Here is a 60,948-nt window from a genome sequence, read left to right as displayed (position 1 = left end):
GAGAGGGTTGTTTTCAGATCTAACTCAGCAAGCAGGCTTTGTCTGTGTGTGTGTGTGCACACGTGCTCTTTCAGGGCATCATGTTAAAGCATTATATTATGAAGGAAAGCAAATTCTTATGTCTTCCTGAGCCAAAGCTACCTTAGAGCACAGTCCTTCCTGTTTAGTGCAGAGAAGAAGCTTTAGTATCAACTGTCTGATCAAAGTCTGATTCAAAATCTTTTCTATTATTTCTCTTTCCAGTCTTGTTACCCCTACCATCTGTTATGGAGAGAGTAAATATTAGTTTAAAAGAGAATTAAAGAGCATTACCTGTTGGCTGAAGTCCAGAGTGTTTGGGGAAAGAGAAAGGAAGAAATATAATAAATGGAGGAAAGTCAGTCTCTAAAACACAATGTTCCCAGGCCCAGATGAGTCTTCTAAGATTTCTCTAATACCACAGCCCACATCACATGAGGCCAGCCTGCAAGGCTGTGTATTCTATCACATGAGGCCAACCTGCAAGGCCAGACAGGAGAGCAGACATCAAGAGCATGAAGCTTTCCTCTCACAAATGGAATGTAATTTCATCAGCCTTAGTGTCCGTCTGTCCCAGGGTCTCCACCCTAAATCACCATGCATGCTAACCTTTTTCCTAGCTCTAAATGCCATAATCTCTTATGTTTCAAACATAAGTTTCTAAGTTTCCAAGGCCTATTGAATCCTAGACTTTCAGGAAATTGAGGTCAATAGGGGCTTCCCAGGTAGATCTAGTGGTAAAGAACCTGCCTGCCAATGCAGGAGACATAAGAGAAGTGGGTTCGATCCTTGGGTGTGGAAAATCCCCTAGAGGAGGGCATGGCAACCCACTCCAGTATTTTTGCCTGGAGAATCCTATGAACAGAGGAGCCTGGCAGGCTACCGTCCATGGGATCACAGGGTCAAATACGACTGAAGTGATTTAGCAGGCATCCACGCAAGGGACGGAAAGGCTTTAGATGAGTTCTTTGATATACAGAGAACTAACTGAGCAAAGCCATATTTCTTCACTCAAAAGTGGGTGTCAGCTGCCAACAGGTTCCTTACCTTTCTGATTCCTAAACTAGATGAACAACCTGATCCCAAGGAAGAGCAGACCCAGAACAAAGCCCCTGACTCCACTCATCATCCTGCTCTGAGCAGAGTCAGATCATGCCCCTAGAAAAGAAGTCAGTTTCAGTGATCTTTATCCCAATCCAACTTCCCTAAGCTTTGAGGATGGGAGAAGAAGGTTGCCTGGAAGAATTAGAATACTTGGTCATTACAAAAAAGAGATTAAAAATCACACAGAGTAGCTATGAGGTTAAGGCATCGAACTCATTTAAACATCACAACCCTGACATAAAGCCATGACTTCTCCATCTCATGGTTGTGGAGCCTGGGACTCAAAGATGTTAAGTAGCTTGTCTAGTATGACAGAGCTAATAAAAGGCAGCGCTGAGACTGGACTCCTCTCATATCAAGGAGGTCCCTACATTGTAGAGGATGTGCTGCTTCTCATATAACAGTGAACCCAGAGCAACAGCATTAGATGTACAAGTCCAGCCCAACAAAGGGGGCTGATGAACTGTGATATCACGGAGACTCAAAGTAGGGACACCTCTTCTCTGTCTGCCAGGAAGAACTGTCTCACCAGTAGGTATAGGTATTGATAGAAACTATCAAAGCATATCTGTAAACTATCAGAGGATTTCTAACACAGGCTATCACAGAGCTACTCCCCAACAATTTGTGCTAAGAAAGAAAGAGCATGAAGCAAATAAAAAATATGGTGTGGAGAGAGGAGAAACCTGACACTCAGAGGTGAGCAAGCCCCCTTCTTGGTGGGTGAGGAACTTACGAGATCAGAAAGCTTCTCACTCCATTCCACTGTGAGAGGGCTCGTCTGGCTGGGGTGCTCCACTTGGCAGGTGTAGACCTCTCCACTCTGAGGAACTGTTTCAAGCATCACCATGGTCTGGAAGGTCCAGTCTCCATTCTGGATCAGGCCTGTGGAGATCACTCCAGCCTCTTCATGGCCGTTCTGGAACCACCTGACTTCAACGTGTCCTGGATAGAAACCATTCACAGAGCAGACCAGGAGGTTGTGGTGCTGCAGAGGCTGGGTCTTTGCAGGATACACAGTCACTGTAGGCTCCACTGGGAGGAAAACAGCAGAGGGACTAAGTGAAGGAGACAGTAAGTCTCCCTGACTGGCTGCCTTTCTTCATTTAGTCTGCTGTTCCAGACTGCAGGCTTGGACAAGCCCCGCTAGAGCTGGCCATGTGGCTAAATAGCAGTGCCATGAGCCTTGTCTTTAATCTGTAACGTGAACACATTAGATTTGAGAGATGTGGAGGAAATTTGTGGGTTTCTTTATCCAATGAACCATTTATTCATTATTCAATTAAAGTGTTTACAATTTTTTGCAAAGCAATTGTGTATCATTAATAGTACAACTTCTGTAACCATGCTGCCTGGGTTCAGTTCCAAGCTCTCTCTTTTACTGATGGATCCTAGTGTAATATTCGCATTCTCTGTGCCTCAGCTTTATGACCTACCAGGGAGGATAATAATATAAAGTGATCTCTGAAGGTTATCTGAGGATGACTGCACCTAAAGTATGTTAAGCCACAACTGGAATTTAGCCTTCAATATGTGTTAGCTACATATTATTTTTGTTTCATTAGAGAGAAAATATGGTTCAAAGTAATGTGGATAACTTAGGAAAGAGTAGTAGGGTAAGTGTAGAGATAAAATATGAAATCCTGGGAAAGCTGTGTCCAGGCACTCACACTTTAGAGCACCTCAGTTTGGGACAGGGTTTGGAATTCACTGATACATGGTCTTAGTGCCTCATTCTTAACTCCACCAGCCACAATAAACACAGTTAAAACAAACAAACAAACAAACAAAAACAAGAAGGAGAAACCTGGAGGAAACACTTTTACAATTTCACCAAATAAGATTTAAGATCGATGGTAAACCATTACTAACATTTTCTCAGTCTATTACATTAAATTAAAATATTTAAATTTCTAAAATGGAAAATAATGAACTGAATCAAAATATAAACCCCAAACTGGAGAAAATCATCAATGTGTTCATCTTAACACATAAAGAACCCATAAAATCACAGAGGAAAATACTAGGACCAGAGAGATAAGAGACAATATGTAATTCTTAAGGCAGTAATAACAATTAGCCAATAAATATGTGAGAAATGTTCAAGAATTTTGGAAATAAAAAATTTTTAATTAAAAATTTTAAAAAGTAAAGTTTAAATTAAGTATTTGACTATCAGATCACATCAGATCAGTCGCTCAGTCGTGTCCGATTCATTGCAACCCCATGAATTGCAGCACACCAGGCCTCCCTGTCCATCACCAACTCTTGGAGTTCACTCAGACTCATGTCCATCGAGTCAGTGATGCCATCCAGCCATCTCATCCTCTGTCGTCCCCTTCTCCTCTTGCCCCCAATCCCTCCCAGCATCAGAGTCTTTTCCAATGAGTCAACTCTTTGCATCAGGTGGCCAAAGTACTGGAGTTTCAGCTTTAGCATCATTCCTTCCAAAGAAATCCCAGGGCTGATCTCCTTCAGAATGGACTGGTTGGATCTCCTTGCAGCCCAAGGGACTCTCAAGAGTCTCCTCCAACACCACAGTTCAAAAGCATCAATTCTTCAGTGCTCAGCCTTCTTCACAGTCCAACTCTCACATCCATACATGACAACTGGAAAAACCATAGCCTTGACTAGACGACCTTTGTTGGTAAAGTAATGTCTCTGCTTTTGAATATGTTATCTAGGTTGGTCATAACTTTCCTTCCAAGGAGTAAGCGTCTTTTAATTTCAGGGCTGCAGTCACTATCTGCAGTGATTTTGGAGCCCAGAAAAATAAAGTCTGACACTGTTTCCACTCTTTCCCCATCTATTTCCCACGAAGTGATGGGACCGGATGCCATGATCTTCGTTTTCTGAATGTTGAGCTTTAAGCCAACTTTTTCACTCTCCACTTTCTCCTTCATCAAGAGGTTTTTAGTTCCTCTTCACTTTCTGCCATAAGGGTGGTGTCATCTGCATATCTGAGGTTATTGACATTTCTCCCAGCAATCTTGATTCCAGCTTGTGTTTCTTCCAGTCCAGCGTTTCTCATGATGTACTCTGCATAGAAGTTAAATAAGCAGGGTGACAATATACAGCCTTGATGTACTCCTTTTCCTATTTGGAACCAGTCTGTTGTTCCACATCCAGTTCTAACTGTTGCTTCCTGACCTCCATACAAATTTCTCAAAAGAGGCAGGTCAGGTGGTCTGGTATTCCCATCTCTTTCAGAATTTTCCACAGTTTATTGTGATCCACACAGTCAAAGGCTTTGGCATAGTCAATAAAGCAGAAATAGATGTTTTTCTGGAACTCTCTTGCTTTTTCCATGATCCAGCGGATGTTGGCAATTTGATCTCTGGTTCCTCTACCTTTTCTAAAACCAGCTTGAACATCAGGAAGTTCACGGTTCACATATTGCTGAAGCCTGGCTTGGAGAATTTTGAGCATTACTTTACTAGCGTGTGAGATGAGTGCAATTGTGTGGTAGTTTGAGCATTCTTTGGCATTACCTTTCTTTGGGATTGGAATGAAAACTGACCTTTTCCAGTCCTGTGGCCACTGCTGAGTTTTCCAAATTTGCTAGCATATTGAGTGCAGCACTTTCACAGCATCATCTTTCAGGATTTGAAAGAGCTCAACTGGAATTCCATCACCTGCAGTAGTTTTGTTCGTACTGATGCTTTCTAAGGCCCACTTGACTTCACATTCCAGGATGTCTGGCTCTAGGTGAGTGATCACACCATCATGATTATCTGGGTTGTGAAGATCTTTTTTGTACAGTTCTGTGTATTCTTGCCATCTCTTCTTAATATCTTCTGCTTCTGTTAGGTCCATACCATTTCTGTGCTTTATCGAGCCCATCTTTGCATGAAATATTCCTTTGGTATCTCTGATTTTCTTGAAGAGATCCCTAGTCTTTCCCATTCTGTTGTTTTCCTCTATTTCTTTGCATCGATCGCTAAAGAAGGCTTTCTTATCTCTTCTTGCTATTCTTTGGAACTCTGCATTCAGATGTTTATATCTTTCCTTTTCTCCTTTACTTTTCGCTTCTCTTCTTTTCACAGCTATTTGTAAGGCCTCCCCAGACAGCCATTTTGCTTTTTTGCATTTCTTTTCCATGGGGATGGTCTTGATCCCTGTCTCCTGTACAATGTCACGAACCTCATTCCATAGTTCATCAGGCACTCTATCTATCAGATCTAGTCCCTTAAATCTATTTCTGACTTCCACTGTATAATCATAAGGGATTTGATTTAGGTCATACCTGAATGGTCTAGTGGTTTTCCCTACTTTCTTCAATTTAAGTCTGAATTTGGAAATAAGGAGTTCATGGTCTGAGCCACAGTCAGCTCCTAGTCTTGTTTTTGCTGACTGTATAGAGCTTCTCCATCTTTGGCTGCAAAGAATATAATCAATCTGATTTTGGTGTTGACCATCTGGTGATGTCCATGTATAGAGTCTTCTCTTGTGTTGTTGGAAGAGGGTGTTTGTTATGACCAGTGCATTTTCTTGGCAAAACTCTATTAGTCTTTGCCCTGCTTCATTCTGTATTCCAAGGCCAAATTTGCCTGTTACTCCAGGTGTGTCTTGACTTCCTACTTTTGCATTCCAGTCCCCTATAATGAAAAGGACATCTTTTTTGGGTGTTAGTTCTAAAAGGTCTTGTAGGTCTTCATAGAACCGTTCAACTTCAGCTTCTTCAGCATTACTGGTTGGGGCATAGACTTGGATTACTGTGATATTGAATGGTTTGCTTTGGAAACAAACAAAGATAATTCTGTCGTTTTTTGAGATTGCATCCAAGTACTGCATTTCGGACTCTTCTGTTGACCATGATGGCTACTCCATTTCTTCTGAGGGATTCCTGCCCACAGTAGTAGATATAATGGCCGCCATGGCTACGTGGGCACAGGAGGGTCTATCCCACATGGAAGGTCAGGAAGGGCGGTGGTGAGGAGATACCCCTTGTCCAAGGTAAGGAGCATTGGCTGCCCTTTGCTGGAGCAGCCGTGAAGAGATACCCCACATCCAAGGTAAGAGAAACCCAAGTAAGATGGTAGGTGTTGCAAGAAGGCATCAGAGGGCAGACACACTGAAACCATACTCACAGAAAACTAGTCAATCTAATCACACTAGGACCACAGCCTTGTCTAACGCAATGAAACTAAGCCATGCCCGTGGGGCAACCCAAGATGGGCGGGTCATGGTGGAAAGATCTGACAGAATGTGGTCCACTGGAGAAGGGAATGGCAAACCACTTCAGTATTCTTGCCTTGAGAACCCCATGAACAGTATGAAAAGGCAAAATGATAGGATACTGAAAGAGGAACTCCCCAGGTCAGTAGGTGCCTAATATGCTACTGGAGATCAGCAGAGAAATAACTCCAGAAAGAATGAAGGGATGGAGCCAAAGCAAAAACAATCCCCAGCTGTGGATGTGGCTGGTGATAGAAGCAAGGTCCAATGCTGTAAAGAGCAATATTGCATAGGAACCTGGAATGTCAGGTCCATGAATCAAGGCGAATTGGAAGTGGTCAAACGAGATGGCAAGAGTGAAGGTCGACATTCTAGGAATCAGCAAACTGAAATGGACTGGAATGGGTGAATTTAACTCAGATTTGGCTATAATGAAAGAAATATCTAACAAAAGGGAATGTAATATATATTTTATAATTATAAAAATAAATATTAACCACACAAATACTATTAGCATTCATTATAAAAAAGTAACAGTGTGTTAAGTGGCAAAGCTATCAATATAATTCAGAAAGCTGGTTTCACAAGCATTTCAACTATGTAAAAGTACATATTAAGAAAACCAAAAAAGCAAGAAATTTGGACATAAACAAAGCCTTAGAGTAATCAGAAGTGCCTCAGAAGTTCCCCATCTCTCAAGAATTAGTCTGCTCTTTGTCAATGAAATGCTTTTGCATGCAGACACCTGCACACTTATTTCTGGGGGGTCAGTATCAAGAGGGTGTGTACCTGGAGCAGGTGTGACTCTCCTCACATGCTGCCAATCCTTGAACATTCCTCACCTCTCCTTCCCAAACCCTCCCCCCAACCTCAGACACCTTGAAGTCCCCTCCCTCCTCTCTAACCACCCGCCCACCAGTGGTGACTCCCCTGCCCCCACCTCTTTTCTCCCACAAAGACCATCAAGGATGCCTGGAGTCTTCCTTCTGCACCCCTCCCCCCTCCCCCAACACACCCTCCCTCCTCGTCCTCCCAGATTCCAGGGTACTCCCCCCACCACACACACTGTCTCTTTCCTTTCACAGTAACTGACAAAGTCATACAGGCAGATGAAAGAAGAACCCATGGTAGTTGAGGGGTGCCTGTGGAGCCAATGAGGGAGCACTAGTGGCCCTCCTGTGCTTGGGCAGCCCTCATTGGTGGCCGTCACATCAGTTCCTTCCTGGGAGCCCACCAGGGTGACCGAATCCTGCTGTTCCCACAGCACATTTCATGGTGCAGGGCAAGTCCAAGTGTCATTTCTCCAGGCAACATGCTCTCACAGGAACTCTCCTTAAGCATACTTGCTCATAATACAACACATTCACCGGGACTCAGTCTCTCTATCTTTGTCTCTCTCTCTCTCTGACACACACACACACACACACACACACACACACACACACACACACTGTCCCCAGTCCCCTGGCCGCCCACCCCTGTGCTCACCTTGCTGCTGCACCATGAAGCTCTCACCAATCCAGTAGTTGTATCTGCAGAACGTGTCCACCACAGCCTGCGTTCACTCCACAAAGTCCTTCTGATGATTCCAACTCTCAGCGAAGAGCCTGCCCTGCTCGGTCACTGCCCTGAACTCACCCACATCATCGCTGACAAAATGCACCAACTCCTTCTGGTTATAGAAGTATCTGGCCAAGAACCGTACCTGCTCAGTCCGGATGGAGAAATGACACTCGGACTTGCCCTGCACCATCAAATGTGCTGTGGGCACACCAGGATTCGGTCACCCTGGTGGGCTCCCAGGAAGGAACTGATGTGACGGCCACCAATGAGGGCTGCCCAAGCACAGGAAGGCCACTAGGGCTCCCTCATTGGCTCCACAGGCACCCCTGAACCACCACGGGCCCTTCTTTCATCTGCCTACAGTGGAGGGAGGCGAAGGTGGGCAGAGGAGACCCCTCAGGTCTCCAAGTGGCTTCAGTGGTCGACTGGAGCCCTTCAAGCCTGAGCTGGACCAGGATTTTCCCCATCATCAGTCTTCCCTGAAGCCCCAACCAGAAAGACACTCATGACTCCCTCCTCTCACCCACCCACAAGTTCTTTAGCTCTTCCTCCAGAGCACTTACTTCTTTACTGGTGAGCTTCAGGCCTGTGCTGTCCCCTAGGAATCCAAAGAAGCTTAATATTTAGTAAAAGTGATGGACAAAATTCACCATACAAGAATTTATATGAGAGTGAGAAATGTCAAAAGAGAAATGTGCAAAATCTATAACAGAAAATTACAGGATGATCTAAATTACATTAGGGTGCCAAAGAAGTCATTTCTAAAGGAAGATGGTGATGATGTGATATGAAAGGTTAAGTGAATATGAGCTAGAGGAAAAGTGGGTATGAATCTCAGTTTGGGGGAAGTGGAGTCACATTTTAGATAAAATAATACAATGGGCCAAAATATGAAAGAATTGATGAATTTCCTCATCAGTTCAAGAAATGACAAGAAAAGGATTCACTGGAGCACTGAGAATGAGAGGAAGGAGAGTAAAGATGAGAAATCACAGGGAGCTGGGTGTATTAGCATTTTGGCTTTACAGTATTGATAAATACTGAAGATAAATATCAATAGTAGTAAAGAGAAACTACTGAAGAGTTTTGAGGATATTAAAAGCAACATCAGAATACAGGTCCACAATCCCACATCAGCATTTCTAAATCCAAAAAACTCAGAAAACCAGTTTAAAAAAAAAAAAAATTGGTGCAAAAATCCATTTGGAAGATCTTACCTGAGAAAGTTAGATGTGTCTCAGTTCTTATCATCATATGTGCGTTTATATTTTCAATATTTTAAACATCATACATATATGTATGCATATATTCAGGATTTCCCTGATGGCTCAGATGGTAAAGAATCTGCCTGCAATACAGGAGACATGGGTTCAACCCCTGGGTTGCAAAGATCCTCTGGAGAAGTAAAAAGCTACCCACTCCAGCATTCCTCCCTGGATAATTCCATGGACAGAGGAGGCTGGCAGGCTGAAGTCCACAGGGTCACAAAGAGTTGGACCCAACTGAGTGAAAATGTCAAAACAGAGTTAAAGAATAATCCTGCGATTAAGATGAATAAATGAAAGCATTTAACAATTTCAACATGTGGATTAGCCACTAAGTCGTGTCTGACTCTTTCGTGACCCCATGGACTGTAGCCTGCAAAGGTTTCTGTCCATGAGATTTCCCAGGTGAGAATACTGGAGTGGGTTGCTATTTTATTCTCCAGGGGATCTTCCTCACAGAGGGATCAAACTTGTGTCTCCTGCATGACAGATTCTTTATCACTGAGCCACCTGGGAAGCCCTTTCAATAACATAGAATATACAATTACTACAGAAGATTGAAGCATTTTACTGAAAAATTTGTGCAGTCACTACTACTTATGACTTACAAAAGCAAGTTGTTGAAAGTTAACAGATGATGAAGAACTCATGCAATATTGAAAAACATTGCATAAAGTAAAAAATAAAAATGCAGAGAGTTCCAGAAAAAACATCTACTTCTGCTTTATAGACTATGCCAAAGTCTTTGACTGTGTTGATCACAACAAACTGTGGAAATTTCTTCAAGAGATGGGAATACCAGACCACTTGACCAGCCTCCTGAGAAATCTGTATGCAGGTCAAGAAGTGACAGTTAGAACTGGACATGGAACAACAGACTAGTTCCAAATTGGGAAAAGAATATGTCAAGGCTGTATATTGTCACCCTGCTTATTTAACTTATATGCAGAATACATCATGAGAAATGCTGGGCTGGAAGAAGCACAAGCTGGAATCAAGATTGCCGGGAGAAATACCAATAACCTCAGATATGCGAAGAATTGATGCTTTTGAACTGTTGTGTTGGAGAAGACTCTTGAGAGTCCCTTGCACTGCAAGGAGATCCAACCAGTCCATTCTGAAGGAGATCAGCCCTGGGATTTCTTTGGAAGGAATAATGCTAAAGCTGAAACTCCAGTACTTTGGCCACCTCATGCAAAGAGTTGACTCATTGGAAAAGACTCTGATGCTGGGAGGGATTGGGGGCAGGAGGAGAAGGGGACGACAGAGGATGAGATGGCTGGATGGCATCACTGACTCGATGGACGTGAGTTTCAGTGAACTCCGGGAGTTGGTGATGGACAGGGAGGCCTGGCGTGCTGCGATTCATGGGGTCGCAGAGAGTCAGACATGACTGAGCAACTGATCTGATCTGATCTGATGCAGATAATACCACCCTTATGGCAGAAAGCAAAGAAGAACTAAAGAGCTTCTTGATTAAAGTGAAAGAGGAGAGTGAAAAAGCTGGCTTAAAACTCAGTATTCAGAAAACTAAGATCATGGCATCTGCTCCCATTACTTCAAGGCAAATAGATGGAGAAACAGTGACAGACTTTATTTTCTTGAGCTCCAAAATCACTGCAGGTGGTGAATGCATCCATGAAATTAAAAGATGCTCCTTGGAAGAAAGCTATGACCAACCCAGATAGCTTATTAAAAAGCAGAGGCATTACTTTGCCAATAAAGTCTGTCTAGTCAAAGCTATGGTTTTTCCAGTAGTCATATATGGATGTGAGAGTTGGACCATAAAGAAAGCTGAGTGCCAAAGAATTGATGTTTTTGAACTATGATGCTGGATAAGACTCTTGAGAGTCCCCTGGACTGTGAGGAGATCCAGCCAGTCCGTCCTAAAGGAAATCAGTCCTGAATATTCACTGGAAGGACTGATGCTGAAGCTGAAGCTCAATACTTCGACCTAGCTTTTTTGGTAAAACATGGTAAACCACAAGGAACTTTGGTAAACTTTGGTAAACCACAGGGAACTGAATTGAAAGGTGAGTAAAAGTATGGGTCTAGACTTTTTAGATATAACACAGTGCAATCCAATGTTTTTAACTTCAACACTGTTGACATTTTTGGATCAGGTAATTTTTTTGCTGTGAATGTGCTGTTTTGTACATTTTAATCCGTTTTCCTGCATCTCTGGCTTCTACACTCTAGATATCACAACAATCCCCCAGTTGTGACAATAAAAAATAGCTCCAGATATTGCCTAAAGTTGCTTGGCAAAGGAAGATGAAAGGGATATACCGTCTCTGGATAAGAATCATGGGGTAAACCATCTGAAAAATCTGTGATTAAAAAAGAAAAACATTGTTAATCATGGTGTGCTGAGAATTGGATTGTAAATGAAGTATTATATCTGTTAAAAACATTGATGTTATATGAAGTATGTTTTTTTTTAATCTGGACCCAGTGCAAAGCTATTTTTCCAGCACATTTGTTACTGAATTTGTTTGAGAGGAAGGTTTACTGATTTCTTTGCCTTGTCAACAGTTGCTTCAGCTGTGTCCGTCTCTTTGCTACACCTCAGACTGTTAGCTTGCCAGATTCCTCTGTCCATGGGATTCTCCAGGTAAGAATACCGAGGTGGGTTGCCATGCCTTCCTCCAGGGGATCTTCCCCATCCAGGGGTCGATCCCGCACCTCTCAAGTCTCCTGACCACTAGTGCCACCTGGAAGCCCCAGTCAGTCATTAAGCCATGTTAATTTATTCATCCTTCTTGATTTTCATTCCACTGAGCCATTACTTATATTTAGTAGTAAATTTCAGCCACAGCCATTTCATCCAGTACAATGGCCCAAACTGACTCATTTTCTAACTTTTGATTCCCTACTCTCAATAATACTAGTAGATATCAAATCGCCAGCCTTGGTCAGATACAGAACTCTCATTTCTGTAATCAAGTTCCCTCAGAAGGGGGAAACTAAGAAAAGATGACATTCTCAATTAGACAGATTAGCAAAACTGAACAGACCTTCCTAAATCTCTCTGGCCCTTTAGGTATGATTGTAGGGAGAAGAGGAACCTGGATCAGACCATCCATGTCTTGCTGCTAAGTAGCTTCAGTCGTGTCCGACTCTGTGCGACCCCATAGACGGCAGCCCACCAGGCTCCTCTTTCCCTGGGGTTCTCCAGGCAAGAACACTGGAGTGGGTTGCCATTTCCTCCTCCAATGCATCAAAGTGAAAAGTCAAAGTGAAGTCACTCAGTCGTGTCCGACTCCTAGCGACCCCATGGACTGCAGCCTACCAGGCTCCTCCATCCATGGGATTTTCCGGGCAAGAATACTGGAGTGGGGTACCATTGCCTTCTCACTATTCACAAATCCTCTGAGGTCCTACTTAACAGACAAGAAAGTTAAAAAATAAAGTGTGAAGTTGCTGTTTACTGTAGCTTGTATATCAACCTACATGGTTGGGTGAGCAATGTTAGTCCACAGTCATGTTCTGTCTATATAGTAACAGAACTATATGTATGGCCATACATATAGTTGGCCATCCCTTGGCCATGTGCCATTTAGCAAATAAAAATACACTGTGCCCAATTAAAGATTCTGGATAAATTATTTGCTGTTTATTTGAAATTCAAATTTAAATTTAACTGACTGTCCTATATTTTATTTGGCAACCAAAGCTCAACTTGATAATAAAGTTGATAATAAACTCCAGAGAAGAATTCATGTTCCTCAACACATAGCCATGATCTCTAGTACATAGTGTAAATCTTTATAGAAATTTTCAAATAATAAATGTGAAATGAATTAAAATTTCCCCTATATATTGAAATATACCATAAGGCACACTGATGTTACATATGAACATCAGAAATGTTACCAATTATTCAGACTCAGCTTAGCCACTATATATAGTATGAAGAATATGTCACAATTTTAAGGGACATGGCCTGAATACAGTGACAAAGCTAGCTCCCTTCCTTCCCCCATCCCATGATAGCTCACCCCCCTCACCCCCACCGGAAAGGTAGGCACTTATGTGGGGGTGTCCCTGGCCCAAGCCAGGGGAGGGTTCATCACCATCAGTATCACTGTCAGAGCTGCCATCCAGGAGCCTCTGGGGAAACAGTCACACCATGCTGGAGAACAGGAAAAGACAAGGTGTGGGGGAGCAGGGAAGTCTCACTCAGTAAAGACATGAGCCCTCCTCCACCCACATTCCAAGTGATACCAACAAAGGGCTCATATCTTTGTTCCTGGATTGGGTGAGCTCAGTATTGGAGAACCAATCAGCACCAGAGATGAGAAGCATCATCAGTTGCTGATCAGAGATTTAGTATGAGAGTCCTCTTCTGAAACTTTAGAATTTCTTCCCTTAAAAGGTTTTCATTTATTGCTTCAAAGGTTTGTCCAGTCACATATGAAACATTTTAATTGAGCCCTTGTTGTGAGCCATCTGTATGCTGGCCAGTGAATTATTAATATACTCAAGTTTGACTTTTAGGATTGCTTCTTTCCTCTGCATTTGGAGAAAGAGCTATTTTGACAAATGTATGTGTGGATGTGTTTAGAAGTTGAGGTGGTGGATAGAAAATGATTGCAAGTTAGGAGACCTTTAATCAGTCCCTTGTTGCACTGCAACTTAGTCTTACAGATTTGGGGAAATTACTTACCTTCTACAGTTGACCTTTCAGTTGCTTCAGTACTGAAAAGTGCTGTGATTCTGTGGACTCCTCAAGGAACAGTATCTCCTGGTAACTGATGATATGACAGAATTATCGCTGTTGATTAGACAGCAGCCTGTCCCTCCTAACAGCTTGAGACGTCTCAATAAACTAAAGAAAATTTAAAGCTAGACAATAATTTAACCCAAGTAAAAAGGTTTTTCAAATATGACTCCTGATACTGTCACTGACCTTAGTGACACCTCCAGAAAACACATTAAGAAGCTTAAAAGAGACAATCTCCGTGGACTAGAAGGTATTAAAGATACCTTTGTAGAGTACACAATCTAACAGTGTGAAAACGCCAACTGTCCAAATCAAAGTATGCAGGGAACTGAAGAATTGATAAAGGACTCAAAGTCAGTCTTTGGCCCAATGACTCAGTTTTAGCATAATTAGTGTTTCTATGAAAATGTGTTCAATTTTTTACTCCCAGTGCTTATTATGATTTCCTCATTTTATTGGAAATATGTCCCCTGAATACATCTCCTCTTGTGCTTTATCCTAAAGAAAGATATGGAAAGACCTTGCTCTTAAATTTATTATGATGTGTTCAAGAAATAGAACGCTATGAAAAGGAGACAAAAATATACAATGGAGAAAAGACAGTCTCTTCAATAATTAGTGCTGGGAAAACAGGGCTGCTCCATGTAAAAAAAATGAAATCAGAACATTCTCTAACACCATATACAAAAATAAACTCAAAATGGATTAAGGCTTAAATGTAAGACCAGAAACCACGTAAGTTCTAGACAAAAACATAGGCAGAACATTCCTTGAGATAGATCATAGCAGAATTTTATGGACCTGACTCCTAAAGCAAAGGGAATAAAAGCAAAAATAAACAAATGGGACCTAATTAAACCTAAAAGTTTTTGCATAGTAAAGGAAACCATTCACAAAATGAAAAGACTGAATGGTAGATAATATTTGCTAATAGCATAAATGACAAGGAATTAATATCAAAAATATATAAACAGCTCATATAACTCAAAATTAAATTAAAAAACCAAACAACCCAATTTAAAAATGAGCAAAATACCTGAATATGTATTTTTCTAAAGAAGACATACAGATGGCCACTGCTGCTGCTGCTGCTAAGTCGCTTCAGTCGTGTCCAACTCTGTGCAACCCCATAGACGGCAGCCCACCAGGCTCCTCTGTCCATGGGATTCTCCAGGCAAGAACACTGGAGTGGGTTGCCATTTCCTTCTCCAGTGCAGGAAAGTGAAAAGTGAAAGTGAAGTCACTCAGTCATGTCTGACTCATCGACCCCATGGACTGTGGCCCACATACCCAACATCATTGATCAACAAAGAAATACAAATTAAGACCACAATGAGATATAATCTCACACCTGTAGGAATGGTTATCATCAAAAAGAACACAAGTAACACATGTTGGAGAGGATGTAGAGAAAAGGGAACACTCGTACACTGTTGGTGGGAATGTGAATTGGTGCAGCCACTGTGGAAGATTTCATGGAGGTTTTTCAAGAAACCAAAAATAGAACCCAGCAATTCCATTCCTGGGTATATATCTAAAAAGAAAAAGGAAAGAAAACACTAATTCAAAATGATTGATGCAGCATTAATTATAATGGCCAAGGTATGGAGACAAGTTTAGTGTCAATCAACAGATGAATGGGTAAAGAAGATGTGGTATATATAGCCAACAAAAAATAATGAAATTTTGCCATTTGTAGCAACATAGACAGAATTGGAGCAGTGTTATACTAAGTGAAGTCAGGGAGAGCAAGACAGATATTGTACGATAGCTCTTATATGTGGAAATCTAAAAACTAAAATAAACTAGCATGTGCTTGTATGCTACGTCGCTTCAGTCGTGTCCAACTCTGTGCGATCCTATGGACTACAACCTTCCAGGCTCCCCTATCCATGGGATTCTCCAGGCAAGAATACTGAAGTGGGTTGCCGTGCCCTCCTCATGAAATCTTCCCAACCCAGGGATCAAACCCGTGTCTCTTATGTCTACCTGCATTGACAGGTGGGTTCTTTACCACTAGTGCCACTTGGGAAGCCCAAAACAAATTAGGATTTATAGCGAAAAGAATCAGATTCAAAGATATAGAGAACAAGCTAGTGGTTACGAGTGGGAAGAGGGAAATGAGGAGGGGCAAAAAAGGGAAGGGGGTTAAGAGGTACAAACTATTATGTATAAAATAAAAAATGAGCTACAAGGATATATTGTACAACAGAAGGAATGGAGCTAATATTTTATAATGTCTATAAATTGAGTTTAACCTTTTAAAATTGTAAATTACTATGTTGCATACCTGTATCATATAATATGCTCCCCCCCCACTCCAGTATTCTGGCCTGGAGAATTCCTAGAAGCCTCTTGATGAAAGTGAAAGTGGAGAGTGAAAAAGTTGGCTTAAATCTCAACATTCAAAAAAAGAAGATCATGGCATCTGGTCCCATTACTTCATGGGAAATAGATGGGGAAACAGTGGAAACAGTGTCAGACTTTATTTTTCTGGGCTCCAAAATCACTGCAGATGGTGATTGCAGCCATGAAATTAAAAGATGCTTACTCCTTGGAAGGAAAGTTATGACCAACCTAGATAGCATATTCAAAAGCAGAGACATTACTTTGCTAACAAAGGTTCGTCTAGTCAAGGCTATGGTTTTTCCTGTGGTCATGTATGGATGTGAGAGTTGGACTGTGAAGAAGGCTGAGTGCCGAAAAACTGATGCTTCTGAACTGTGGTGTTGGAGAAGACTCTTGAGAGTCCCTTGGATTGCAAGGAGATCCAACCAGTCCATTCTGAAGGAGATCAGCCCCGGGATTTCTTTGGAAGGAATGATGCTAAAGCTGAAACTCCAGTACTTTGGCCACCTCATGCGAAGAGTTGACTCATTGGAAAAGAGTCTGATGCTGGGAGGGATTGGGGGCAGGAAGAGAAGGGGACGACAGAGGATGAGATGGCTGGATGGCATCTCTGACTCGATGGACGTGAGTCTGGGTGAACTCCGGGAGTTGGTGATGGGCAGGGAGGCCTGGCGTGCTGCGATTCATGGGGTTGCAAAGAGTCGGACACGACCAAGAGACTGAACTGAACTGAACTGATAGTCCATAGGGTCACAAAGAGATAGGTGACTCCAAACCCCATAAGCGCAGCCATTACTTCATACAACCTCACTTTGAATTTCTGAGGAAAATAGTGCCCCTAGATCAAAACCATTCTCCTCACTTTAATTCATGGATATACATATCAATCAGACTACGTTTTTTAACAAATGGCAACATTTTATATGAATTGAGAGAACTGATGTGGTACAATTACAATTTATTCAGAATATTCCCATGACCAGCATTGTTAGTCACCTCTGGAAATGAAAAAGAGTTGCATTTCTCTTACGTGATGATACTCATAGCTCCCTACTAATCTCCTTCTAATAGAAGATAAGTTCAGTTCAGTTCAATCTCTCAGTCGTGTCCAACTCTTTGCGACCCCATGAATAGCAGCAGCACACCAGGCCTCCCTTCCATCACCATCTCCCAGAGTTCACTCAGACTCATGTCCATCGAGTCAGTGATGCCATCCAGCCATCTCATCCTCTGTTGTCCCCTTCTCCTCCTGCCCCCAATCCCTCCCAGCATCAGAGTCTTTTCCAATGAGTTAACTCTTTACATGAGGTGGCCAAAGTACTGGAGTTTCAGCTTTAGCATCATTCCTTCCAAAGAACACCCAAGGCTGATCTCCTTCAGCATGGACTGGTTGGATCTCCTTGCAGTCCAAGGGACTCTCAAGAGTCTTCTCCAACACCACAGTTCAAAAGCATCAATTCTTCAGCACTCAGCTTTTTTCACAGTCCAACTCTCACATCCATACATGACCACAGGAAAAACCATAGCCTTGACTAGACAAACCTTTGTTGGCAAAGTAATATCTCTGCTTTTGAATATGCTATCTAGGTTGGTCATAACTTTTCTTCCAAGGAGTAAGCGTCTTTTAATTTCATGGCTGCAGTCACCAGCTGTAGTGATTTTGGAGCCCAGAAAAATAAAGTCTGACACTGTTTCCCCATCTATTTCCCATGAAGTAATGGGACCAGATGCCATGATCTTCATTTTCTGAATATTGAGTTTTAAGCCAACTTTTTCACTGTCCTCTTTCACTCTCATCAAGAAGCTTTTTAGTTCCTCTTCACTTTCTGCCATAAGGGTGGTGTCCTCTGCATAGCTGAAGTTATTGATATTTCTCCTGGCAGTCTTGATTCCAGGTTGTGCTTCTTCCAGCCCAGTGTTTCTCATGATGTACTCTGCATATAAGTTAAATAAGCAGGGTGACAAAATACAGCCTTGACGTACTCCTTTTCCTATTTGGAACCAGTCTGTTGTTCCATGTCCAGTTCTAACTGTTGCTTCCTGATCTGCATATAGAGCACTCCAAATTCCTATATCGAATTTTGTTTTCAACTCTTAGTTAGGACTTATCAGTATAATGTAGTGTGAGTATGAACATTTTGGAATAAAACAGAAATGGTATCTCACTTACTTTGGAAACATAAATTTCTAGTAATGTGGAAAGTTCAAAACTTTTTGAAGAGGTTAGGTGAACATCATTATTGACCCTGAATTTAAGGAAAACCTATGTTCCCAAGCCCAGTGAGAGTTCAGTACAATTGGAAGTTGTGTCGTTGCAACCAGGAGAATATTACATTCAATATCGTAAAGCAATTTTGAGAATGTTGGAGGAGTATATAGCCCTCACTAATAACTGCTACAATGCATAATTTGGTCATTTGTTTATTCCATAACTTACACCAGGAAGATAAGTGTATAAAAACTGATGTTATTAAACATCCACCTAGAGATCTAAAGATGAGCTGAGTGAGAAAGACACCCTGCCAGAATTTATAGTTCAGAATTTGGGACCTGACCTTAAAGAAAAGTCTTTCAGAGGAGTCTAGTCAATTGTTAAAACGAGAACCAATGGCTCAGTTAACTTAAAAAATGACCTTGCTATATTGTTAACCAGAGCAGGGGAAAATGTTTTCTAATAACTACAGCAGAGACATTACTTTGCCAACAAAGGTCCATCTAGTCAAGGCTATGGTTTTTCCAGTAGTCATGTATGGATGTGAGAGTTGGACTGTGAAGAAAGCTGAGCGCCAAAGAATTGATGCTTTTGAACTGTGGTGTTGGAGAAGACTCTTGAGAGTCCCTTGGACTGCTAGGAGATCCAACCAGTCCATTCTGAAGGAGATCAGCCCTGTGTGTTCTTTGGAAGGAATGATGCTAAAGCTGAAACTCCAGTACTTTGGCCACCTCATGCGAAGAGTTGACTCATTGGAAAAGACTCTGATGCTGGGAGGGATTGGGGGCAGGAGGAGAAGGGGACGACAGAGGATGAGATGGCTGGATGGCATCACTGATTCGATGGACATGGGTCTGTGTGAACTCTGGGAGTTGGTGATGGACAGGGAGGCCTGGCGTGCTGCGATTCATGGGGTCGCAAAGAGTCGGACACAACTGAGCGACTGAACTGAACTGAATAACTACAGCAAAAGATAACATAATAACTATTAGAAGCATTAACCTTCTCCAAAAGTGAGGAAAAGTTACTACTCCTAAAAATTGTAAACTATGAAAAACACAAAAGGATAAAAAGAATCAGTCCTATAGTAATTAATTCTGCCATCTGGGCAAAATACATAGCAGTCAGTTTATGTCCTTCTGGAACAGGAGTTAAACACTAACTTCTTTTAGCTGTCATCATCTCTTTTGGTGCTACTACTGTTATTAACTGCAATAATTGCAATATCTCCAGTCTGACCATGATCCTTCCCCCACCCTAGAGTTCTATAGGCATGTGTTTTCAAGCTCGGCAAAACAAACTCCTTGTTATGCTCCTATATGGACAAATCACTGGAATGTTAACCCAGATGGGAATCTAAGAGTGCCTCTAGTTGTCCCCCTTTGTTAGTTAAAGATACAGTCACTATAAGAAGATTCACACTGCCAAAAGTTTGGCTATTTTCTCAGTGTTATTAATTATAATTTAAAAAGATTGTTGTCAGGGAATATATTCTATATGATTTTATTCCTGTGACCCTTTGTGCAACTTGTTTTATGGCCATAGCATATGGTTTATTTTGTAGATATTCTTTGTAACAATTAAGGAAATACATACCCTGTAGTTATTGGAGGTAGTCAAATTCATGTCAACTATAAATTAATAATTTTAGCTTCTTACATCTTTGAATTCTTTATATTTGTTTGCATGAATCTACAGAGATGTTTTTCTGCCTTCTATCTACTTTCTCTGAAGAAGGGAACGACAATCCACTCCAGTATTCTTGCCTGGAGAATTCCATGGACAGAGGAGCCTGGTGGGCTATAGCCCATGGGGTCGCAAAGAGTAGGTCTCAATCGAGCGACTAATACTTCATTTCATCTACTTTCCAATTTCCCATGCCACCACAATGAACGTTACCAAACTCAAGTTTGGCTGTTCACTGCTCCAGAGTTAACCAATACTTCGAATGCCGGCAGCCCACCACCTTCTTGGGCTGTTGGTTTTCTAAATAAGGTCCCTATTCCTTGTCCTAACACATTGTCTCTCAGTTGACTGGCCTGTTGCATTGGCAAGCCGTAGGAGCTTAGACTCAGTAAGTGTTGAAGCCCATCATTAGCCTAATAAAAGAGTTCAAGAAATACCCACGATTGGATATTTGATTCATTTTGATATATGGCAAAACCAATACAATATTGTAAAGTTAAAAAATAAAAAAAATAAAAATAAAACGCAAAAAAAAAAAAGAAAAAAAACCAAGGAAAAGAGAAAAAAGAACAGGATTACAGAAATTATCAGGGCATCAAGCCCTGACAAGTCACCTATATTTCTTAGATTTTTTTTTGCCCCTTTCTGTAGCCCATGGTGTGAAGAAACTTGTGTTTTTGTCTTTGAAAACACAAAATGTAGGAGACTGCCATGAAATGGGTTCAACAAGGGTTTGTTCTAGTTTAGGCAAATATTCCTAATCAGAGAATACAGAAAATCCAAGAAAAAACAAGAAAGGAAACAGGAAAATCTTTGGAGTGACAAAACTTCAGTAATGTAAATAAAACCATTATTGTTTTATGATGCATTTCTATTCTTTCTACTTCCTTCCTTGAAACTGTATAAAGCAGAAGTTGTTCACTCCATATTTATTTGAGAAAGACTTTATGAAGAATATGGACAGAAGATGAGTTCAGATGCACAGGAGACAGTAAAGGTTAAAAACAGAAAGCACCAGAAAAAAATGAACATAAGGTATTGCAATCAATATTGAGGACTTCCAGGTCAAGAATAGGGGCTGAGGAAGCCATCAAGAAGCACATCTTCTGCAGGGTCACTCAACCAAGAGGAAACTAGACCCTAAGAAGTACTATTGTGGAAAAATTGAGTGAATTAGGAAACTTTTTCATGCTTCTGGGACAGAAGGTTTTTGCTTGAGTGTCACCACCTTCACTTCAGCTCAGGAGTCCTGCAAAAGATAGAAGAGAGAGTTGTTTCCAGATCTAATTCTGCAAGCAGTTTTTTGCTCCTCTTTCAAGGGCCTCATGTTAAAGCATTGTAGTAAGAAGGAACACAAAATAAGTCTCCCTGAGCCAAAAGCTACTTTAGAGCATAGGCCTTCTGTTTTGTGGAGAGAAGAAGCTTTAGTGGAAACACCCGATCATATGTCAGATCCAGTCCTTCCCATTATTTCAGTCTCTGTCTTGCAGCTTCTACCACCTGTTCTAGGGAGACTACACATGTTTCTAAAAGAGAGTTAAAGAGCATTACCTGTTGGCTGAAGTGCGGGGTGTCCCAGGAAAGAGAAGGGAAGATACATGCTAAAAATATATGGAGGCAAGTTAGTCCCCAGATACAATATTCCCAGCCTCTGAACTCAGATTTCCCTAATACCAAATCCATATCACATGATGCCAGGGCAAGAAAGAGAGCAGACACTGAGAGCTTGTGACCTAATAAGCTTCTGTCACATAAATTCAGTGTAACTTCTTCAGTCTTAGTGTCTCTTCCTGCATTTGCCCCAGGATCTCTACCACAAATCTCCATGCATGTTAACATTTTCCTTATATCTGCAAGCCATCACCTCATATTTAACCATAGTTAACCATGGACTGTCAATTTCCAGATTTCAGGAAATTTGAGGTCAACTAGGAAAAGAAAGATTTTATAAAGGGTTGTTGAGAGACCCTTTATAGAGAATTAACTGAGCAAAGTCATATTTCTTCCCCCCAAAGTCTGTAAGGAGTGTCAGCTGCCAACAGGCTCCTTACCCTTCTGATTCCTGAAGTGTGTGAACAGCCCCACCACAAGGAAGAGCAGACCCAGAGCAAAGCCCCCGACTCCACTCATCATCTTGCTCTGAGCAGAGTCAGACTGTGCCCCTGAGAAAAGAAGCTAGTTTTAGTGATTTTTAGCCCAATTCTAACTTCTCTGAGACTTTGAGACTCAAAACTGTGAGATTAGGGGGAAAAAAGTTTACCCTGGAAAAATAATTCACCATTTCTGGAAAAGAGATTTAAGAATCACACCGAGCAGATACAAGCCGAGCATTAAACTCATTTAAATATCACATAAGGCTGCTACTTCAACATCTTAAGGGTGAGGTGCCAGGAACTCAATGATGTTAAGTAATTTGTCTAGCATGACAGAGCTAATAAAAGGCAGAGCTAAGACTGGACTCACTTCATAACAAGAAGGGCCTTACATTGTAGAGGATGTATCCCTTGTCAAATAACAATGAACTCAGAGCAACAGGGTCAGAAGTGCAAGCCCAGCCTGACAAAGGGAACTGGTGTCCTGGGCCATGGGGTGACCCTGAACTGTGATATCACTGGGACATTCAAACTAGGAACAACTCTATTCTGCTGTCAGGTATAACTGCCTTCCTGGAGAGTATAGGTATTAGTCGAAACTATCACAGGATATCTATAAATATCAAAGGATTTCTATCACAGGATAGTCACAAGACTATTCTAATAACCTAAGCTGAAGGATAGAAGAAAATAGAGCAAATGAAAATAGGCTGCAGGGAGAGGAGACACCTGACACTCAAGAGTAAGCAAGCCCCCTCCTTGGTGAGTGAGGAATTTATGAGATCAGAGAGCTTCTCACTCCATTCCACTGGGAGAGGGCTTGTCTAGCTGGGGTGCTCCACTTGGCAGGTGAAGACCTCTGAGGAACTCTTTCAAGCATCACCACGCTCTGGAAGGTCCAGTCTCCATTCTGGATCAGGCCTGGGGAGATCACTGTAGCCTCCTCTTCATGGCTGTTCCGGAACCACCTGACTTCAATGTGGCCTGGGTAAAAACCATTCACAGAGCAGACCAGTAGGTCGTGGTGCTGCAGAGGCTGGGTCTTTGCAGAATACACAGTCGCTGTAGGCTCCCCTAGGAGAGAAAAGATGGAGGGAATCAGTGAGGAAGACACAGTAAGTCTCCCCAGTTGGCTGCCTTTCTGAATCCACTGTTTCCAGACTGTGGCCTCAGGCAGGCCTCACTCAAAACCAGCCAACTGGCCAACTTTAGAAGTTAGTGCCACGACCCTGAATTTAACCTTTACAGCACTGGCACATTAGTTTGAGAGATGTTGAGGATACTTACATGTCTTTTTTTTTTCTCCCCATTTCAGGAAACATTTATTGCTGAATTTTTACAAATCTGCGTAAAGCATATAGTATTTAATTAAAAGTGTCATTTCTGAATCCATGTTCTTGGACTCGAATCCAGACTCTGCCTCTTACTGATTGATCCTGGGAGATTTTTACATTGCTCTGTGCCCATCTTTCTCACCTACAGAAAGGAATAATAATACTAGTTCACCTCCTAGGGTTATGTGAAGATTAAAGCACCCAAAGTATGTAAAGCGGTAACTGGAGTTTAGCCTTCGGTGGATCACAGCTATTTATTATCCTTGTTCAATTTGAGAGAAACTATGATTCAAAGTGGGGTGGGTAAATTAGGGAAGAGCAGTGGGGTAGCTACAAGGATAGAGGATGAAGTCCTGGAGGAAAGCTGTCTCCAGGCACTCACACCTTAGAACACCTCAGAAATAGTTCTACCCTAGTAAGATGGAAAGACATAGGTGAATCTCTAACTCTGAGTTGAATTCCAAAAAAAGCATGAGTCCAGAAGGAGAAGGAAAGAAAGTCATTAATTTAAAAAAGAATTCTTATAATTAAACTCTGCTGATCAATCCCTCTCCTTTGCAAAACAAGTGAATTTACTATTGGAATTATTATCACTTTATAATTTTCTCCCTTTTCAAGAGCTTCCCAGGTGCAGCTGGTGGTAAAGAACCTGCCTGCCAATGCAAGAGACATAAGAGATGAGGGTTCCATCCCTGTGTCAGGAAGATCCCCTGGAGGAGGGCATAGCAACCCACTCCAGTATTCTTGCCTGGAGAATCCCATGGACAGAGGAGCTTGGAGGGCTACTGTCCATAGGGTTGCAAAGAGTCGGACATGACTGAAGCAACTTAGCATGCACATTCTTTTTAAGCTGACACTTGAGTTAGGGGCAGGGTCTGGGCCTCATTAGTATATGTGCCTAGTGTCTGAGATAATCTCTGACAATATCAGCCTTAATAAATACAAGTTTAAAATAAAATAATGGAGAAACTTGGAAGAAAACAATTTAAAATATTCTAAAATGGTAAGTTTAAAATTGATGGTAAATCATTCCTAACAAGTTTGCAGCATATTTCATTAAACAAAATGTTTAAATTTCTGTCATTGAAAATAATAAATGGAGTCAAAAATATAAACCACACTTGAGAAAAAGATGAATCAAATATCAAATAGTGTTAATTTTGCTGGATACAGAACCCATATCACTGAGAAAAACACCAGGACCCTAGAAATAATAGAGAATAAATAATTGCTAGAGCAATAACAATAAGAGGCCAATAAATATGTGAGAGCTGTTCAAGAATCTTAGAAATCAAAGAAATACAAATGTTTTAATAAATATAAAATGTAAACTGAGTACTTGGCACTATACATCTTTGAAAAAGGATCTGATATCTGATAAAGGGGATTGTGAGGTAAACTCTTACAATTATAAAAACAAATGATATGAAACTACCCTAATAGTATTAGCATTATAAAAATAGTAATGTCCGTATGTTAAAAAATCATAATTCAAAAGTCTGTCTTTTCATTTCAACTATGTAAAAATACATAGACTAAAGGGGGAAAAAGGAAAAGATTTACACAGAAAAGAAGTCTCAGACAGATCAGAGAAGCTACAGAGGCTCCCTTCCCCCACCTTTCAGAAAGGAGTCTGCTATGTTTTTCTCAATGAAACACTCTTGCACACAAATGCCTGCACACTCGTTTCTGGGATGTCAGTATTAAATCTGGGTCTCCTGCAGTGACAGCAAATGTCAGATCCACCATACCCAGTGCTCACTTCTGTCATGTTTCTTCTCATTTCACCCTCCTCTTAGTCATACCACAAATAGCCAGTCTCCCCCGCCTTGAAAAATCTAAGTTCCCTTGCTCTCTGCATCACATTCTCTCGGTTTTCATCAATATCACTGGTACTCCTACTAAGACCCCTTTGCTGACTTACTGGCCCTGGCTCGCTTCTTGTCTTCTGCTACTTACTCCCTCTCCACGTGCAACTTTAACACAGTTGTCCATGACCACAACATATATATATCTTCAGCCCTGGCTTCCCCATGAATTCCAGTCTCATAAATACAACTAGTGCCTTGACAGCTCCACATAAATGTCCCAAAAATTATTTTAAGCTTAAATAAATCTTTTATTCCTAACCACTTACCTCAAATTTTTTCCTCCCTTAGTCTTCCCTATCTCAATAAGCAGGATCCTTACATTTATTCCAGCAATTCAAGACAGAGTCTTGAGGGATAAGCTTGATTTTTCTACTCCTCCCTAATATAATTTATTAATAAGGCATACAAATATCTATTTCAAATCTATTCCCTTTCTCTCTACCACTGTCTTTGTCACCACCACAATAAATGAGGACATAAGCACGTCTTCCCTGGAGAATTCTATTGCAATCCTATGTGGTCTCCCTGATGAATCCCTATAATCCAATATACACTAGAATTAATTTTTTAATAAATATAAACTGACTCTTTTTGTAACCCTTCAGTAGCTTCACATATCTTTTTCCATAAATTAAAAAAAAAATCTTACCTTAGCCATCAGGGCCAAATTATTTGGCTCCTAATTTACTTTCCAACCTCGTATTTCTACTCATCAACTTACTTATTCTGCTTCAGCCACTCTAGCCTTTTTCCATCCTTTAAACACATCACATACCTTGCCACACTTGGTTCTTTCTCAGTTGTCTTATGTCTTTTACATAACCACTTCCTTCTCATCACTCATTTTTCAACTATTAATAAAAGTCTCAGGGAGGCCTCCCTAGCAACTTGAACTGAAGTCAAGTGAATCCCATTTTCTCTGTCCCATGACCCTGATATATTTTTTATCATAGCACTATTGCTCTCTGAAATATTTTTCTTTGTTAATTGGATTACCTTTCTCTCCTGTCACTAGCCAAGTTCCATGATAATTGGGATTTTTCTAGCAATATTATTCATATAGAATTCTGAGTTCAGACAGAGCCCTGTATATAATAGTTGCTCAGAAAAACATCAGTGACCTAAACAAATAAATTCATGGTCTGAGGAATTGATTATTATGAGGATCTTGGAAAAGAAGAAGGAGCTCCTGTTCCAACACTCTTTCATTTTAATGATATTATGTCCCTTCCACTTGCTGTAAAAAATTCAGACAAAATTCCTCTTTCTTCTTCTACTATTTGCCTGAAACATTCATAGGAAAGAAAAAGGTGATTTTTAAGCAAAAGGGAAATTTTCATTAAGTTTTATCTCATCCAGTGGATCTATTATAATGCTAGGGGTCTGTACAAATGTTGGGGACTTTCAGTAATGGCGATGACAAAGCTCGGGAAAAGTAGGGAAGAACTAGAAGGAGAGATAACAAAACATGATTAATTAAGGAACATAGTAGGCATGATGAAAAAACCTTTTATTTATTCTCTACTAGTTGAATCTCTTCTCATGTGCTCAAATCAAAGAATGAAGAGATGTAGGAGAAATAATCTAGAAAGTTTCAAAATATATTCCTAGTGAACACTAACCTGTGTTAGGTTTTCAGAAGATGCTTTAAGTTCTTTAAAGCATCAAAGAACATCCCATGTATGGTCCTCATCTAAATAGTCATTTCAAGTACTAAAGATTACTAGAAGCTGTTTAAACTTTATCCAGCTTTATCCTGAAGACACAGAGAGAAAACTAGTCCCAGCTTTTGCCAGAGAACCTCCAGGGCAGGGATATAGACATTTTTAACATTAGGGTTCAGGGGAAAGAAAAGATATGGGGGAGATCCTTTGATATATTCTCACATATTAGAGAGAGGCACCAACATCACAGATCCTCTTGAGGACATAACACAGAATCTTCTAGGAGGGATCTTTCTAATTCTTTACAGTTTCTCATAAAATTCTAAGAGAAAGTTTCCCTTTCCCTGGCATAACTCAACATAATAAAGGAAAATGCCAATGGGGAATTATTTTGACAACTTTATTTCTAAATCCTTTTAAGACACTGAAAGAATGGGATGGAAGGCTAGGGATGTTCTATTGGAGGAGAAGTGAAGAAAAAAAACTGTCTTATACATACGGAAGCCCCTGATGCAGCTCTATAGAGGGCAACTTATCTACACACTTTTTGTTGTAGAAAGAATTGGGGATCCATATGACAGAGATAGCTGGTCATTGAAGATTATATCACAATATTTAAGGGACATGACCTGGACACAGTGACAAAACTAAGTTCCTTCCTTCCCCTACCCCACAATAGCTCACTATCCAAGGTATATGCTTACATTGGGTCTCCCTGGCCCAAGCCAGGGGAGGGCTCAGCACCAATTGTTCTGTCAGAGCTGCCATCCAAGAGCCTCTGAACAAATATAGGCATACCATGCTGGAGAACAGGAAAGGGCAAGGTGTGAGGGGAGCAGGCAAGTCCACTCAAATGGGTTCTGTGATCCTCCTCCACCCAAGTGATAGCAACCAATCCAGACTTTATTTTGGGGGGCTCCAAGATCACTGCTGATGGTGACCACAGGCATGAAATTAAAAGATGCTTGCTCCTTGGAAGAAAAATTATGACCAACCTAGACAGCATATTAAAAAGCAGAGACATTACTTTGCCAACAGAGATCTGTCTAGTCAAAGCTATGGTTTTTCCAGTAGTCATGTATGAATCTGAGAGTTGGACTATAAAGAAAGCTGAGCACTGAAGAATTATTCTTTTGAACTGTGGTGCTGGAGAAGACTTTTGAGAGTCCCTTGGAGTGCAAGGAGATCCAACCAGCCAATCCTAAAGATCAGTCCTGCATATTCATTGGAAGGACTGATGTTGAAGCTGAAGCTCCAATACTTTGGCTACTTGATGCGAAGAACTGACTCATTTGAAAAGACCCCGATGCTGGGAAAGATTGAAGGCATGAGGAGAAGGGGGTGACAGAGGATGAGATGGTTGGATTGCATCACCGACTCAATGGACATGAGTTTGAGTAAACTCCGGGAGTTGGTGATGGACAGGGAAGCCTGGCGTGCTGCAGTCCATGGGGTCACAAAGCATCGGAAAATACTGAGTGACTCAACTGAACTGAACTGGGTGATCTCAGTATTAGAGACCAATTAGCATCACAGATGAAAAGCATCATCAGTTACTGATCAGAGATTTAGTATGATGGTCCTCTTTCTCTAACAAAAGGATTGTTTTAATTTAGTGCTTTAAAGGTTTGATCCAGTCGGGTCTGAAATATTTTAACTAGACCCCTATTGTGAGTCAGTTCTGTGCTGATCAGTGAAGAATCACACATTTGAGCCTTTTAGAAGCTTGCATTCCTCTCTATTTGGAGACTGAGCTATTTTGACAAATGTATGTGTGTATGTGTTTAGGAGTTGAGGTGCTGGAGAGAAAATGATTGCAAGTTAGGAGACCTTTAATCCAGCCCTTTTTGCACCATAACTTAGTGTTGCAGATGTGAGTAAATTACTTATCCTCTACAGTAGAAACGAAAGCATTATAATCTTTCAGTTACTTCAATACTAGAAGTGCTGTGATTCTGTAGACTCCTCAAGGAATAGCATCTCCTGGTAACAGATGATGTGACAAAATTATAGCTGTTGATTAGAGCGTACTCTGTACTTCCTTACAGGTCGAAATGTCCCTGATAAACTAAAGGAAATTTAAAGTTAGTCAATTATTTAACCTGAGTGAAAAGGTTTTTCTTTCTTTTCTGTCAGGTCTGTCTCCTGTTACTGAGTTTAGCGGCACCTCCAGAAAATACTTATGGACACAGTAGGGGAAGGAAAAGTGGGACGACTTGAGAGAGTAGTAGATAGCTAGTGGGAAACTGCTGTATGATACAGGAAGCTCAGCTCAGTACTCTATGAGGACCTAGAGGGGTAGAATGGGGAAGGGGGTTGAAGGAAGCTCAAGAGGGAGGGGATATATGTATACTTATAACTGATTCACATTGTTGTACAGCAGAAATTAACACAACATTGTAAAGCAATTTTCTGCCAACTAAATTTTTTTATTGATAAAGTTTAAAAAAAGAAAATATATAAATAGACCTTGCTAATGAATATATTACAGAGTGTTCAGGAAATGGAACACCATGGAAAAACTATGAATTACGTATTGTGATATATAATTTAATACATAATTTTATTTTAAAATAAACAGTACACAGTAATGTAAATATCTCACATTTAGAATGGACTTTAGAGGTCAATTATCATCTTAAAGTTCTGAATTAATTCACACTTCACTACAACTCTGATAAGCAATCCCTCTTTACGTACCTTAATAGTTCTTGTGACAATACTTGCCATATCACAATAAAAATAACCAAAATTTATTGAACAACTTTTAAGCCTTTTACTTTCTACCATGAATTAATTTTGCTAGGCTTTTTTATACATCTTTTGAAAATTTAATTTTCACATCATCTCCATGAAATACACTTTCTATTTCTTCAGATGGAGATAAAAAGATGAATGGAAGGTAACTTTTGCAATGATGCAAGGCTGGTAAATTGAGCCATTTTATGTGATTCCAAACTCCACAAGCTCAGCCATTGCATCATACCACCTTATGTTCAATTTCCAAAGAGAATGGTGCCCCTTATATTGAATCTAGTTTTATCACTTTAATTTCGTGGATATGCATATCAATAAAATTACTTTTAATGAATGCCAGCATTTGACTCACTGGAAAAGGCTCTGATGCTGGGAAAGATTTAAGGCAGGAGGAGAAGGGGTCAACAGCGGATGAGATGGTTGGATGGCATCACCGACTTGATGGACATGAGTTTGAGCAAGCTCCAGGAGATGGTGATGGACAGGGAAGCCTGGCATGCTGCAGTCCATGGGTTCACAAATAATCAGACACAGCCGAGCGACCAAGCTGAACTGCTGCTGCTGCTGCTGCTGCTGTTAAGTCACTTCAGTCGTGTCCGACTCTGTGTGACCCCATAGACGGCAGCCACCAGGCTCCCCCATCCCTGGGATTCTCCAGGCAAGAACACTGGAGTGGGTTGCCATTTCCTTCTCCAATGCGTGAAAGTGAAAAGTGAAAGTGAAGTCACTCAGTCGTGTCTGACTCTTAGCGACCCCATGGCACTGCAGCCTACCAAGCTCCTCCATCCATGGGATTTTCCAGGCAAAGTACTGGAGTGGGGTGCCATTGCCTTCTCCAATGCTGAACTGCACTTGATGTAAATTGAGGCAGCTACTTATAGCAATTCTAGTTACTTAAAGACTGCCCTCATCAGCATTGTTACACTCCTCTGGAAATAATAAAATTTGAGTTGATCTTATGTAATGACCCCATAGGTCCCCACAAGCCTCCACCTTATTGAAGATAACAGTGTCTTTAAAATTCCTAAATCCAGTCTATTGTTCTCAACCATTACTTCAGCATAATGTAATGCAAGTTTGAAATTTTGGAATGTAGTATAAATAGTATCTCCCTTATTTTGGAAAAATGTATTTCTCTTAATATGGAAAGTTCAACACTTCTTGGAGAGGTTGGATAGCAGTCACCATTGTTTCTAGATATGAGAAGAATCTATGTCCCTAGATGCCAACAATAATTAGTACTACTTGAAATTGTGCTATTGCAACCAGGAAAATATCATGTTTAATTTGACAAATACAAAATCATGATTTCCTCAGAGTTCACTACCGTGACATGGTAATCGGGTAAAGCCAAGTTAAAGTTCACCATATCACAGAATAATAGGACTGGCAAAAAAGATGTAATTCTATATCAAAAACATTCTGAATTACAATTAAAGAGAACACTATGAAAACTTGTTCATATAAATTACACATACAATTTACAAATCATACTGCTGCTGCTGCTAAGTCACTTCAGTCGTGTCCGACTCTGTGCGACCCCATGGACTACAGCCCACCAGGCTCCCCCGTCCCTGGGATTCTCCAGGCAAGAACACTGGAGTGGGTTGCCATTTCCTTCTCCAATGCATGAAAGTGAAAAGTGAAAGTGAAGTTGCTCAGTCGTGTCCGACTTAGCGACCCCATGGACTGCAGTCTACCAGGCTCCTCCCTCCATGGGGTTTTCCAGGCAAGAGTACTGGATTGGGGTGCCATTGCCTTCTCCACAAATCATACTAATTTATTTTTAAAAAGAATGAATCAATTACTACAACCTAAGTTCTGTGTGTTTTATACATTAATGAGTAACAAAAATGCGCTGTTTTAAACATTACTGGACATGACTGAGCGACTGAACAACAACAACAGAGGAGTCACCCTTATGCCTGAGACATCTGATTGTTTCTGAAAGGTAATGTCTTGTTTTTTTGTCTCCACTCCTCTCCCTTCCCCACTGGCTTCTGAGGATCATTAGTAAATCACATTTCTGGATTTGGCAAAAGAAAATAATGAACAAGGAGAGAGACACTGTGCCTGAAACTCCAGTGTCCTTTGCGCGCATTTAGCTAATCAATTTAATGAACAGGTGCAAGAATCAGGGTAATGGACAGAGCTCAAAAAGTCCTTTTTGGAGGATATTGGAAAATAAATCTTATATAAGCTATGAAATGACAGAGAATGGGGTAAAATGAGAAAACACCACAAGTATTGCTATGTGTTATAAATTAATTTTTTTTAATATTTTGAGATTGGCAAGCTAAACATTTAAATACTTTTTAAGACTACTCCTGGTACAAAAAAAAAAAAAGAATACTCCTGGTGAGGAACAGGGCTTATAAGACTATCGCATATAATATCTGAAAGGATATTCTTTCCAACAACTAGCCATGTATAGTTCTGAAAAACCAAATTAGAAGCTGCAGGATGGGGCACCAATGTTGAAGAGCCACACACTTCTTTTCTAGAAGTAATAGAAACATTTTAAAGTAGTCACTAATTTATTAACCATTAAAAAAATTAGCATATGAAATTAGCATAATAGAAACATTTTAAAGTAGTCACTAATTTATTAACCATTAAAAATTAGCATATGAAATTTCATTAGCATATGAAATTTATTAACCATTAAAAAATTAGCATATGAAATCCAATAAGTAAGACATCTGACAAAGTGCTGTAAGATAAGCTGGAGAAATAATTTTCTTCCATAATAAAGTTATGGAATGTATTAAATTAATTTAAAGGTATGTTGCATGTGTATTACTCAGTTCAGTTCTGTCACTCAGTCGTGTCCAACTCTTTGCCACTCCATGCACTACACCACTCCAGGCTTCCCTGTCCATCACCAATTCCTGGAGCTTGCTCAAACTCATGTCCATTGAGTCAGATTTGCCATCAACCATGTCATCCTCTGTTGTCCCCTTCTCCTCGTGCCCCAAATCTTTCCCAGCATCAGGGTCTTTTCCAATGAGTCAGTTCTTTGCATCAGGTGGCCAAAGTATTGGAGTTTCAGTTTCAGCATCAGTCCCTCCAATGAATGTTCAGGACTGATTTCCTTTAGGATGAGCTGGTTGGATCTCCTTGCAGTCCAAGGGACTCTCAAGCGTCTCCTCCAACACCACAGTTCAAAAGCATCAATTCTTCGGTGCTCAGCTTTCTTTATAGTCCAATGCTCACATCCATACATGACTACTGGAAAAACCATAGCTTTGACTAGACGGACCTTTGTTGGCAAAGTAATGTCTCTACTTGTTAATACGCTGTCTAGGTTGGTCCTAGCTTTTCTTCCAAGGAGCAAGCGTCTTTTAATTTCATGCCTGCAATCACCATCTGCAGTGATTTTGGAGCCCCCAAAATTAGTCTGTCACTGTTTCCATTGTTTCCCCATCTATTTGCCATGAAGTAATGGGACCGGATGCCATGATCTTCATTTTCTGAATGTTGAGTTTTAAGCCAACTTTTTCACTCTCCTCTTTCACTTTGATCAACAGGATCTTTAGTTCCTCTTTGCTTTCTGCCATAAGGGTCATGTCATCTGCGTATCTGAGGTTATTGATATTTCTGCCGGCAATCTTGATTCCAGCTTGTGCTTCTTCCAGCCCAGCATTTCTCATGATGTACTCTGTATATAAGTTAAATAAGCAGGGTGACCATATACAGCCTTGATGTACTCCTTTCCCCAATTTGGAACCAACCTGTTGTTCCATGTCCAGTTCTAACTGTTGCTTCCTGACCTGCATACAGATTTCTCAAGAGGCAGGTCAAGTGGTCTGGTATTCCCGCCTCTTAAAGAATTTTCCACAGTTTGTTATGATTCACACAGTCAAAGGCTTTGGCATAGTCAATAAAGCAGAAGTAGATGTTTTTCTGGAACTCTTGTTTTTCCTATGATCCAGCGGATGTTGGAAATTAGATCTCTGGTTCCTCTGCCTTTTCTAAATCCAGCTTGAACATCTGGAAGTTCACAGTTCGTGTACTGTTGAAGCCTGGCTTGGAGAACTTTGAGCATTACTTTGCTAGTGTGTGAGATGAGTGCAATTGTGCGGTAGATGGAGTATTCTTTGCCATTGCCTTTCTTTGGGATTCGAATGAAAACTGACCTTTTCCAGTCCTGTGGCACTGCTGAGTTTTCCAAATTTGCTGGCGTATTGAGTGCAGCACTTTCACAGCATCATCTTTTAGGATTTGAAATAGCTCAACTGGAATTTCATCATTTCCACTAGCTTTGTTTGTAGTGATGCTTTCTAAGGCCCTCTTGACTTCGCATTCCAAGATGTCTAGCTCTAGGTAAGTGATCATACCATTGGGGTTATCTGAGTCATGAAGATCTTTCTTGTACAGTTCTTCTGTGTGTATTCTTGCCACCTCTTCTTAATATCTTCTGCTTCTGTTAGGTCCATACCATTTCTGTCCTGTATCGAGCCCATCTTTGCATGAAATGTTCCCTTGGTATCTCTAATTATCTTGAAGAGATCTCTAGTCTTTCCCATTCTGTTGTTTTCCTCTATTTCTTGGCTCTGATTGCTGAGGAAGGCTTTCTTATCTCTCCTTGCTATTCTTTGGAATTCTGCATTCAAATGGGTATATCTTTCCTTTTCTCCTTTGCATTTCACTTCTCTTCTTTTCTCAGCTATTTGTAAGCCCTCCTCAGACAACAATTTTGCCTTTTTGAATTTCTTATCCTCGGGATGGTCTTGATCACAGCTTTCTGTACAATGTCATGAAGCTCTGTCCATAGTTCTTCAGGCACTTTGTCTATCAGATCTAATCCCTTGAATCTATTGCTCACTTCCACTGTATAATCATAAGGCATTTGATTTAGGTCATACCTGAATGGTCTAGCGGTCTTCCCCACTTTCTTCAAGTTAAGCCTGAATTTGGCAATAAGGAGTTCATGATCTGGGCCACAGTCAGCTTCCAGTCTTGTTTTTGCTGACTGTATAGAGCTTCTCCATCTTTGGTTGCAAAGAATAGAATCAATCTGATTTCAGTATTGACCATCTGGTGATGTCCATATGTAGAGTTTTCTCTTGTGTTGTTGGAAAAGGATCTTTGCTACGACCAGTGTATTATCTCGCAAAACTCTGTTAGCCTTTGACCTGCTCCGTTTTGTACTCCAAGACCAAATTTGCCTGTTATTCCAGGTATCTCATGACTTCCTACTTTTGCATTCCAGTCCCCTATAATGAAAAGGACATCTTTTGGGGTGTTAGTTCTAGAAAGTCTAGAAAGTAGGTCATCATAGCACAGTTCATCTTCAGCTCCTTCAGCATTACTGGTTGGGGCATAGACTTGGAGTACTGTGATACTGAATGGTGTGCCTTGGAAACAAACAGAGATCATTCTGTCTTTTTTGAGATTGCATGCAAGTACTGCACAGACTCTTTTGTTGACCATAATGGCTACTCCATTTCTTCTAAGAGATTCTTGCCCACAGTAGTAGACATAATGGTCATCTGAGTTAAATTCACCCATTCCAGTCCATTTTAGTTCTGATTCTTAAAATGTCAACATCTACTCTTGCCATCTCCTGTTTGACCACTTCCAATTTGCCTTGATTCGTGTACCTAACATTCCAGGTTCCTATGTAACATTGCTCTTTACAGCATGAGACTTTACTTCCATCACCAGTCACATCCACAGCTAGGTGTTGTTTTTGCTTTGGCTCTGTCTCTTCATTCTTTCTGGAGTTATTTCTCCACTGATCTCCAGTAGCATATTGGGCATGTATTGACCTGGGGAGTTCATCTTTCAGTGTCCTATCTTTTTGCCTTCTCATACTGTTCATGGGGTTCTCAAGGCAAGAATACTGAAGTGGTTTGCCATTCCCTTCTCCAGTGAACCACATTTTGTCAGAACTCTCCACCATGACCCATCCATCTTTGATGGCCTTAGATGGTGTGGCTCATAGTTTTATTGTGTTAGATAAGGCTTTGGTCCAGTTTGTAACATGTGTTTTGCAAACTTTAATCAAATGCAAAATTATTTAATGAAATATATAGTTTTTAGAAATAACTATTATTGGTATCATATGTAAGATTACTTTATTAATATGTGAATTAAATTCCTTATTAATATAGTATATAAACATTCTTTATTTTTTAAATATTTAGAAGTCAGTGGGAAAAGGACAACAGAAGCAACAGGCTTCTAATCTGTTTTATATATGTAGGAGTATTTTTCCTTGAAGTGAATAACATGTGAGTAGTGTTATGTTTTTAACTTTAAAAATTAACAGTGATAAAATTAAATGCAATAAATTGCATAGCTTTTTACTGCACTAGGTAAAATAAATTAAATCTTGTAGGTTGAAAAGAGAGATATTCAGTAGAAAATAAAGTCTTAAAAACTTAACACAGCAAAAAAGACAAGAAATGTTGTTTAGGACAAAAAATGCAGATGATAGAACTCCAAAGTTAAAAGGATAAGGAACCACAGTGGATTAAGTAATTTAGCCACATATATTATAAAAATGAAATAAGTTAATGTTCTATTATTTATTTTATTTTTATAACAAGTATAGTTGATTTACAATATTATATTAGTTTCAGGTATACATAGTTGTTCAATATTTTTGTATATTATACTCTGTTCAAAGTTATAAAATAATGGATTTATTTCCCTGTGCTCTACAATATACCCTTCTAGCTTATTTATTTTATACATAGTAGTTTGTACCTCTTAGTCTTAGTCTTAGTCTATCTTGTCTTTCCCCCTTTCTCTCTCCTTATTGGTAATCACTAGTAGTTTTGTTCTTGCCTGGAGAATCCCATGGACAGAGGAGCCTGGTGGGCTGCCATCTATGGGGTTGCACAGAGTCGGACACAACTGAAGAGACTTAACAGCAGCAGCAGTAGTTTTCTATGCTGAAAATCTGTTTCTATTTTGTTATATTAATTCATTTTTTGTTTTTTATATTCTCTATAGAAGTAACAGTATGCAGTATTTGTCTTCCTCTTTCTGACTTATGTCACTAAACATAATATCCTCTAGGACCATCCATACTATTGCAAATGGCAGGACTTCATTCCTTTTTATGACTAATGTTCCACTGTGTATATATTATATATGTATCAGTTCAGTTCAGTTCAGTGGCTCAGTCCTGACCAACTCTTTGTGACCCCATGAATCGCAGCACGCCAGGCCTTCCTGTCCAACACAAACTCCTAGAGTTCACTGAGACTCAAGTCCACTGAGCCAGTGATGCCATCCGGCCATCTCATCCTCTGTCGTCCCCTTCTCCTCCTGCCCCCAATCCCTCCCAGCATCAGAGTCTTTTCCAATGAGTCAGCTCTTTGCATGAAGTGGCCAAAGTACTGGAGTTTCAGCTTTAGCATCATTCCTTCCAAAGAAATCCCGGGGCTGATCTCCTTCAGAATGGACTGGTTGGATCTCCTTGCAGTCCAAGGGACTCTCAAGAGTCTTCTCCAACACCACAGTTCAAAAGCATCAATTCTTCGGCACTCAGCCTTCTTCACAGTCCAACTCTCACAATCATACATGACCACAGGAAAAACCATAGCCTTGAATAGACGGACCTTTTTTGGCAAAGCAATGTCTCTGCTTTTGAATATGCTATCTAGGTTGGTCATAACTTTCCTTCCAAGGAGTAAGTGTCTTTTAATTTCATGGCTGCAATCACCATCTGCAGTGATTTTGGAGCCCAGAAAAATAAAGTCTGACACTGTTTCCCCATCTATTTCCCATGAAGTGATGGGACCGGATGCCATGATCTTAGTTTTCTGAATGTTGAGCTTTAAGCCAACTTTTTCACTCTCCACTTTCACCTTCATCAAGAGGCTTTTTAGTTCCTCTTCACTTTCTGCCATAAGGGTGGTGTCATCTGCATATCTGAGGTTATTGATATTTCTCCTGGCAATCTTGATTCCAGCTTGTGTTTCTTCCAGTCCAGTGTTTCTCATGAGGAACTCTGCAGAGAAGTTAAATAAGTAGGGTGACAATATACAGCCCTGACGTACTCCTTTTCCTATTTGGAACCAGTCTGTTGTTCCATGTCCAGTTCTAACTGTTGCTTCCTGACCTGCATACAGATTTCTCAAGAGGCAGATCAGGTGGTCTGGTATTCCCATCTCTTTCAGAATTTTCCACAGTTTATTGTGATCCACACAGTCAAAGGCTTTGGCATAGTCAATAAAGCAGAAGTAGATGTTTTTCTGAAACTCTCTTGCTTTTTCGATGATCCAGCGGATATTGGCAATTTGATCTCTGGTTCCTCTGCCTTTTCTAAAACCAGCTTGAACATCAGGAAGTTCACAGTTCACGTATTGCTGAAGCCTGGCTTGGAGAATTTTGAGCATTTCTTTAGTAGCACATGAGATGAGTGCAATTGTGTGGTAGTTTGAGCATTCTTTGGCATTGCTTTTCTTTGGGATTGGAATGAAAACTGACCTTTTCCAGTCCTGTGGCCACTGCTGAGTGTTCCAAATTTGCTAGCATATTGAGTGCAGCACTTTCACAGCATCATCTTTCAGGATTTGAAATAGCTCAACTGAAATTCCATCACCTCCACTAGCTTTGTTCATAGTGATGCTTTCTAAGGCCCACTGGACTTCGCATTCCAGGATGTCTGGCTCTAGGTGAGTGATCACACCATTGTGATTATCTGGGTCGTGAAGATCTTTTTTGTACAGTTCTGTGTATTCTTGCCACCTCTTCTTAATATCTTCTGCTTCTAAAGCACCTTCTTTAACCATTTATCTGTTGTTGGACACTTAGGTTGCTTTCTTATCTTGGGTACTGTAAATAATGCTGGTGTGAACATTGGAGTGCATGTATCTTTTTAAATTGGAGTTTTTGTTATTGTTGAGTTGTGTGTTATTTATCTGTTTTGGATATTTTATGCTGATATATGATTTGCAAACATTTCCCCCCATTTAGTAGGTTGTGTTTTTTGTTGATGTTGGCCTTTGATGTGCAGAGGCTTCTTAATTTGATGCAGTTCTTTTCATTTATTTTTGCTTTTGATTTCCTTTTCCAAGAAGATATACACAGAAAGATATTACTAAGATTCATGTCAAAGAGCATACTGTCTATGTTGCTTCTAGGAGTTTTATGGGTTCACTTTCTGTGAATGTAGGAGTCTCTAATTGATTTCGAGTTGTTTTTGTATAAGGTGTGAGAAAATGGTTTAGTTTCATTATTTTGCATGTGGCCATCTTGTTTCCCAACATCTTTTATTGGAGAAACTATTCTTTCTCCATTTTATATTTTTTGCTCCTTTGTTGTAAATTAATTGTAGAAGTATGGGTTTATCTCTGGGCTCTCTCTTCTCTTTCATATCTGTTTGTGTCTATTTCTCTGCCAATATATAGCTTTGTATTATTATTTGAAATCATGGAGTGTGTAGGAAATAGCAGTTCATTTGGAAAGATTGTATTTGTTGTAGGGGAGACTGTTGAGAGACTTTTCCAAAATCAAAAGATGAGGGGAGAAGAGGAAGGAATCTAAAGGTGAGAGCACAATATATTCAATTTAAACTCCATGGTAACTCTGTAAATGTAAGGGTTCATTTGAATCCATACTGGATCTGCATCTGTGACTTTAATTCTTATTTTGTTTTTCTTATTATAGGCATACATACCAACCTGCCTCAGGGAGCCCTGCCCAGCCCCTTCCACTTGACCCTTGGTCTAAGGTGTTTTGTTTGGCTAACAGGGGGATAGCTTGACCCTGCCCACTGTCTATGGGGTAACACAGAGTCGGACATGACTGAAGCGACTTAGCAGCAGCAGCAGCAGCCCACTGTGAAGGGCTACAAAGAAGTGAAGCTAACATATTTCCTGCTGGAAGCTTGCCATTCTAGGAGTATTTGCAAGAATTAAATGGTCTTTTTGTTTCCTCATTTCCACCCATCTCTGAAAAGAACCCAACATTCAGGCCCTAACAAGATGGTTATTTTCAGGCACTAGCCTGCCATCTTCTCAGTAAGCTAACTTTCCAAATAAAGTCCCAGTTTATCAAGGCTCAGTCTCATTCAGAGGATCTGCAAACAATCCAGTTGCTGTGGTCCAGTTCTCATCTGGAAAAACCTAGAGCAATGTTTGTTTGTTTGGAGATCTCTACTTAGCTCTAGGTTCAGAATTTGGTTTTGGTTCTTGATTCTCCAAGTCAATGAAATATTTGCACCTTCAGTAGAATGAATCTGAAAGCCTAGGGTTTTGCCTCTGATAAGGGGTAAGACAGATGGTGGGGAGGAAATGGCAATGGAGTGGGGAGCAGAATAGAGGAGTATTTATTTACATACAACATCAACATCACCCACTCCATACTTAAAGAGGATTGAGATAGGACACTAAGGATTGACATTACCCATTTCATTCATATCTACTGGGATACCTGTTTCATTACCAAGAGACTAGCCTGCCTTATTCTTGGAGCCATCTTGTTTTTGAAGATGTGTTCCTGAGTGAAAAACCTGAGTAAAAGATGGGGGAGATACAGCTTAAAGTGGGGGCAAAGAATGTTTGAGTCACAATGAGCTATTTCTCATTTATCTTTGAAATTATGACTTGATTAATCTATTTCCAAAATGATCAACAGAACTTACCCCAAATCAAAGGGATTAATCACCCAGCTTATTTAATTTAGATGCAGAGTACATCATATGATGTACTGGCTGGATGAATCAAAACCTGGAATCAAGGTTGCCAGTAGAAATATCAGCAACCTCAGATATACCTCATAGATACAGATGATACCACCCTAATGGCAGAGGGCAAAGAGGAACTAAAGAGCCTCTTGATCAGGGTGAAACAAGAGAGTGAAAAAAGTTGGCTTAAAACTTAACGCTCAAAAAACTAAGATCGTGGCATCTGGTCCCATCACTTTAAGGCAAATAGATGTGGGGGAAATGAAAACAGGGACAGACTTCATTTTCTTGGGCTCCAAAATCACTGCAGACAGTGACTGCAGCCACAAAATTAAAAGATGCTTGCTCCTTGGAAGAAAAGCTATGACAAACCTAGACAGCATATTAAAAAGCAGAGGCATCATTTTGCTGATAAAGGTTCGTCTAGTCAAAGCTATAGTTTTTCCAGTAGTCATGTATGGATGTGAAAGTTGGACCATAAAGAAAACTGAGTGCCAAAGAATTGATGCTTTCAAATTGTAGTGCTGGAGAAGACTCTTGAGAGCCCCGTGGACAGCAAGGAGATCAAACCAGTCAATCCTAAAGGAAATCAGTCCTGGATATTCTTTGGAAGGACTGATGCTGAAGCTGACGCTCCAAAACTTTCGCCATCTGATGTGAAGAATCAACTCATTGGAAAAGGCTCTGATGCTGAGAAAGATTGAGGGAAGGAGGAGTATGGAGCGACAGAGGATGAGATGGTTGGATGGCATCATCGACTCAATGGACATGTGTCTGAGCAAACGCCGGGAGATAGTGTGCCGCAGTCCATGGGGTCACAAAGAGTGGGTCGCAACTAAGCAACTCAACAAAATTATCCCTGATAGTGTGGTAGACTGGCAAATTATGCTGTTGAAATGAATTAAACTTGGGCTTCATCTTGACTCTGTCATTTGCTAACTATATATTCACTGGTGTCTACTTAAATTAGCCTGATTCCTCTTATGAAAACACTGATGAATTGTAATGAGAATTAACAGAAAAATTCAAGCAAAGTAATTTGGTACATTGCTTAGTAATAATAAAGTTGCAAAAAATATAATTCCATTATTTTTCTCAAAATTTTTACAGCTTGATGATAAAAATCTGAGATAAGTAAAATAAAATCACAAAGCAGAAAGCAAAGCAGCCTGGCCTTGAAGGGGAGCAAAGTATGTTACCCCAAAATATGCCTATAGGCATAAGAATTATTCTGAGCTTATAGGGGTTTAGATAATAGAATTGTTTTAGATTATTTGTTGGCTGAACGAAGAGGAGTCTGTGCCATCACAAATATCTCCTGTTATACAAATATCTCCTGTTATACCTGGTTTAATACCTCTGCTATTAAAGAAATACAAATACAAGTAAAGAACTAACAAGATACTTGATGAGATTAATGTCTCTTTAGGTACATTCTTTGATTTATTTGGTACAAAATGATTTGGTTCATAGGGGCCCTGGCTAAAATGCATATTTATGCCTCTTGGTATTATCTTCTAATAGCCATTATTTTAATCTCTGCTTCAATAGCTTTATAAACCCTGCAATAGTCCAATTGTTCTCCTCAGTGAAGACAACCATATTTCAGCATTTTGCAGTCTTTTAGCTACTCTAAATGTACTTACACCTTCCTTCTATGAAAGCACAGGAGAAGAAACAGTTGCCTTTTCCTGCATTTCAGATAATTGGTGATGGCACCAGCCTGATAACCAACTCTGCAGATTTACTACCTCAGGTCTATGTGTTATGTGAGATAATAATTAAAAGTAAAGCCAGTTAAAATGGGTTTTCTAACAGAAAACCTCTTAATTCAGATATTCACACCACTCACTTTTCTACATTATTTTTCAGAATACTGATCTCAAACAAAATGAGACAAGTCATTTCTTTATCTTGAAGAACAAAGCGAGAGTAAAGCTGCAACCCTAGCATCAAACAAAATTTACACCAAATGTATACATAATGCAGATATGACTATCAGCTTATCAAATTCCTATAAGATGATAACCTGTTTCACACATAATCAACATATGCATAAAATAAATTTTGACTACGGTTGAAAACAAAATAATAGTTGCTTCTGACTGTGGAGAAATTGTGTTCAAATTACCATTACTCTGAAATGAGCTTCTGAATCTACTATCTACTCTTTAGATTTGACTTACATTTAAAGCTGACTCTTAGCAAAACCCACTATCTGCCTATCCAATGTAGTCACCTTTCTCAGAACCTACCCAACTCCTTTATACAACTGAAGTCTATGGAATTTATAGATAAACGCTGATTTACAATTATAGTTCCACAATGTTCTATGCAAGAGTTAAAAAATGCTAAAAAAGAAAATTAAAAAATTACTTTTCTAGCTTGTTTCTCATCATATATTTTTGATAAGTCTGTTTCAATCATTACAGCTTGTTTTTAGTTTTTGATATCACCTTTTACATATTATTTAAATTTTTATTACACAAAATATTCAAAAATGCCTCGTTAAAATATTAAATAAGATTTATTTGGAAAAGTCCAGCTTTCATCTTTGTCCCCTTCAACTTATCCCCTCATTCTGCTTTAAAGGCAACATTAAAAAAATCCTTCCTTTGTCTCTACTTATGAATGTAAGTAGATGATATGTAGATAGATTGAATGAATGGGTTTAGTTACACATTCCTATTATCCTCTTCTACCTTATTAAACAAAATGCTGTGTATGGTACACACACTTCTGTACATACTGAAAGTGAATTTTGGAGATTACTCCATAGCAAGACAGTCTCATTTTTTTCTAAAAATGCAGAGTATTCCACTGTTGGATGTACATCACTGTATTCATATAACCCCTTTTGCTTCCCAGCACGGTCTCTGATTTCTGCTAAGACCCATATGGGATTTCCCTGTGACAGACAGTAAGTTTGTAACAGAAACTGGAGGGCCTCAGAAATGCATGTTATCGACTTGTGGCTTTGTCCTGATAGACTTCTGAGAACTATTTAGGGTGAAGAATGCATCTCAGCCAAAGAACCAGCACATCAATGATGTTTATTGGAGAGACAGAAAAAGACTGAAGTATTATAGCCCACTATCAGTATAACAAAAAAAAAATAGTTCAAGAAGTACCCTAGTTTATATACTTTCTTTTACAAAATTGGTGAAAAAGAGACAAATAGAGCATGATTACAAAAATGTTGAGGGCAGCACATCCTTACAAGTTACCTGCATTTCTTACATTTGTCGTCCCAATTCTGTATCCAATAGTGTAAAGGAACTTGTCTTTGAAAATGCAGAGATGTAGAGGACCATCATGAAATGGGTTCATTAAGGGCTTTCTCAGGAAAATGGGTTCGTTAAGGGCTAGCTCAGGAAAACATGTCTAATAACAGAATGCAGAAAACCCAAGAGAAAAATAAAGGAAGAAAGGAAACTTTCTAGATCCACAGGTGACCAAAATTCAGGAATATTAATAAAAACATTATTGCTATGTGATGTAATCTTCCCTTTATCTTTTCTTTGATTTCTTTCTTTGAAGATGTATGAAGCAGATGATTTTCACTCTGTATTTATTTGAGGGAACACATTATAAAATAAAATGAACAGATGAGCTCAGATGCACAGGAAACAGAAGTTGAAAACAAAGGGAACCAAGGAAGAAAGAACATAAGGTACTGGAATCAATATTGAGAACTTCCAGGTCAAAGGCTGAGGGCAGGGGGGTGGGGGTGACTGAGAAAACCATCGAGGACAGTTTTTAAGGGGTCACTGAGCCAGGAGCAAATGAGATCCTGAGAAAGTACTTCATTGTGGAAGAGTTAGCACTAAGCAGGAAACCTTTCCATGCTGTGAAGAAGCTGGGACAGAAGGTTCTTCCTTGAGTGTGACCATCTTCACTTCAGCTCAGGAGCCCTGCAAGAAACAGAGGAGAGGGTTGTTTCCAGACATAACTCTACAGGGGAATGTTAATGTTACTATTAAAGCATTACAGTTAGAAGGGGAAAATATTCTTAAGTTTCCTGAGCCAAAGCTACTTTAGAGCACAAGCCTTTTATTTAGTTAAGAGAAGAAGCTTTAGTGTAAACTGCGTGATGAGAAGTCAGATCCAAAGTCTTTCATTATTTCTGCCTCTGTCTTGTTTCCTTTACCATCTGTTCCAGGGAGACTAAACACAATTCTAAAAGATAAAGAGCGTACCTGTTGGCTGAAGTGTAGGGCGTCCTAAGAGAGACAAAAGAAGATATATACTTAAAAGATATAGAGGTTGATCCATCCCCAAAACACAATGTCCCAAGCCCCAGGGCCCCACCAGAGATTCTCCTAACACATCATCTGATGCCAGGGTTTATACGAGGGCAAACACTGAGAACCTGTGACCCATGAAATTTCTCTCATACCAATCCAATGCAATTAAGTCAGTCTTATTGTCTCTTCCTGCATTTGTCCCAGGATCTCCACCCCAAATCCCCATGCCTGTTAACCTTTCCTTATCTCTACAAGCCACAGTCTCTTATGTTTCACCCATAAGTAACCATGGACTACAGATTTCTGGATCTCCAGGATATTAAAGTCAGTTAGGGAAATAAGCTTTAGACGAGGCCATTGATATACAGAGAACTAACTTGAGCAAAACCATATGTCTTCCTCCAAAAGTCAGTGGGGAGGCTCAGCTGTCCAAAGAACAAGCTCCTTACCTTTCTGATTCCTGAAGTAGATGAAGAGCCCCACGGCAAGGAAGAGCAGACCCAGAACGAAGCCCCCGACTCCACTCATCATCTTGCTCTGAGCAGAGTCAGACCGTGCCCCTGAGAAAAGAAGCCAGTTTTAGTCATTTTTATCCCAAATTCTCTTCTCTAATTGTGATGCTGAAATTGCGAACTATGGGAATGAGGAAAGAAGGCTACCCCGGAAGAATCAGAATAATTGGACATTTCTGGAAAAGAGATTAAAAAATCACATTGAGTAGCTACAAGGTTCAGACAGTGAACTTATTTAAATATCACAGCCATGCTATTAGGTCACATGACTTCAACATCTAATGGATGAGGAGCCAAAGGATTCAATGAGGTTAAGTAGCTTGTCTAGGGTGACAGATGTAATAAAAAGCATAGCTGAGGTTGGACTCCACTCATGTCAAGCACATCCGTACATTGTAGAGGGTGCATCTCTTTTCAGATCACAGTGAAGAACTCAGAGCAACAGTGTCAGAAGCCCAATCTGAGGTAGGGGACTGGTGCCCAGGGCCATGTAGTGTCCATGACTTGTGAAATCACAGGAAGCTCAGAACAGGAACACTTCTTTTCTCCTTGTCCGGCAGAAGTGCCTCCCCAGGGGGTGTAGGTATTTGGAGAAACTATCCCAGGATATCTGTAAACTATCAAAGGATTTCTATCATAGGCTACTCAGGGCTCCCCCAATAACCTCAGCTGAAGAACAGAAGAACAAGGAGCAAATGATCACATGGTGTAGGGAGAGGAGACACTCAGGGGACACTCAGGGGAAAGCAAGCCCCCTCCACGGTGGGTGAGGAACGTATGAGATAGAGAGCTTCTCACTCCATTCTACTGTGATAGGGCTTGTCTGGCTGGGGTGCTCCACTTGGCAGGTGTAGACCTCTCCACTCTGAGGAACTGTTTCAAGCATCACCATGGTCTGGAAGGTCCAGTCTCCATTCTGGATCAGGCCTGTGGAGATCACCCCAGCCTCCTCTTCATGGCCATTCCGGAACCACCTGACTTCAATGTTGCCTGGGTAGAAACCGTTCACAGAGCAGACCAGGAGGTTGTGGTGCTGCAGGGGCTGGGTCTTTGCAGGATACACAGTCACTATAGGTTCCACTAGGAGAGAAAAGGTGGAGGGAATCAGTGAGGACAACAGAGTAAATCTCCTTGGTTAGCTGCCTTTCAGCCCCCACTCTAAAGTTCTAGACTGCAGCCTTGGGTAGGCCTCCCTCATAGCTGGCCCAGTGAGGAATTTGTGCCATGAGCTTTATCTTTAACATTTACACACTGGACCATTAGTTTGAAAGATGTTAAGAAAATGTGTGTTTTCTCATGCAGTGAAATAGTTATTCATTGTTGAATTAAAGTGTTTACACATCTTTGCAAGGCATATAGCATATTAATTAAAAGCATAATTTCTGAAGCCAGACTGCCTGGGTTCAAATCCAGGTTCTACTTCTTACTGATTGACCCTGGGAGAATTTTTACATTCCTCTGTGTCTTGACTTTCTCATCTATAAAGAAGGATAATAGTACTAACTTATCTCTTAGCATTCATTAGTGATGATTAATATATCTAAAGTATGTAACACAATAACAGGAATTTACCCTATAATATATGTTAGCTATTATTATCCTTGTTTAATTCAAAGCCATGTGGATAAATTGGGGGAAAGCAGTAAGATAGGTGTGGAGAGAAAGGATGAAATCCTGGGAAAGCTCTCTCAAGGCACTCATATCTTAGAATATCTCAGAAATGGTTCTACCCTATGAAAGATGAATGTGATTGTACTCTGTGAGTTAAATCTCAAGAAAAGGGTGAGTCCTGAAGGAGAGGAAAAGCCATTAATTTTTTTAAAATGTATATAAATTATTACATACCACTGATCTCCTTTGCAACCCATCTCCTTTGCAAAACAAGCATACTTACTATTGGAACTATTATTATTTTACATTCTTCTTTCTTTTTAAGCTCATATTTGAGTTCAAGAGAGGATGGGAGACTCATTAATATGTATGCTAAGTGCCTGATATAATCCCTAAAGCTAACGGGTTCAATAAAAAAATGAAATCTGAGGAAAAGACATTTTTACAATATCATAAAATGAAAGATTTAAGATTACTCTAAAGCATCTTTTCCAACCACAACACTGTAAGATTAGAAATCAATTACAGGAAAAAAAAAAACTGTAAAAAACACAAACACATGGAGGCTAAACAGTATGCTACTGAATAATCAATGGATTAATGAAGAAATTAAAGAAGAAATTAAAAAATACCTAGAAACAAATGACAAGACAAATGCAACAATCCACAGCCTGTGAGACACAGCAAGAGTGTTTCTAAGAGGGAAGTTTATAGCAGTACAATCTTAACTCATAAACAAGAAAGATCCCAAATAAACAACCCAGCCTTACAACTTTAGAGAAAGAAGAACAAACAAAATGCAAAGTTAGTGGAAGGAAAGAAATCATAAAGATCAGAACAGAAATAAATGAGATAGAGATGAAGAAAACAATAGCAAAGGTCAATGAAATTGAAAGCTGATTCTTGAGAAGATAAGTAAAATTAATAAACTTGTGGCCAGATTCAATCAAGAAAAAAAAGGGGGGGAGAGAGGAGTTAAATCAGTAAAATTAGAAAACAAGAAAGCAGTTACAACAGACACCACAAAATGCAAAGGATCATCAGAGACTACTACAAGCAACCATACACCAATAAAATGGACAACCTGGAAGAAATGGACAAATTCTTAACCTCCCTCCTGTATCCCTCCCCAACACCTTCCCTCCCTCCAGGCCCACTCAGACCCCAGGGCACTGTTCCCATCACACACACTCTTCTCTTCGTCCCACTTCACACACACACACTCCCCTCAACAGTCACTGACAAATTCACACACTGTCTCTCCAACAACAGACTCTCACAGGAACCCCAACTTCTACTTGCTCACATCCTACATGTTAATAATTACCTTGGACTCAGTCTACCTCTGTCTCTGGCCCTGTCTCTCTCTGTCTCCCCCGTCTCACAATTACACATTGACAAAATCACAGTGTCTGCTGACAACAGGCTCTCACAGGAACCCTCCTAACTTGTACCCACTCACAGTCGTACACACTCGACCCAGAGTGAGTGAAGTATCTCTGTTTCTGTCTGTCTGTCTCTCTTTCTCTGTCTCTCTCCCACTCTCTCACTCTCTCTCTCTCTCTCTCTCTCACACACACACACACACACACGCACACTGCTCCACACTGGCCGCCCACGCCCGCGCTCACCTCGCCGCTGCACAGTGAAACTCTCCACGACCCCGTAGTTGTGTCTGCAGTACGTGTCCACATTGGCCCGCTTCTGCTCCAGCAAGTCCTTCTGGCTGTTCAACTGCTCGGCGACCCGCCGCCCTAGCTCGGTCACCGCCCGGTACTCGCCCCAGTCGCTGTCGAAGCGCACGAACTCTTCTCCATTATAGAAGGATCTCTCCAGGAACCGCACCCGCTCGGTCCCGTTGAAGAAATGACACTCGCTCTTACAATACTCCAGGAAATGTGCTGCAGAGAGAGGATAGATCTGGTCACAGAAGCGGATTCTTGGGGAGAGGCTAATGAGGAATGGAGGGCAGGGGCGACACCCACCAATGCGGGACGCCCAGGCTCAGTTGGGGCCGCTAGGACTAGCCCTAACCCGCCTCGGTGGCTCCACCGGCACCCCAACTACCAGCACGCCTTGGGTTCTTTCATCTTCGCTCAACAGACAGAGGCTGCGGGAGGCTTGGGGAAATCTCTCTTATCCAAGCCTTTCCCGACCTAGTCCAGCTTCCGTGCTTGGCTGGAGCCCTCTAGGCCTGAGTCCTCTAAGCCTGAGGATTTGCCGCACCACCACCTCTTCCTAGAATCCTCCACCAGAAAACCAGCGCTCTTCCGTCATCCTACAGCTCTTTTAACAGTTCCTTGAACATGTTCACCTCATTTTGCAAATGTTAGGTTGGGGCTGACCTTACCACAGGCCTGTGCTACTCTCTGAGAATCCAAAGAAACAAAAACAGACATGTCCCCTCCAATTATGGAGCTTAAATTTTAGTGAAAATGATAGACAAACCATAAAAGAATTTATACAAGAGTGAGAAATATCAGAAGTGTTAGACTTCTGTAACGATTATAGGATGACCTGAATTACATTAGGTGCCAAAAAGTGGTCTCTAAGAGTGACATTTAATGTAACATGAACGGCTAAGTTGGCATGCACTGAGGGAGGAAACTGGGTGTGTGTGTGTATGTTTAGGATAGAAGGGAGATGCGTTTCAGGTGTCTGTATTTTGTACATTAATACCATGTACAAAAGCTTGGAAGAAGTGACGGACTTCTTTAAAGAACTAGAAAAAATATTTCATTGAAGTGCAGAGAGTGAGAGGGAGGAGGTAAAAGACTATACTGGAGAAATCAAGTACTTGAGCCAGTAACTTAAAAGTCCTGTAGGTGATGTTAGGATTTTGACTTTATACTATATGTAAGGAGAACTACTGAGGAGCGTTAAGGAAATTAAAACCATAACCCTAATACAGTGCTACAACCTCTTTTCTGCATTTTCAAATTAAGAAAGCTCAGAAAAACAGATTTTTAAAAAACTGGTAACAAATCTCAATTGGCAAATCTGACTTGATGAGTTAAGGGGTCAAATATGACTCTGAGGGTTGGGGTGGGGTCTGTTCGGCACATGGTAGGCTGTTTACCAGCATCCCTTACCCCTACACAGTGGATGTCAGAAGAAACCCTCAGTGTAACAACCAAAAATGGCTCCAGATATTTCCAGATGTTTAGGAGTCAAGGAGTAGGGGTAAGGAGTGGTGGTTCGTCACCAGATGAGCTCCATCAGTATAAACCATCTGAAAAAATCTATGGTGCAAAAACCATTGTTAATTTTGGAGCAGCTGAGAATTACACTGAAAGTTTTGCCAATAGTCTGTCTTGGTCCTACATCAAATCTATACTTTTTAAGAATCCAGCCGCAGTGGAGAGCTACTTTTCCAGTAAAACACATTTATTCAGTACGAAGCCTTCTTTGTTTCCCTCACCAACAAATTACAAAGTCATGTAATTTATCTTTCACATCATCTTCCTTCTTATTTCTCTGCCACTGGCCCACTACTTGTTTATAGTATAGGAGTAAACTACAGTCACAGACATTTTATTCCCATTCAAAGCCCCAAATAATTCCTTTTCTAACTTTGTCTCCTACTCCCAATAATACCAGTAGGCATTAAATTATCAGCCTTGGTCATACAAAGAATTCTTATTTCTGTAGTCAAGTCCCACTGAAAAGGAAGAAAGTAAGGGAGAAAGTGACCTCATTTAGACAATTAACAAGAAATGAGCAATTCCCCAGACTCTGAGAAGAGACTTTCACTTATAAATGATAAGTGCACTGTGAATCAGATCAAATCTATCTTAATATTCAGAAATTCTCTAATACCTTCTTGTCAATGACAAAGTTAAAAAATAAAACTGTGTGAAGTCAATTTTTTTATGGTAGCTTATATGGTTAGGACTGTTACTGCAACTCATGTGCCCAATTTAAGGTTGCCAATTTGGTAAATAAAAATATAGGTTTCCCAGTTAAATTTGTATTTCAGAAATTATTGTTGTTTAGCTGAAATTTAAATTTAACTGGATCCTGTGTTATATTTGGCAACCTTAGCCCAACTTGCTAACAAAATTTCAGAAGGAGTACTTCTTTTTCTTCTTCTTCACATGCCCATGACAGCCTGCACATACACTATGAACCCATATGAAACTTGTAAAATAAATACAAAATTAATGAATATTCCTCCTATTTATTGCTTCTAGCAGTCTTTCTAGTGTTGTTCATATCATAAGTACTCAATAAATACATTGCCATTTTAATTTTTATAAACCCTATGAATGTAAGCTCACAAGATCTATTTGTTTACTTTCTAAAGCAAGTGATATCTTCATCATCATTTGGCAATTGTCTTCAATTAATGTTATCACTAATTACCATTTTGAGCACAAAAGAGCAGAAACATTGCTTTCTATAAAATAATAATGTATATATGAATCCAACACAGAGTATGCTGACATAAAAAAAAAGGAATTTCCATAAACTCGATTTCACACTATATAATCTGGGCTCTAGCAGCAACTATGTGACTGGGTAAATTATTGAAACTTTTTGAATATTAGATTCCATAGATATATTTTAATTGCTACAGATTTGATAGGACAGTTATAAACTTATGGACCTGGTACATAACAACTATGAAGTGTTTTGATGTTCCATGCTGATAGAGATTGGGTTGTTTTGTTTATTACTCCATCCTCATCAGCGAGGGGAAAAACTGTTGTACTCTAGGTCACTAATAAATATAAGGTTGTATAAATCAATAGCTTTTTCCATAACCAGTCACCCCTGCATACATACAAGGGCATTCTAGTGTTTTTTGCTGGTGACTGAACCTCTCTGGTTCTCAAGTCCTCTCAGCGTTTCTTCAGGTTCTTTTATTCTTATACTTTAGGTCCAGCTTACTCTCCGATTCTAGGGCACAGTCTCCCCCTGATTTAAGCTGCTCAAATGTGGCATCTGTAATCCATTCCTCACTTCTTCAGCTCACTTCTTTCTTCAAAGGGTCCAATCTAGTTCCTGTCTTGTACGTTCTGTTGACTGTAAACAAGTCCGCCAAACCCAGTGTTGATTTCTTTGTCATGTTCTCACTTGACCCTCCGTAGTCAAACTCATCACAACTGCCACTCCTTCCCTTCTTGAAAAATCTATTTTTTTCACTTGCATGCATCACATTCTCTTGGTTTTCCCCAACATCAACAGTACCCCTTCCCAGGCTCTTTTACAGACTCACAAGCCCTTGGCCCTCTGGACATGGCCCTTGCTCTCTTTTTCTGATCTACACACACTCTCTCCTTCCCCCACTTTCTTATATTTTAACATAGTGCATATGTCAGTGACCCTGACACTCATACCTTTGGCTCTGGCCTCCTCTTGAATTTCAATTTGATGTTTTCGATTGACTTCTCGAAGGCTCCACATACGTGTTAATACATTATTTCAAACTTAAAATAAACAAAACTTATTCTTCTATCTACCCACTTCAAATTATTTCCTTCCAAAACTTTTCCTATTTCAATAAACAGCACCACCAAGTGCTTTCCTAGGTGCTGTGCTGTTCTCAAGTCATGTCTGACTCTTTGCAACCCCATGGACTGTAGCCTGCCAGGCTCCTCTGTTCATGGAATTCCCCAGGCAAGAATACTGGAGTCGTTATCATTTCCTCCTCCAGGGGACCTTCCTGACGTAAGGATCAAACCCACGTTTCTTACATCCTTACATCGCCTGCATTTGCAGGCAGATTCTTTAACACTAGCGCCACCTGGGAAGCAATCCCTCAGTAGCATTCACATATCTTATTAAAGAAAATTTAAATGTTTTACCACAGCCATCAGGTCCTAATATGATTTGTCCCCTGACTTCATCTTCAACCTCATCTTATTCCACATGCCAACTTGCTTTCTATGCTTCAGCCACTTTCTTGCCTTCTTTTTTGTCCCTTTAGAAAATCAAATATCTTCCTCACTTCATTCTTTCCCTGTTCCCTTACATCCTTCACATGACTGGCTTTCCATCATCAAAATTTCCATATTTCAACTAAATGTCATTTTTACTAGCCACCTGAACTGAAATCAGGTGGCAATTCTCTTTGTTCCATGACCCTGACATACTTTTTTTCAGAGCACTTATTTGTCTCTGAAATGTTTTTTCTTTGTTAAAGTTTATTGGGTTGTTGTCTTTCTCTCCTGTCTCCATGATAGCAGGGGTCTTTTCTTCCTTATTCAAATAGAATTTTCTGGGCCTAGAACAGAGCCCAATATATAACAGCTGTTTAGAAAAAAAAAAAAAAAATTTTTTTGGTCTAAACAAATAAACCCTGAGTTTTGGAAGCTGATTTTTGTGGGAATCTTGGAAAGCATCCAGAAGGGGCTCCAGCTCCAACACTTTTATTCTGATGACACATTAACTTCCTTCTACCTTCTATGACAAATTCAGACAAATTTCCTCTTTCTCCTCCCACTAATTGTAAGAAACTTTCAAAGTTAAGTAAAAGGTGATTTTTAAGAAAGAGAGAAATTTTCACTAAATTTCATCTCATCTAATGGACTATATAGTGCTGATGGTCTGTGTAAACTTGGGGATTTTCAATAATGGTGATGACATAACTGGAAAAGGAGTAGGGAATAACTGGAAAGATTTATGAACATGAATAATTAAGGAACAGAGACTACATGATAAATGAAGCTATGAAATTTGAGGCCAAGACCTCAATAGGCCAATGAACCCCCTTGACTCGCTTTTTGACTTTCAACACTATGGGATGGAAACAACCTTCATACTCTGTACCCTGCTTAGGGTTTATGGTTTGAACAACATGAAATTGCTGATAATTGATTGCTACTGACTTACAAAAACAGAATTTTATACAATTTGTCCTCCACTAGTTAAATCCCTTCTCATGGGTTCAGGGCAGAGAATGGGGAGACGTAGGAGAAATTGATTGTGCAGAAAGATTCAAAATAGATTCGTGATGAATACTAACCTATGTCAGGTTTTCAGAATATATGTGAATTCTTTAAGTGTCATAGAACATTCCATAAGGTGCTCCTTATCTATACAGTCATTCCAAGTACTAAGAATCTCTGCTTAAGCTTTAGGGTGCTTTCCACAGAATAGAGAGAAAACCAACCCCAACTTTTGTCAGAGGATTTCACAGGTACATAATCCTTATAAACACTGGAGCTCAGGAGAAAGGGAATGGCTTAATGGGAAGAGACCTTTTGATATATTCTTACATGCTAAGGAGAGACAGCATAGGTCCTATTGAGGACACAACACAGGATCTTCTAGGAGAGATCTTTCTAATTCCTTTTGAATCCACAGAAAATTTTTGGTGAAACTTTCCCTTTTTTTGGCATGCATGCTAAATTGCTTCAGTCGTGTCTGTCCCTTTGCAACCCCATGGACTGTAGCCCATCAAGCTCTTCCATCCATGGGATTCTCCAGGCAAGAATACTGGAGTGGGTTGCCATTCCTTCTCCAGGGGATCTTCCCGATCCAGAGATCAAACCCCATCTCTTATGTTTCTTGCTTTGGCAGGCAGGTTCTTTACCCCTAGCACCATAGGGAAGCCCTTTTTTGGCATAACTGGTGGCTAAAACCATAAAGAGTCTGCCTGTAATGTGGGAGACCCAGGTTCAATCCCTGGGTCATGGGATCCCCTGGAGATGAAAATGGCTACCCACTCCAGTATTCTTACCTGGAGAATCCCATGGACGGAAAAGCCTGGTGGGCTATAGTCCATGTGATCACAAAGAGTCAGACATGACTGAGTTAGTAACACACACACACACACTATAAATAAAGGAAACTACTGTATGAGGAATTATTTTGACATTATTATTTATAAATCTTAAGACCCTAAGAGAATTGAATGCAAGGCTGGATAGGTTTTACTGGAGGAGAGTTGAAAAGAAATGGTTCATATGTATGGCGACAACTTATACAACTCTCATTAAGTGCGGAAGCACCCAGGCTCCTTTACTATGGAAAGAACTAAGGATCCATATGATAAAGATAGGTGGTCAGTAAGAATATATCACAATTTTTAAGGGACCTGGCCTGGATATAGTGACAAACTCCGTTCCTCCCCACCCCCCAACCCCCTGATAGGTCACCATCCAAGGTATATACTTACGTTGGATCTCCCTGGCCCAGGCCAGGGGAGGGCACAGCACCATCAGCATCACTATCAGAGCTGCCATCCAGGAGCCTCCAGAGAAATACAGGCACACCATGCCGGAGAACAGCAGAGGATAGAGAGTGAGAGGAGCAGGCAAGTCCCTCTCAAATGGGTACTGTGACCCTCCTCCACCCACATCCCAAATAATACCGACCAAGGAACTCATTTGCTCCTGGATTGGGTGAGCCCGGTCTAGGCAACCAATCAACATCAGAGGCAAATAGCATCATCAGTTGCTGGTCAGAGATTCAATATGAAGGTCCTCTTGTGAAACGTAGAATTTTCTCTACTAAAAGGATTGTTTTAATTTAGTACTTTAAAGATTTGACCCTGTTGCATCTGAAATATTTTAACTGGGCCCCTATTGTGATCTAGCTTTGTGCTGGTCAGTGATGGTCACACACTTGTTTCTTTAGGAGCATTCATTCCTCTCACTTGGGAAACAGCTGTTTTGACAAATGTATGTGAGTGTGTTAGGAGATAAGGGAGTGGAGAGAAAATGATTGCAAGCAAAGATCTTAAATCTTGTCCTACTTGCACCATAACTTAGTGGTGCAGATTTTGGAAAATTACTTAAACTCTCATAATTGAAAAGAAGTCACTTCAGTCTTCCAGGAATTTCAGTACTGCATGTGCTATGATTCTGTGAACACCTCAAGAAACAGTATCTCTGGTAACAGATGATGTTACAGAATTATCATTGTTGATTGGAGACTATATAGTCTGTACTTCCTAACAGGTAGGGGTGTCTCTGATAAACAAAAGGAAATTTAAAGTTAGTCAATAATTAACCTGAATGAAAAGAACTTTCACGTTTGTTCCTGATGCTGTCACTGAGTTTAGTGGCATTGCCAGAATATTCATCTAACTGTGCTGTGTCAAACTATCCACCTCTTTACTAAAAGTACAAATACTGGTCTAATTATTTTTCAAAATTCCACTTAGATTTTCCACTAGCAAATTCCCAAGTGATTTCAGGTGTATGTCTGCAATGTTGTCTGTTTTACTTACAATACACAATAAAATATTTCAGCAGTTATTTCGCTAGTACTCCATCCTTATAAACAAGTTTGTACCCTCACAAAGTAAGCTTATTAGTAATGATTCTCCCTCAGTGGGAAAGGACATTTCTTCCTACGTGGTGTACCTGTCAAAAAAAATCAATTTTTCAATACTGTAGAGCAATTTTGAGAACACTGAAGCAAATGACCCTCAATAATTATTGCTAGCATCCAATTTTAAGTCATATGTTCATTCCATATGTTGCACAAGCAAGGTAAAGGAGGAAAACTTGGTGCTATTTAATACCCATCCAGAGATGCTAAAGGTGATCCAGGTGCAGAAACGCTTGTCAGTCTCTGTAGTTCAGGATTTGGAACCTGACCTTGAAAAATACTTTCAGAAGAGAGAGGAGTTCAGTAAACTGTTAAATTAGAATGAAGTGGCCAGTTAATTTAAAAAATCATCTAAACCATGCCTACATCAATAACAAGAGAAAAATGCTTTTTAATAATCATAGCAGGACATAACATAATGACTATTCAAAATATTAAGCTTCTCTAGGAATGACAAATACTTGTTGTTTTTTACTGAATAAAAATTCTAAGCTATGGGAAACGCAAAAGCATGACAAGAATCACTCCTACCGGATTGTTTCTGCCATCCAAGCAAAATACATAGCAGTTGGTTTATTTTCCTTTCAGAACAGGAATGAAACACCAGGAGTGTTTAGCTGTCTATAATTCCTTCAATGCTACTGCTTTTCTTAATTACAATATCTCTAGTCTTGACAGTGTTCTTTTCATCTATTATATGATATTATAGCTATGTGACTTCACACCATCCAAAACAATTTCTTGTTATGTTCCTATATGAACAATTCACTGGAGTGTATACCTAGATAGGATTCTGAGGGTATCTCTGTTTGCCTCTTTCTATTAGTTAAGATAGCGATTCAAACTGTTAAGTGAATTGTAAAATTCTAGATAGTTTAGAGAAGACTCTTGAGAGTCCCTTGCACAGCAAGGATATCCAACCAGTCAATCCTAAAGGAAATCAGTCCTGAATATTCACTGGAAGGACTGATGCTGAAGTTGAAGTTCCAATATTTGGCCAGCTGATACAAAGAACTGACTCATTGGAAAAGACTCTGATGCTAGGAAAGATTGAAGGCAGAAGGAGAAGGAGATGACAGAGAGATGGTTGGATGGCATCACCAACTCAATGGACATGAGTCTGAGCAAGCCCCAGAAGTTGGTGTTGGACAGGGAGGCCTGGCGTGCTACAGTCCATGGGGTCGCAAAGAATCAGACATAACTGAGCAACTGAACTGAACTGAAATGAGATAGTTTCAGGAATGTTTAAGGAGGCCTTGAAATGTTGGAAGTAACTTGTGGCATGTAAGAATCTTTAGCACACCTCTGGCAAATCAGTGTCATAATATCACCTGTTGAGCCTAAATACAAACTGTCTTGGGAATGTGTACAGGGATTCAAGCCCCCTTGGCCACCAGAGTCAAGAGATCAAAAGGTATCCCTGAATGGCAGCCACAAAAAATAAACAAGGAAGCAGATGAAAAACCAGATATTTGTAAGAGTGTCCCTCTGAGAGACACTGGTGCTCTGGGGTGGCACAGGAAGAGCACAAAGACAGCCCCTGCCTTCTGGGGTCCCTGGAAAGATTTACAGTTAGCCCTTTGGTTCAGTTCAGTTCAGTCGCTCAGTCGTGTCCAACTCTGCAACCCCATGGACTGCAGCATGCCAGGCCTCCCTGTCTATTGCCAACTCCCACAGTTTACCCAAACTCATGTCCATTGAGTCAGTGATGCCATCCAACCATCTCATCTTCTGTCATCCTCTTCTCCTCCTGTCTTCAATCTTTCCCAACATCAGGGTCTTTTCTAATGAGTCAGTTCTTCGCATCAGGTGGCCAAAGGATTGGAGTTTCAGCTTCAGCATCCGTCCTTCTAAAGAATATTCAGGACTGATCTCCTTTAGGATTGACTGGTTGGATCTCTTCGCAGTCCAAGGGACTCTCAAGCGTCTTCTCCAACACCATAGTTCAAAAGCATCAATTCTTAGGCACTTAGCTTTCTTTGTAGACTAACTGTCACATCTGTACATGACTACTGGAAAAACCATAGCTTTGACTAGACAGATCTTTGTTGGCAAAGTATGTTTCTGCTTTTTAATATGCTGTCTAGGTTTGTTATAACTTTTCTTCCAAGGAGCAAGTGTCATTTAATTTCATGGCTGCAATCACCATCTGCAGTGATTTTGGAGCCCCCCAAAATAAAGTCTGTCACTGTTTCCATTGTTTCCCCATCTGCCATGAAGTGATGGGACCAGATGCCATGATCTTAGTTTTCTGAATGTTGAGCTTTAAGCCAATTTTTTCACTCTCCTCTTTCACTTTCATCAAGAGGCTCTTTAGTTCTTCTTCACTTTCTGCCATAAGGGTGGTGTCATCTTCATATCTGAGGTTATTGATATTTCTCCTGGCAATCTTGATTCCAGCTTGTGCTTCTTCCAGCCCAGCGTTTCTCATGATGTACTCTGTATATAAGTTAAATAAGCAGGGTGACAATATACAGCCTTGACATACTCCTTTTCCTACTTGGAACCAGTCTGTTGTTCCATGTCCAGTTCTAACTGTTGCTTCCTGACCTGCATATAGGTTTCTCAAGAGGCAGGTCAGGTGGTCTGGTATGCCCATCTTTTTAAGAATTTTCCAGAGTTTGTTGTGGTCCACACAAAGGCTTTGGCATAGTCAATAAAGCAGAAGTAGATGTTTATCCCAGTTAGCCCTTAGGTGTGTATTTAACGAAAACCGCGCCCTTCAGGCTGCAAGTATGATAATAAATTAGAGGTTTCTTTCACAAAAAGACTGAGCTCCTGGGTCTGTTGTCTCTTGCTGTGCCCTAAGGGTGGGAGCTATTTAAGAAATCTTTCTCTGCTGGTTATTGTCCTGCAGGACCTGTGAGCATAAACCCTGACAGCCACCAGAACCAATTAATCTGGAGGTGTCCCCTGGTCACAGTTCACAAACTAGGGCACCGGACATAAAAGCAGGAGCACCAGACGTGTGTAAGAGCCCCCCTCTGGGAGACACTGGATCTGTGGAATGTGACAGATGGAGAGCATGAAGCTGGGACCTGCTGAAGAAGAAAATAAAAAGATGGTGCCCACTAGGTTTAGTAAGGCAGACCAAGAGCACAGAGACAATGCTTGTCAGTTGAAATGTGAAGTAGCATTCACCAAGGGAAAAAAATTTGGAGTAAAATCTATAATAAAATAAAATTGTGCCTGCCACCTTTAGCAAGGCAGAGAGGTCAAAATGGAGCCTGCGCTTGCCTTTGTCCCTAGAGAGGATTCCAACAGGTCCCTGTCCCTCTGGTCAATGCTCTAAGATTGAGTATCTTTTACACATGGGCACTTTTCAATGTCTGCTAAGGTGTTGGTGCCTGGAGCAAATGAATCTGCCCTTTAAGAGTCTCTTTTCACTTCTCCACTGGAATGGGAGAATAGATACAAGAGATCAATCTCAAGACACTCTGAAACAGATAACTCTATAAAATATCAGGACTATGTTTTGATGAGACTTTTTTGGAAACATTGAGGAGTCGGGGAAAGTAGAAAGGACATCCAAAAGACCAAACACCCTAAATCCAGAAAATGTTTTGTGATTAATAAGAAATTATGAAATGAGGAGCACTGGGTGTAATCTGGGAAATGATCCTGGGACTGGTTAACCCTTGGTCACTAGTCAGTTTATTCTCTCATTTTCTAGGAAGAAATAATTATCTGTTTCTACACAGGAGAAATTGTTGGCATCACACAGATTGGCAGTAGTAAGCAGTAATTTGGTGAAAAGACAATTTTGGGGTTGTCCCTCTTTCACATATTTCCAAATCTCATATCCTCACGGTCAGAAAAATATTCTTGATGCCTATCCTTCATATATTTTCCCTAGAATGATACTAACCATTCGCCACCATTTAACAAATTTTAGCTGAGAATCTACCACATGTACAGGTACATTACACATGCAATCTAGTTAGGTAGGCAGGTTTAGTCAGTAAGCCATGTCCAACTGTTGCAACCACATGAACTGTAGCCCTCTAGGCTCCTCTGTCCATGGGATTTTTCAGGCAAGAATACTGGAGTGGGTCGCCATTTCCTTTTCCAGTGGATCTTCCTGATCCAGGGATTGAACCCAGGTTTCCTTCATCACAGGCAGATTCTTAACCAACTGAGCCACCAGGGAAGCCCTATTTTCGGGGGTATTCAATTCACAATGTTTATTGAGTGCTTCCTATATGTATAGAATTCTTCTAATGCTAAGGCTTAAAATATACACATGACTTAGATTCTACTTTTAGAAAGACTAAAGCCCGTAGTAAAGATAGAGATATAAAATATTTTTTTTAAATGTGACGAAACCTACCATAGACACATCTGTTAAAAAACAAGCAAAACACAACTTGGTGACACTAATTTTCAAGATAAAACAAAATAATTAAAAATAAGTGAAAACATACTTTACAAAAAAAAGGAAGTATTCGAAGAGATGTGAGTTCTGGAGGAAGTGAGACTTAGAACATAGAGGAAGGGGTTATGTTTCAGATTGTCTAGAGACATCTGGGGATTATGAACCACAGTGAAATCATGTGTGTAGGGGGAGGGATGGTCAGGAGGTGGTAAATAGTGAGGAGTCCTTTTGACAGAATTAAAATTCCTTCCTTAGTAACACTGGGTGATCAGAGCCGATATGAAAAGTTTAAACTATGCTAGGTAAGGCATTGAAAAAGTATAAAGAAGTTACATTGTTTAGAAAGGAAGGAATGAGATTAGAAAAAATATTTACTAGGAAAACATTTAGCAGTCCAAGTTTAGATATGATGAGTTGGGCAGAGATTAGTGTGATAACAGTAGGAATAAA

At 40.3% G+C, this 60,948-nt stretch overlaps 1 protein-coding gene and 1 pseudogene across 1 annotated transcript; both read right to left on the bottom strand.

The window, feature by feature from the left end:
* Window positions 1–483: 483 nt before the first annotated feature.
* Window positions 484–27,864, bottom strand: LOC113881430 (annotated as a pseudogene).
* A 15,637-nt stretch (window positions 27,865–43,501) lies between these two features.
* LOC113881311 (DLA class II histocompatibility antigen, DR-1 beta chain-like) lies at window positions 43,502–55,144 on the bottom strand. Its single transcript, XM_027524264.1, has 6 exons — window positions 54,964–55,144; window positions 48,470–48,739; window positions 46,026–46,307; window positions 45,165–45,275; window positions 44,668–44,691; window positions 43,502–44,382 (listed from the first exon to the last, which is right to left on the bottom strand). Exons 1-6 carry the CDS (start codon window positions 55,061–55,063, stop codon window positions 44,369–44,371), a joined length of 801 nt encoding a protein of 266 aa, XP_027380065.1. The 5' UTR covers window positions 55,064–55,144; the 3' UTR covers window positions 43,502–44,368.
* Between the last annotated feature and the right edge of the window lie 5,804 nt (window positions 55,145–60,948).

Source organism: Bos indicus x Bos taurus, chromosome 23 (genome assembly GCF_003369695.1).
Source record: "Bos indicus x Bos taurus breed Angus x Brahman F1 hybrid chromosome 23, Bos_hybrid_MaternalHap_v2.0, whole genome shotgun sequence".
Classification (NCBI taxonomy): domain Eukaryota; kingdom Metazoa; phylum Chordata; class Mammalia; order Artiodactyla; family Bovidae; genus Bos; species Bos indicus x Bos taurus.
Note: the sequence above shows the minus strand (reverse complement) of the source record. Positions and strands in the feature narration are given on the sequence as shown.

Coding starts and splice junctions, on each gene's coding strand:
- LOC113881311 (XM_027524264.1), bottom strand. CDS start 55,063: ATGGTGTGCCTGTATTTCTCTGGAGGCTCCTGGATGGCAGCTCTGATA. Junction 48,740..54,963: donor CTGGGCCAGGGAGATCCAAC/GTAAGTATATAC, acceptor CTCTCTCTGCAG/CACATTTCCTGGAGTATTGT. Junction 45,276..46,025: donor CCCTATCACAGTAGAATGGA/GTGAGAAGCTCT, acceptor TTCTTTTCTCAG/GGGCACGGTCTGACTCTGCT.